This window comes from Eublepharis macularius, chromosome 2, assembly GCF_028583425.1.
Source record: "Eublepharis macularius isolate TG4126 chromosome 2, MPM_Emac_v1.0, whole genome shotgun sequence".
Taxonomy (NCBI): Eukaryota; Metazoa; Chordata; class Lepidosauria; order Squamata; family Eublepharidae; genus Eublepharis; species Eublepharis macularius.
In genome coordinates, this window is record NC_072791.1 from 90004784 (window position 1) to 90076872 (window position 72089).

Genomic DNA, 72089 nt, shown 5'->3' on the forward strand with positions numbered 1-72089 from the left:
CCTGCTGGCCCCCATGAACAGCCAACCACGAACATGTTCATGAACAAGGCCATGTTCGTGGTTGTTCGTGAGTCCCTGCTCGTGGATGGCAATGAACAACAAACACCATGCTTGTTTGTTTTCTCTGTTTGTGCCCATCTCTACTTACAACACCTTGTTAAACCTTAATAAATATCAGAGTTCGTCACAAGCAACTTGTTTTCTTCATGGATATCCTATAACCCTAAAAACAGAGTTTGGTAAACTTTGACTCTAAAGTAAGACACTATGGACTGAACAGTCTGAGAAACATGCCATTAAAAGGTAGTTCAGTTCACCAAATATTGCTATCTTTGATAGGATTCTCTTCTGTAAAGACTGTATTGTCCTCTACAACTTAGATTCATTTATAATTAAAAAAAACCTTTCCAACCTAAAGAAAGATTGTCAGTTCATAGTTGAATATTATATATCTGTTCTTTTTCCCCCCTTGTGACTCAGCTGAAGTAACTGTGGATCATTTTCTTATTGTGAATTACAACTATGGGTCAAAAGTTTATGTACTATATGCCTATACATAAAAAGAACATTTTCTTCACCTTTTATGAATGCTTTTAGTCTAGAAGTTGGTTATGCTTTTGGTTTAGCGGTACCAATAACACCAGAGGAGGCTTTGTAAGCAAATAAACATTAGGAGAAAATTAGGAAGGATTTAGCGGGGCTCTGTGAGCTGGAACGTATAATGGGAAAATTCATTACAGACTGACCAACTCCTCAAGCAGCACAGTGTTCAAAAGAGAGAAATAATTCATCCTGATTGTTATTTGCAAATGGTATATGGGCTGCAGGCCAAGTTAGTTTGTTTCTTATTTATTCTTTCTAGCTAAAAATCAAGAGCCAGAGGACAAGAAGCAAGCAACAAAATAAAGAGAACAGTAATTGTGGCATGGTTAGATTTTTAAATCTCTTCACATTTTCCTTTTAAGAGTATTTTTGTTCCAGATGATATCCTAATCATAAATAGTCATTAAAGAACTTTTTATATGGAACAAAAATAGATAGCTAATAAGCCCTGTAATTCATTTCAGCCCTCCACCCCAAAGGGTTTGATTAAACTAGCTATCAATTATTATTTAAAAGACTGAATTGCAGTAGGTGAACTATTTACCCTGTTAGTGGGCACTCTAAGAGAATACCAAATGGGTTCACTACTGTCTATGTAATCCCACTCTAGCTCCAAGCTTAGGGCACTACATAACTGCTTTACTGGTCCTTGTCTGCACATCAAATCTATACTGAGAGTTGCTGCCAGCCAAAGCCATTTCACTATGCTTGTCAGCATTAAGGTTCAAGTGTTAACCAGCAGCACTGAAAGAGTTCCCTTTCCAGGCACTTGGACTGAAAAGCGAAAGATTTCATTACCTTTTCCTTATCCTTGACAATCTAATTTACATACCAATGAGCCTGCACTAAAGTTGCCACCCTTAGTTAGGGCCATATTAGTCTACTCTGACCATGCCTATAAATAGATCTAATTCTCAACACAGCACCAGGACAGATCAAACAGGGAAGGTGAGCCAGTTCTTCCAGCAAATAGTTGGGGAAGTAAGAGAGTGCTAGCTTTGATTAGCCAGTTGGGGAGTACACTTCAAAACAGTTTTAATTTCATTTTAGTATTCTTAGGGCATGGCTTTCATTTTCATGAAATCTCCAGGATGCTTGTATTGTTTCTGAAACCTGTTCAAGGAACAGTTTGGGGGTTTGGGAATATCATTGTGTCCTTTAAAATGAAAGACAATTATAACATTAAAAAAAACACCTAACAAACAAACTCGGCATCTGGGTTGGCTGTAGCCAGTGCTATCACAACCCATTAAAAGCCTTTTAAACCATTGTTACACTGTTGTCCATGGAAAACACTTTACCTCTGAGTCCAGACACTAGATCTAAATACTTATCAGGCATCCTCAGGTCTACCACCTATTGAAAACAGTGGAAGTAGTCCTGGTGCTGGAGGCCAGGTTTTCCTTTACTGATTTCAATGTATAGTAGACATTGAGGGAGACTCACCACTGGGGGGGGGGGGGGTCCCTCATTGGCAACATAATGATGTCACCAGAAATGCACTGATGTAACTTCCAGTGCAACCAAAAGTGATGTCAGCACATTTCCGAGGAGGTTGTAGCATTTGACTAAAACTATGGTTTAGCCATAGACCTTTGACTAAATGCTAGAGCATAGGGACACTGGCTATTTCCACCTGCCCATTTCCTCTTTTTCCCCACCACCTAGCTCAGCTATGGTCCCCTGTGCCCAGCAGGAACTTAAAACTACTACCAAGGTTGCTTCTTTTTTATTTAGCCCCAGCAGGAAGTTGGCAACCCTAGGTGGATATGGAGGCCAGATGCAGATGTGTGGTGGCCATGTTTAACCCCCACTGTTTTCAATGGATGGTGGGACCTGGTGCCTGGAGGTCAGATCTAACCCCCACCCCCCACCCCCATGACAACAGTGAAACTTTAAAGTTTAAAGGGTGGTAAAAGGACTGTAGCCCAACTTGAGTGTTCTCTCTCTCTCCCTTGTTGCTCCTTCTGCCACCTGTGAAGGAAGATGGGAATCGATGTATTGTCGAAGGCTTTCACGGCCGGAGAACGATGGTTGTTGTGGGTTTTCCGGGCTGTATTGCCGTGGTCTTGGCATTGTAGTTCCTGACGTTTCGCCAGCAGCTGTGGCTGGCATCTTCAGAGGTGTAGCACCAAAAGACAGAGATCTCTCAGTGTCACAGTGTGGAAAAGATGTAGGTCATTTGTATCTACTCAGGAGGGGTGGGGTTGAGCTGAGTCATCCTGTAAGAGTTTCCCAGGGTGTGGAATGCTAGCATTCTCTTACAGGAGAGTGGAGGAAACTTACAGGATGACTCAGCTCAACCCCACCCCTCCTGAGTAGATACAAATGACCTACATCTTTTCCACACTGTGACACTGAGAGATCTCTGTCTTTTGGTTCTACACCTCTGAAGATGCCAGCCACAGCTGCTGGCGAAACATCAGGAACTACAATGCCAAGACCACGGCAATACAGCCCGGAAAACCCACAACAACCAAGATGGGAATCGTCAGCCAGGCTTGCTGCAGGGCTTCAGCTAGCACTCCTCATTGCCCTACCAGCCAGTGAGTCTGAACAAGGTGAAACAGAAGATTAATCTTTGTCATTAATCCTGACATTTTGAGAATATATTGGGCTATTTCAGGTATTTGCAAACCAAGATGGAGGAAATTTTGGGCCTTGTTTCAGTGATGGAACAAATGAAGGCACACCAAGTTCTCCCTGCCCTACCCCTATTGGCTCAGTTGAGTCATGCTATTGCATCTACCCAGTTATTTGGTACCCTTTCTTTTCAAAGTGGGAGGGGGCACAAAAAACAGCTCCTAGTAAATATATAAACCAATCTTGCCCAGTCCTTCCTATTCTAACTAGTATAACTAGGTCATATTTAAGGCAAACAACACTTTGGAGGAGGGTTTCTTTCTGCGGTATTATATAGGTCTCCTTTAGCTCATAGGATTGTGCTTACAGAAAAAAGGCATATGATTTAAAGGAAAATGGAGCACAGCCGCACAGTACCGCTGTGGTCACCATAGTGAGTATTTAACTAACTGCAGAAATGCAACTTAACAGTCCTTTGATCACTCAACATTTGACTAGAGACAGCTGAACATGTGAATTGGAATCCCCCTCCCACACATATACAAATACTGAGTTTGAGTGACAAGAATATGAAAGATCTATACTATAATGTGATGGCTTACCAACATATGCAATGATCGCTTGATCTGCAGTCCCTGAAGTCCACCTGGGCATTGATAGCCAATTTGTGATCTGGGCACCAATGAGTGGAGGAATTGTCCATGTCTATGCTCCCTTCCTATGACTGGAGACACTGTTTCCTGAATAATTCTGACACTCCCATGGGATGGAGTGAGGTGAAGACATAGTGGGGGTCATGTGTAGCAGGCAAGAGTGATGAATATGTGTTAATAAATATAAACTAATCAAAGAAGAAACTAAATTGAAAATTAAGCATTCGAAGGGGTAAAAGTGTCAATATGCTTTCTTTTTATGTTACAGTTGACTGAACAAGAAACAAAAAAAGAGATTTCCCTATGTCCATATTTCCTTTCCTTTTTAAAATGTGTGCTGTCTGTTGTCATTAAGATAAAGCTGGATACAAAATAAAATCTGCAGAAGTAAAATGAACATATTGAAATTATAATTCATACATTTGCATTGACATTTTGGTTAAGTGTTTTGATCAGTTGAGTCAATAACAGAAACTCTTGAGTAAATATATATAATCAGACAATCACAATATACTTAGATGAAAGCTTTTGCCTCTTCATTAGTAATCAGTCTGTCCTGTCACCCATCAGCAAAGAGTGAAGACTGCCACTCTGTGAACCCCACGTGCTCATGCCTCTTATTTAAAATATATAATCTTGATTTTCTTTTAGAATTACTTGATCACTAATATCTTGATTTGGATAGTATTATTCCTGTGCAAGGTGGAAGGGTGAGCTCATGCCTTCCCACCCTCCCCTCTAAACACTCTTGTTCCAACTCTTCCCAGTTATGAATGAACATAATAGTTCAACAAAGTATATGTGGATAAAATCCGATGAACTTAGGTCCAATCTGTATGATCAATTTGTGAATATGTTTCGGACACTGGCTGTACTATTTAAACTTGCACTAATTGGATTTTACACACACATACCCTATTCAAATGTTAGGTCAACACATGGACACCAAGGAGTTTTCTAATCATACCAAACTAGTGGGCAGGGTAGGAAGGCATGCCATTCCTTCTACTGTGCACAAGAATAAAATAGGGGAGTGTACATCTTGAGAATCATTGTGAACTGTACTTCTGTGAAACTTTTTTTATTTAAATCAATAATAAGTAAGTCCATTTAAGGCTCTGCTTGAGCCACTGATGTCATTCTGCCAACTGATCTGACTCAAAAGTAGCACAAGACATTACTGGCTGAGCTGGACTTATTCTGGCCAATGGGAAGGCTTCAAAGAAAAGCTTATGAACAGGAACCATGTTTCCCATACAGCATTTTCCATGTGCTGCTGAGCCACCCACCTACTCTCCAATTTGGAGCAGCAGGCCATTAATTTTTCACATTAGGGGCCAAACTGGATTATTTTGGATCACCTTCAAACAGGATCTAAAAAGGGATTTTTTTTTCACCTGCTTCAAGTTATTCTGGAGACATGGTATTATAAATTGGCCTGGTTTTGTGCCTGATTAGGGTATAACTAAGGATGGCAGGAATAATGGCACTTGTATGGTGTTCATGCTTTTCTTTTACTTTTTCAGATACCTCAAGCAGACTCTATGGAAAAACAGCACAGAGATCATCTAAGCAAATAAATAAATTATATAGTACAAATTGCTGTAACACAGGTGGGCTAATTGGCAAGCAGCTTAAGCCAAGGCATCTACCAATGAAAGACTGTTCCTAAAACAACCCATTATTCACTAGAGCAATGTTGTGTGGTGATGGGCAGAGAACATCATTGGTGCTGCGCAGCATCAACTAAACCCTTAGAGCCAAGCTACAAGTGACAAATTATACTAGCCTGGCAAGTGAACAGACTCACCTGTATTCCTCCCTGTTCACTTGCCTCTCCACTTGATCAAGTGTAATTCATCACTTGTAGCTTGGCTCTTAGTTGCTGGAGCAGTACACTGGGGGAGAGAAGAGGCTGAGGCTTGGCACCCCTCACTGTAGTTAATGTGCAGGACAGAATAAACAAACTGAAAGTAATTGCGGCCATGTGTGCAGCCTGGATGGTGCAGCCCAAATGCTGGCCATTGTACTTGTTTGTTGCAATACATTCCTATAGGTTGATTTCTAATTTAATCATGCAGATCAGACATTTAATAAAACTAGTTGTATCCATTTATCTTCATTGGGGTATACTAATAGAAACAACATTTTAAAGCAGTGTGCTTGGATGCAGCTTTAAGGTAAAGGTAAAGGTAGTCCCCTGTGCAAGCACCAAGTCATTATGGACCCATGGGGGGATGGAGGCAGCTTTACAGAACTGCAAATCAGCAAGGGACAAACTGTTTTCAGTTTTAGCCAGTATGCTTTGTTCATACAAAGGAAACCAGAGCTCTTGAGAGCTACCACAGGCCTGCCCAGATCTGAATTTCTTCTGGACACACCTCACACTACCCATACACAACAAAAACATAATATAAAGACACATCACATGATCAGCCTGGGCCATGGATGTTCAGGTAAATTAGGGTCCCTTGAACTGTGTTCTGAAATTCCCTTCTCTCAGCAGCTAAAAGAAACAAGAAAGGCTTGACCCAGAAGGGTCAAGGTGGAAATAGACATGTGTTTCTGGTAATTTGTCCCCATAAATTAATCCCCCCCACCCCCACCCCTTGTATCTTTCAGAAAAATTTATAAACAAATAGCTCCTGGTTACGCGCAAAAGTATGCTGTTTCTGTTATGCTCTTTTCACAGCACAATACTCTGATTCATGTTTACTTTATGACAGATGCTGGGTGTCCTCATTTATCCTGAAGAAGAAAATTGATCTAGTCATATATAGGAATGCACATGCAGATGGTCTCATACCATTAAAATGAAAAGCCATTAAAGACATGCTGCTTCATGTGCACATCAGATCTCTGATGCTCCGAGCAGATTAATGCTTTGGGATAAAACCACATTTTCCCACTATACCAAGAAAGATTATAGTAATGAATGCTTGACATACTATACTTAGACTATAAAAGAGTTGCAAGAGTTCATTCATACCTAGGCATTTCAGAGTTTTTGTTTTTTGTGTGGGAGATAGAAAAGGTGCTAAAAAAACAAATGAAAATTGTTACCATTTTCTTGTTTATTGATTTGTTTTGCTTTCCTGGTGAGAAATCACTCAGTATATTGTGTCTGGTTGCACCAGTTGAGTTAGATTACCTTCAGTAATGAAGAAAGACTGATGTCATCTGATGAGAGGTGCCATCCAGTGGGATATCAGGTCTGCATGTAGGTGGGTAGGGGAGAATGGGATGGAGCTGTTAGAAGGACAGAAGAAGGTAAGGCAACACAAAGCTTTCTGTCAGTAAGCAGCCATCACTTCTACTCACATGGTCTGCAGCAAAGGAAACAGTGAAGCACAGAGGCTGAATTATTTTCTCCATGACTGCCAGATGCTGACCTTGAGAGCCAGTTTGGTATAGTGTTTAAGAGTGTGAGACTCTAATCTGGAGAGCCGGGTTTGATTCCCCACTCCTCCACTTGAAGCCAGCTGGGTGACCTTGGGCTAGTCATGGCTCTCTGGAGCTCTCTCAGCCCCACCCACCTCAGGGTGTTTTGTTGTGGGGATAATAATGGCATACTTTGTAAACTGCTCTGAGTGGGTGTTAAGTCATCCTGAATGGTGGTATATAAATCAAATGTTGTTGTTGTTGTTGTTATTCATATCAGGATATGATATACACACATATATATACACACATATACACACACACATATATGTGTATATACACACATCTGTTTGTAAGAAAGAGGCAATGTACATTCACTTTACAAATGAAACTGAGGACCTTTGTCTGGATAAATGTGGGATTTGTATCACACAACCAGCTGTACATGAAAATTCAACTCATATAAAAAGAATAATCAAGTGTACTCTGTACATAGATTTTATGTGCATTCACTGTAACTTGTTGACAGTGCTAAAGTTACGTATTAAAGTCAAGTTTGGGGGCAAGCTGTACCTCTACTGCCAAGATTCCCAAAGCTAACCAATGACTTTGGCTCATTGAGAATCTCAGGCAGTTTTTGATACATGCAAGACTACTGAAAGATCATTCAGCTTGGGCAACAGTAACAGGTAGAGTGAAGTAAATCCTCAGAGCTGTGCAACAGTTAGGAAATAAATTTGGAAAAACTGTGGAATGCCTTTCAGGACCTCACTGAACAGCTTTTTCTGCCTCTACAGATACAGGGACTTCACTATGCAAAAGGCCTATATCAAAATCAAATTAGTGTGCTTTGCAAATGTTGTGCCTGCTACAGCCTCAGATGGCTCACTGTGTAAAACGTGAATAATGTCAGGCCACTTCCTTGACTTCCACTAGCTACATTTAACCTGGTTGAAACTTTCCAAGGTTCTTTTTCCTTTCCTACTTTCTTTTCCCCTTGCGGCTTTTTCCCTCCGCTTCTGGGCCTCAGATTTGTAATGGTGATCAGTGGTGGACCTACATTTTTGGGACTCTGATTTTTCTGTAAGGGAAAATAAATCTTCAATATTAATTCCTATTGAGTTAATTTTCTCTTCTATGTGGTTTAACCATGTAGATGACTGGGATTCCATCAGCATATGAAAGATGAGATTATCCTCATTATTCTTAAAATGTAAGTGTAACCAAAATTTGATAGTATTAATCCATGCTTTAGTCTCAAGGAGTCTTTGATTGGTTTTGAGGCAGATGGCCGCCTAAGACATACACATGAGAAGGACCACTATTTTCTGTAGAAAGTTAGATTGTATTCTTTCCACTTCCTTGTTGAAAGCCATAATCTATATAAGTAAAACAATTCTGCACTGATTTTGTGACTGAATACTCTAATGGATACGGGCACATATTGGTTACTCTTGGTAAAATAGAAGCAAGTGAGCACAAGTACTTTGCAGTTCACAGTTTTTATCAGTTCCCTTCTATGAGGAACCCAGTTGGCTCTATAATTGAAATGGATTCCTAAGTATCGAAAACTTCTGACCAGTTCAATCCTATTACCTCTTATATTCCATTTTAAGGGTTTGCTTGGAGAATAAATCAACCACCACTAGAATTTTAGTTTTCCCTTTCAAAGGGAGGAGGTCAGTGATAACAGTCCATTGAGACTGCAGCCCATGGTTGGGAGGGGGTTTCTAATGCTTGTAACAGTCCGGGGGGGTTCCCTCCTCTGGGTTGTCCCATTATACACACTTGACAAGAGGATATATATTGAGAAATGTCTTTCCTCATATTTGGCCACCGGAATTGTCTCTGCACTAAATGCAATGTTTTCAAGCATCCAAAATGACCAACCAATTTGGAATCATTGTTTCAACACTTCATCTCTTAGGCTGGCTGGAATGTACAGTTTACCTTTTCTGTACCAGTTGCCATTTTCCCCTTCTTGCAGTTCAGCTTTCGGTACAGTGCCCTCTTTGTTTTTTACTTCCTCTTTAACTCTTTCCTCCCAATCGGAGAGGTCAGGCGCCATATTTGCCTTTGTTGCTTGACTATGGGTAAGCACTGCCCCTCCCAATTGAGTTGGAGAGAACATTGTGTCTATTACCTCCTCCCTTTGGCTTTCATGTTGGGGCATGTGCGAGAGCGCGTCTACCAGGAAGTTAGATTTGCCAGGGGGGTGCTTCATAGTTAAATTGACCTTGGAGAAAAATTCCACCCATCGCAAGTATTTGGTGCCCAATTTGCGGGGGGGGGGGGTATGCAGGGCTTATGGGTTCTAATGATCAGTCCATACTTCAAATGGCACTTTAGTCCCCTCTAACCAGTGTCTTCAAGTAGTTAGCACCAACTTAACGGCCAAAGCCTCTTTGTCTCATATGGCCCAATTGTGCTCAGACTCAAAGAATTTCTTTGATACATATGCACAGGGGTGCAATTTACCCTCATCATCTGCTTGCAGGAGTACACCTCCCATTGCAACATTGCTGGCGTCCACCTGCACAATAAATGTATGGTTCTCATCCGAGTGCTGCATGACCGGCTCTGAAGTAAACAGTTTCTTTAAATGATCGAATGCCTTTTGGCATTCATTGCTCCAGTTTAGCTTAGCACTGGGTTTTGTTCCCTGTGGCCCCTTTCCTTTCCTTTTCAACAGATCCGTCAAGGGTAAGGAGATTTGAGCAATTTTTTTACGAACAATTTGTAGAAGTTAGCAAAACCCAGGAAGGATTGCAAATGTCTTCTAGTTTTAGGGGGATCCCACCCCACCATGGCTTGTATTTTAGCTGGATCCATTTTTAGACCTTGTCCAGACACCCAGTAGCCTAAAAACTCTAACTCTTCCTTGTGAAATTCACATTTCGACAGTTTTACTGTCCTTTAAGGCTTTCAGTACATTTCTGACCAGTTTCACATGCGATTCATAATCTTGTGAATAAATCAACAAATCATCAAGATAAACCACCACACCCTTGTACAGGTATTCATGTAAGATTTCATTAACTAAATTCATAAAAAAAACCAGCATTTTATTTGGGCTAATTAAGGTGGAGTTTTGAATGTATGTTTACTGTGGTTAAACATGCAGGCCTCAAAAGCAAGAAGTAGGCCAGCTGGATAGGTGAGTGTAGTGGGCCTGTGACTGGATAGTACCTGTGCCTTAAGGGGTAGAGTGAACAGCAGTTTAGTCAGAGTTGTTCTGAGGAAAAGAGTTCACTGCGTTATTTTGGTGTTGATCAGAGATCATTTAAGGAAAGAGGAAGAAGTGAAGTGGGGTAATTTGAGGAAAGTCTGTGGGTTATTTCTTTGTTATTAGTATAAGTAACAACTGGGGAAAAATAAATCTTTGTGACTGAGTACATTTAGAAAGGTTTGAAGATCTGTATCTATCTTGAAACCATTACATTCATGATCTGCATTGAAACCAATATGCTAATGAACTACTTTGAAAACAGTATGCATATATATTTATAAACTCTTATTTCCATTTAAGTAAAATGTCTGTTTTATCCTACTATATAAAAGGCTAACCATGTTGCAGACAACTTACTTCCTACCCTGGTGGGCCTCCAGAGAGTGCTGCTGTGGAGGGAAGCCCAGAAGAGGCAGCCAGCCCCTCCAAGAGTGCATCGCAGCGGGAAGCCCAGGCTGGGGTCAGGTGCAGAGCAGACAACAACACCTGTCCCTACTGCCTTCACCCAACTGGGATGATAACAATAACAACAAACAACAACAAACAACAACAATAGCATTCAATTTATATACCATCCTTCAGGACAACTTAACACCCACTCACAGCAGTTTACAAAGTATGTCATTATTATCCCCACAACAATAATCACCCTGTGAGGTGGGTTGGGCTGAGAGAGCTCCTAGAAGCCGTGACTGACCCAAGATCACCCAGCTGGCTTCAAGTGGAGGAGTGGGGAATCAAACCCGGTTCTCCAGATTAGAGTCCCATGCTCTTAACCACTACACCAAACTGGCTCTCGAGGAGTGGAGCAGGTGGCAATGCCCACTCTCTACCTTCACCCAGCTGGGATCAGGAGCAGAGCAGGTGGCAATGCCTGCCCCCCACTTTCACTCAGCTGGGATTAGTCATGAAAGAGGAGACAATACCCACCTGCCCGCCCTCCCCTTTCTAGGGCCCATTGTATTTTTCCCCACAACGGGCTTTGTTACTAGTCTAGAATAAAAGATCTACTTTTACCTCACAGCCACCCCTCACAGCCACCCTCACAGCCACCCACTCACTGACCATTATTTCATTCTACCAAACATAATAAAGACTTCCTGTATTACAAATAAAACTGAGAGGACTAAGGCAAGAAAACCTGCAATATACAGGTTTCATAAAGGGGGCAAAAATCCAAAGTGCTGCTTGCTATTTTGTCATGAAATTAGAAAACAGAGGACTGTCCACTGGTAAAAAAGAATGGCTTATTATGATATTGCACACATTTTTAGCATGAGCTACTGTAAAGCATCTAGGCAAATGATGAACCACTATATCTTTGGCATTTGGACTTTGCACTTGTTGTGCAATGTCATAAAAAGTAAATGTACCAAGTACCCTATACATGTTCTCACCCCCTGACACACACACAGATGTTTTGGCCTCAGCCTCTTGATATGAATGGTAGATGAGGCACACATGGAATTTCAGCAGTTAGATACCTTGTACTCTTGTGAGGGGGTGGGGGAGTGTGTATCTAAAGTCACTCTCCCTCTGCAGCCAGGTTTTTGCTCAGTGCTTCCCTCTTTTCCACACAATGAGTTGACAGTAGTGTTGTTAAAAATAATTATCTTAACTCCTCTTTACTTACTTTCTCTGAAATCCAACAAATCAATTATTTCCCCTCTTTTTAGGAATTTAGAGTCTGTTTTAAATCAATTATGTTTTGATCAAAAGAGTTCAAAGAAAGGAGTGCTAAGAAGGAGGTTCTGCAAAATTTCAGAATTTCATTCTGTAGTTGCTTGGATGGATGTACCTGATTGCCTCCTGAGTGACAAAACTTGAAGAACATACGAAGAGACAAACCTGTATGAGTAAGTGAATGGATATGTCCCATTCTTATTTTTCTTGACACACATTTTATCTTTTTCTGTAGTCACCACAATCTCAGGAAAAACACACTATCTGAAAGAAGTGAAATTACTTGTGTATGTCGTGTGTATGTGTTACATATTACATATTTTCGGCTAGTTAGGTCAGAGTTCCCTGGACCCAACTTGTTTTCCCAGCAGCTGCATGGCAACGGCAACGGCAACGGCAATGATACAGCACTCCCGGCCAGCGGTAGACAGCCACTTCGGCTGGGGGCCATCTTTTGATCCTCCAGAAGGAGGAAGAGGCAGTTACGACACTCACCCTGAAAACGGGGCTGCACACGGAGGGCAGAGTTTAGCCGGGCTCTTTCAGCCACTCCGCCCTTCAGCGTTCAGTGCACCTTGTGCTCAGCCCACCCACCTCTCCCTATTTCAGTGCAGGACTAGCCGGTCACCATTTGCGGGGCCAGGTAGGATTTTTTTTCTCCTTTCCCTCATTGGCTCCAAGGTTTGGAGTTTTTCGCCTTGTACTGTTAGGGTAGAGTGGTAATTGGCTCAAGTGGGTTGAGTTTGCTATCCCTTGTCAGGTTAGGAGTTGGGAAAATTGAGCAGGCCAATGACCATCCTTGGCATATCCCCATTTGTGGGGAGCGGGGTCTGTCAGGAGTGGCTGGCTGCTGTACGGCTCAGTTGCGAGGTCAGATGCCCTGGTGGGGAACCCCTGGACAAGCCGGTCCTCCCCTGCAGCTGTACAGCCAGGTGGGGGAACTTTTATGGGGTGAACCACTTAGCCTGGCTAGCCGGGCCCTAGCCATACCATGGATGGCTCACACCTGGGGCTGTCAGGGGTCGCCCATACAGATAAGGGCAGAGGTCCAAGAGTAACCCCAGGGCCTGACCTGTACTACTAGTTAAACCCCTGCCGTGTTGACAAATATGTTGTTTTAAATTAATTAAGCGGTCCTTTAATCCCGCACTTGTGTCTGCCTCTTCATTCTGACTGGGGGGGGCAATAATATTCAATTTATATACTGCTCTTCAGGACAACTTAATGCCCACTCAGAGCAGTTTACAAAGTATGTTATTATTATCCCCACAACAAAAACCCTATGAGGTGGGTGGAGCTGAGACAGCTCCAGAGAACTGTGACTAGCCCAAGGTCATCCAGCTGGCTGAGGAGTGGGGAATCAAAGCCAGATTAGAGTCCCACACTCTTAACCACTACACCAAACTAGCTCTCAGAACTGCAGAAAAGTACATCCTAAAAAATGGCAAGAGTGAAACTCTGCCTAGAACTATGGCATGGGAGGAGGAGGGGGTCCTGCCTTTTCTAGCATGCCTTTTTTTATCTGGCAGGGAGGTTGCATATTTTTAGCTGCACTTGGAGTATTCTCCAAGCTCCAAAGTTATGCAAATAACTCTCTGCTAGGATCACTGAAACTAAATAAAATGGTACAGAGGGGAAGGCAGGAGCCCCTCTTGTGTGGAAAGCAACTTGTTTGTGGAAAACCCCAACCCAACTTGCAAAAAAACATGACTTGCAGTTTGGTTCAGCAAGAGGGGCTGAGGGAGGGAGGGGGACAGAGAAAGAGAGTGGGATGTGTATACAAGAGAAAGCCTTCCTTTATCCACTCTTTCTTTATATACCGCCAGGCCATTTTAGTGTGCAAGGATAGAAATGGAAGAGAGAAGAGCTTCAGTGTCATAGGACCTGGCAAACTTATTTAAGACTACTGTTAACTTCTCCACTCAAAACACCCTTCTGGTAAAACTAACCACTGACCAGAGACTTGTATAGAGAAAGGAAATGAAGGACACAGTTTCCTTCCTTTTCTCTGTCAGATAGTTCCTTCAATGTAACATCTTATCTTTCAACTTGTGGGTTGGATCCAACCAATTTTTCTGCTGATGAGAAAAGAAGCTTCTAAGGGAAGGTCCTCTTTAACAACCCAAAAAGATTATGCTGGGGAGCATGGAACCTGTATGGGCAACAGTCTTGTGGAATGAGGTGGGGGTTAGTTAGGGAAAGAAATTGGGTGAGACTGAGTGAAAAAGTTGGTTGGATCCAACCCTATATGTTGATATGTATATGTGAATATCATCATGCTGAAAAGCATTTTCTTCTACAGTCAGCAAATATACATACACAAGGAATGAGTGTTACATTAAATTTTTTCACAGCAATATTACTCTATGGTTTCAGCTGCTAATCCAGAATAGCAGTTCTACATGTTTTGAGACAGATGGTAAACAGGAAGGTGGCATTGTGAGGTGTTTTGAGGCAGTCACTAGAAGAAGGTGCAAGGCATGGAGAACAGTTTAACTATTTCTGTCATACACAAACTTGCTTTAATAAACATTCAACTTGTCAAAATAGTTGCTGAAATACTTAGAGGTCTAACACCTCCACAACAACTAATATAATACATATTTTGACATTTTGTATGTTGTATGAGGAGCACTAGGTGTGAAACGCACTGTTGGAAATGTATCTTTTTGCCTCTGGAAGAAATTCATATAATAGTTGAGTTGTCAGGGAAATGACAGCCAGTAAAGAATAGGAATCCAAACTGATTTAGAGCTGTGGGAACCTGTGAAGGACATAGATTAGCACAGAATTGTGTAGGAGGATTCCAAAAGGTCTCTGAATTCATATATTTCTTTTACAACAGATTTGAGATATTAAGGCAACTGTAGATTAATTACATAGAACCTGGACAAAAGAAACAAAAGAAACCACTGGCATTTTACAAGGAAGTTAACAGAGCAATGGATCCAAAAGAAAATAGGGAGCACAGAAATATAAATGTCGCAAGCTTAAGTAAAAAAAACAAAGTTGCTACAAACTACAGAAAATATGATGAAGATTGAAACTTACTTGTTCACAGTACCTGTTTTGTGTTGAGTTAAAAACTTTATAGGGTTAACTCAATGTTTTCCTTGCAGTTAAGAATGAACAATAATTTGTATAATTTTGCACCTGAGCAGTGATGTCTTTCAGCTGGTCAGATAGATGAGTTGCTGATTCAAGCTCAGAATTTGTTGGCTTGTTTGGATTAAATATGCCCCAGGCCATTGACATGCATCATTTAAAATCAACTACATTAGAGTATATGTGCTGATTTAGTGCCTGTGCAGTTTTTTTGCATTCCTGAACTGGTGACATTCTTTGTGCAAGTGCATATCCAGAGCTACCAGGATCAAACTATGGTTTCCAAACAGGTGGGGTTGCCAGGTCCCTATACCAGGTCCCTATGCACTTTAGGTGTGCGCCCCTTTAAAAAAGAAACGGATCGCTGCTCCTACTTGGATTATACATCTTTCCACCCAAAACATTTAAAAAATAATATTCCAACCAGCCAATTTTTGAGACTTAAACACAACTCTAGAGTGAGGGAAGACTTTAGCAAGAATAGCAAGAGTCTAAATAGCTCCCTTTCAACAAGAGGTTATCCTCAGTTGGTCATATCATCAGCAAGGGCCCGAGCCGAAATTACATCCCGCAACGAGCTACTTCAACCCAAAACTCAGCCAGTGGATAATAAGATAAAATGGGCCTTGCATTATACCACATTGGCCCCATCTATATCTAAAATCATACGACAACACTGGCATCTAGTAAGTGGAATTGGGGGATGTGAAGTTAGCCCAGCAATAGGCTACCGACGCACCAGAAGCCTTAAAGACATACTGGTGCAATCAGAATTCAATAGCGCAATCCACAACAGAGAACTACCCACGGGACACTTTCCCTGTGGAACGTGGAATATTTGTCACATTATGGTAAAATTGGCAGATATGGATATAAGGAGGGAAAGAGTGCTGTATCCAAAGGGTTTCTCTACCTGCAAAACATCCAACGTAGTGTACCTTATTCAGTGTTGCTGCCCCTTAATCTATGTAGGCAGCACAACCCGCCAATTTAGGATTAGATTACAGGAACACATCTCCCGCATAAAAGACAAAGTTGTCAAAGCCCCTATAGAAGAGCATTTTTGGAATTGCAACCATAAGTTGGGAGATCTTAGAGTTTTAGTAGTGGAAACTATGAAACCCAGATCGTGTTCAGACCTAACTAGAAAACTATTGCAACAAGAGACCAAGTGGATTTTTGATCTGAAAACCTTGGTCCCAAATGGTCTGAATAACACAATTGACTATTCATGCTTCTTGGGGTAATAATTTAATAGAGTCATTTGTAACTTTTGACATTGAAGAAAGTATATTTGAAGATGCAGATTGTAATTATGGACTTGTAATGTGTACCTCTTTAAGTGGTCATATGATTATCTCTCTAATTAATCTACCTCGTTTGTAGAGGGTTCTTAGGAGGTTAGAGCACAAACTGTATTATGGTAGGACTCCGTCATTAGCCAACTGTGTGATGCAAGAAACCGCTCTCTGGGACCAGTGAGTAACAACATTGTGTTCTGTGTTGTAAAAGCTAAATTATTTATATAACAGAATGTTTAAATATAAAATATTTTATTATAGTCTGTGAAAACTTTGCCTATGAAGAAGTGATATCCACAAAACGGGAATTGGAAATTTTGCAAGCTAAAACCCGTCGGCTGTGTGCCTAATGGATTATTCAACTCTCGTTGTTCCTTAAGATGGTCTTCAACCTGTGGATGAAAAGAAAAAGATCACAGAATTGATCTAAGTGCTTTGCTTTTCACCAGTTGGAGTTCTTACCATACGAACTTGATCTTTATTAGCTTATTTATTGTATTTATTATATTTAATGTACTTGCACTTATCACTTTTGCGCTTTGCACAAATTCAAAAAACTTTAAAAATTGAAAAAGTTTTAATGACTGTTTGATAATTGTTGTTTGCCCGGTTCATGTTTCTAGAGGTCCCTATACCCTCCTGGGTGGGGGGACCTGGCACTTACTGTGTGTCTACTGTGTGGTTCTTTTTCCATGTGCTCACTCCCAGTGCTTGCATGATGACATCACTTCTGGGATGGAGGGTATGGGATGGAGACGGCCTTGGTTGCCCTCACAGATGACCTTCGCAAGCATCTGGATCAAGGTGGGTCGGTGCTGCTTGTGTTACTCGATCTCACAGCAGCGTTTGACACATGATTTGTTGGCCAGCTGCCTCGCCAATGTGGGGATTAGGGGGACAGCCTTACAGTGGCTGATCTCCTTTCTCCAGGGTCAGGGACAGAGGGTGGCACTTAGGGGAGATCTATTGCCCCGTCACCCTTTGGTGTGAGGGGTTCCACAAGGGGCAATACTCTCCCCGATGTTATTTAACATCTACATGCCCCCCTTGCCCAGTTGGTGTGGAGGTTTGGACTGGGCTGTCATCAATATGCAGATGACACCCAGCTTTTTCTGATGGACGGCCAGCCAGACACAGCCCCAGACAATCTGGCCAGAGCTCTGGAGGCTGTGACGGCATGGTTGAAACAGAGCAGGCTGAAACTGAACCCGGTGAAGACAGAGCTCCTGCAGCTGGGATGGGGGCTGCCAGATGTTGGGATCCAGCTCCCTGCCCTGGATGGGATACCACTGGCAACCTTGCCATTGGTGAAGAGTCTGGGTGTGCTCCTGGATGCTTCCCTGTCGATGGAGGCCCAGGTCATGGCGGTTGCCAAGTCTGCATTTTTCCATCTTTGTCAGATCAGGCAACTTGCCCCCTACCTGACGCCCCAGGACCTGGTTACAGTGACCAATGCAATGGTCACCTCCAGGCTAGATTACTGTATGCTGGGCTACCCCTGGGCCTGATCCAGAAACTACAACTGGTCCAGAATGCGGCGGCGCGGGTCCTGACTGGTATATCCTACCAGTCACATATTACACCTGTCCTGCACCAGCTGCACTGGCTTCCGGTTGAATTCCAAATCAGGTTCGTGTTGGTTCTTCCCTTTAAAGCCCTGAGCAGGTTGGGACTGGCATATCTTCGGGACCGCCTCTCCCTGTATATTCCCTGGAGACTGCTTCAATCAGCGGATAAATGTTTACTGATGGTCCCCAGCCCTAAGGAAGCCCACCTCACTTCAACCAGGGCCAGGGCCTTTTCAGTCCTGGCCCCAGCCTGGTGGAACGCTCTGTCAGTGGAGACCCGGGCCCAGCGGGACATATCGTTCCGCCAGGCCTGTAAGACAGAGCTGTTCCGCCAGGTGTTTGGTGGTTGAAGGGGGTGGTGCCATGTCAGCCTCCCACCTTTGGGGTGGGGGGGTTCTCCCCACCATTGCACCTTAATGTATCTGGTTAATTTATTTCATTATTGTTTATTGTATGTTGATTTTAGAATTGTTGTTTTCTTGTTTTTATTGATTTTAACTTGTTCACCACCCAGAGCCTCTGAGGATGGGCGGTTTATAAATTGAAATATGATGATGATGATGATGATGATGATGATGATGATGATGATGATAGTGATGATGATGATGCCCTGATTTGGATAGCTCAGACAAGCAGGATCTTGTCAGATCTCAGAAACTAAGCAGGATTAGTCTTGTTTAATAATTGGATAGGATACCTCCAAGGAATACTAGAATTGCTATGCAGAAGCAAGCAGTGGCAAGCCACCTCTGTTAGTCTCTGGTCAGGGAAACCCCATCAGGGTTTGCTATAAGTCAGCTATGACTTAACAGCACTTCCCACCACCAAGACTAGAAAGAAGCTATGAACCTTAAGTAGGAGTGAAACATCTTTCTAATTTATTTTCTGACATATAACAAAGATTATATTTGAGAGACAGGAACAGGGAAAGCAGTACAAAAATTCAAAAACAAAAACTTAAAAAAATATATTCAAAGCCTTAGGTTACAATCTGAGAACCACTTGTGGGTCAAACAGCAGGAATAACTGAACATTAGAAACCACTGAAGGAAATATTATCATACAGTGAAAACAACAGTCAGATGAATCATCTTCAGAAAATTAAGTTCAGATACAATATATACTAATGCAAAGTATTATTATATACTTCCTCCTCCTCCTCTGTATTACTATTACTATTACTATTACTATTACTATTACTATTACTATTACTATGTGATATTATCACAGTCCACGTGATGTTTGGACTGGAATTTTTTGGTCCTTCACCAACTTGGATTTTATCCAAGAATCTAGAGGTCAGTGAGGTATTGCCTTAGTATGAGGCATGTTCCAAGTACTACAGCTGTTTGCAACTGTCCAGTTGTTCTTGTGTTTATGCCAATATTGCCTAGATATTTAGTTAGCCCTTTTGGAATCACACCTAGTGCACTATCACTACTGGAATAACTGTTGTACTTTTCTCCAAGAGACACTGAACTTAAAATAGATTTTCATATCATCTTTAGATCTTGATATCATCTTTGCAATCTCTTTTTCTTCAACTTGACTGTCATCTGGGATTACCACATCAATCAATTTGATCTTCTTACTTTCAATCACAGTAATATTTGGAGTATTATGTTCTAACTTCTTAACCATTTGGATTTTGAAAGCCCACAAGATTTTAACTTTCTGATTTCCAGTGACTTTTTCATGCTTATTTTCCCACCAATATTTTATGAATGGTAGCTCATACTTTAATTGTGGAAAGAAACACAGAATGTTCCTAGAAAATAACATTTTAAGATGAATATGCCCTTGTGTGCTGCTTAAATGTTATGACTAAAGCAAGATCTCTAGTACCTATTATTCTTAGAAAGAAGAATTATGTGGCTGCTGTTTTTCATAATGATCTATATTGAAGTTGTCACTGTGTCATTTCTCAAATTGCTTTTCTGTTAACATTTTTGGTTTAGAAACATAAATCTTTTACTACATCTGTTTCTTTAGTCTTGGTTTCAATTCTAGTCAGTTTCCCCAACTTTTACTGAATGGAATGAATTGGAAAGCAGTTGACCTTGACACACTGGTCTCCATACTACGTTAGAAACCCTGAAGAAGTTTAGAGGTTGCATAAAAATTTGTTAGAGGAAGGATTTTTTTAACTAATCAATAAAGGGTGCAAGATGAAGAGAACAAGCATGAACAAGGATAAAAGTGAATGAAATTCACAATACTGAAATAAGCAGGAGGAGGGAACAAAAAGGGGGATTAGAATTGAGGGAAAGAAGCTGCAGTCCGAAGGTACTGAAAGGGGCATTGAAAGTGATTGTCTTTTTGCAAAGCTAGAACCCACAGAAGAAAGGAGAAGGAAGAGAGGTACATAAATGGATGATAAAGTATCATCAGAGCTGTGCTCATGAAAGGCCTCGCTAAGGGTATGCATTCCAAACTATATACAGGAAAGCTAAAAAATATACTGGAAAATAGCTCTTTCTGGCCAGTATCATGTTTTTAGAGGTGTGCATAATGAAAGAATGAGCCAAAATTACACACAGAACTCACTTGTTCAGCTCGTTAAAGCAGCTTCCAGAATGCTGAACTGAACCCAGGAAAGTAAATTGTAATGAGTTTTTCCAGTCAAAAAAATTGTGTTTTGTTTTCGTCCATACCTCCCAACAACAGGGAGGCACTAGGCTTGCTTGTTTTCCTGAACAGCACCAATAAGACCCCAAGGGGAGAGACATCTTATATTCTTAATTAACTCTATTGTCTAGAAGGGGGAATGAGACCAATGTGTCGGTGTGAGTGCATCTCCCCACCAACCCCCATTCCATAGCTAACTGAGAAATGGGTCTCCCTCCTTGCAAATTCAGTCCTCTCAAGCACTAGCTCTCCAGCAACTGATGACATTTGGTTCAAAAATAGCCATTCCCCCAAGTCCTCTCTTAGGTAACATGACCTAAATAATTTTGGAATCTTTTAAAATATATTTTTATTGGTTTTAGTTCCAGTTCACTCTGATAACAGAATAAATCGAGATCTTACATTTTTTTATTACATGTTATATACCATGCACTTCATTCCATCTCTACAATTCCGTATTAGTTATATTACCCTTCACTAAGCTATTGTGACTGTAAGTCTACCTTCTTTTAGTTCTAATACTTCTTTTTCCATTCATTTAATTCTGTTTTGCTAATGTGCAGCTAAGTCCCTACTTTATATTTTCATTCAATCCATCTATAGAGCGGGGTCCATTTTTGTTTCCCATTATGTCTATTTTTTTCATTAATTCTGTCAGTGTGTCCAGTTCTGCCATCTCTAAAATTTTCTCTTTCAATTTTTCTTTTGTCGGTATATCTGTATTTTTCCAGTGTCTGGTGTATACTATTCTTGCTGCAGTTATTATGTGAATTATCAGATATCTATTTTCCCTGTTATCTCATCCGGCATTATATTTAGTAGGAGCATTTCCAGTTTGAAAGGTATATTCATTTCTAGAGCCTCTTGCAAAAATTATTGTATCCCTTCCCAACATTTCTTCACTTTTTTGCATAGCCATAATATATGGGGGAAAGTGCCTGTTTTCTCTTTACACTTCCAGCATTTATTGGGTACTTCGGGATACATCTTTGCTAATTTTTCTGGTGTCGCATACCACCTATAAAACATTTTATATAGGTTTTCTTTGAAGGTGACTGATTTTGTTTTTTTGATATTTATTCTCCTTATCTGTATCCATTGCTCCAAATCTATTTCATACCCCATGTTTTGTTCCCACTTTGCCATATAATATTTTAGTGCCTCCTCTTCAATCTTCAATTGTTTTATGAAGGTGTATAGTTTTCTAATTAGTTTTTCATTTGTTTCTAGCAGCAGCTTATCGAAAGGTCATCATTCCATGTAGAATCCTTGACTTTTATCTTTGGTAAATCTGGATTCTATTTGCACTCTTAGCCGCCATCCTGTCTCTATGTTCTTCTCTTTTTGTTCTTCTGATAGCTTTAGCTTTCCATCCTCTCTTAGCTGTTCATAAGTGTGCATATTCTCCCATTTTAGTAAGTTTGGTTGGGTGAATGCTTCCACTGGTGATATCTGTCAGGATACTGAAGACAGATCTCTGGCCCATTTGCAATAAGACTCCAGTACTTAGTCAAATGGATTTTATTTAGAAAGTTCATTCTAATATACAGTTCCATAGGTCTACTTAGGAGCAAGGCAAGCCACTAAGCAGCATGAACAAAACCATTGACAGGAATGACCACATGGGAAAACTACATTCTCTTTCTAGCCCGGGTTTCCTTCCCCTCCCAATTCATAACAAAGCAGCAGAGTGTGATATCACAAATATGCAGAATGCTCTCACAAAGAAATATCAGTAAATAATTGGGTACAGACAGACATGACAATATCCATCTTGGCGTTTTTGTGTATATTTGGGATTTTATGTTCTCCCAAACATTCATCAGGGGTTTTCTTATTATATGATCCTTAAAATATTTATGTGTATCTGTTTTTTGGTACCAGACGAAGGCATACCATCCCAGCTTAAGATCATGCCCTTCTAATTTTAGGATTCTTGAATTGCTCAGTAGGATCCATCCCTTTATCCATACCAATGTACAGGCCTTATAGTATAGCTCCCAAATCTCAGCCTGCTTTCTCTTTAGAGTTATGTAGGACTTTGAATCTTATTCTTGGTCTTTTACTTTGCCATATGAATTTTGAAATTATTTTATTTAATTCTTGAAAATATAATTGGTTTCTTATAATCGGAATGGTCTGAAATAGAAACATATTTTGGTAATATGTTCATTTTAATTGTAGCTATTCAGCCCAAGAGAGATATATGCATGTCTTTTCATTTATCCAGGTCTTCCTTAACTTCTTTTAGTAGTTTCTGATAATTGTCTTCCATTAAGGATGTAACTCTGTTGGTTATGTGGATTCCTAAGTACTTCACTTTTTTCCCCCATTGAAAGCCGGATTTCTCCATTCTTGATTTGTATTTTTGTCATATTCTTGGTGATTATCTTTGTTTTTTGGTAATTAACTTTCATTCCTGCCATTTGACCAAATCCTCTTATTTTTTTTCCATCAAAGGATCAATTGCTTCTATAGGTTCTTCCAGAATACATATCAAGTCGTCTGCAAATGCTTGTAGCTTGTATTCTTCTCCTTTTATTTTTGTTCCTTTTATTGCTTCTGTCTTTCTAATTTCATTATTTAGCACTTCCAGTGTCAAGATGAATAGGAGTGACAATAGAGGGCATCCCTGTCTTGTTCCTTTCCCTATTTTTATGCTTTCTGTTAAGTCCCCATTCACTCTTAATTTTGCCTTTTGTTCCATATATATCATTTGAATCATGTTTATAAATTTGGCTTCACATTTCATCTCCTTTAGTTGTTCTACCATAAACCTCCAATTGACATTGTTGAAGGCTTTCTCCACGTCTAGAAATATTAAGGCCATTTGTTTTTCTGGGTGTGCCTCATAGTATTCTAACTTATTTAATCCTATTCTAATTTTATTTCTTAACTGTCTTCTCGGTAGGAAACCCATTTGGTCTTGGTGGATTATTTAATTCAATATCTTTTTCAGCCTAGCTGCTATTACTGTGGCAAATATTTTATAATCCACATTTAACAATGAAATAGGTCTATAGTTCTTGATTTCTTTGGGGTCTGTATTTTCTTTGTGGATTAGAGATATGATTGCTTCATTCCATGAATCCGGGATCTTCTCACCTTCGTGAATCTTTCCCAAAAACTGTTTAAAGATATTGCCAAACATTCTTCAAAAGTTTTATAGTATTCTGATGGGAGTCCATCTGGTCCTGGTGTTTTACCTATTTTGGTTTGCTATTGCTTCAGTTATTCCCTTATAGTGAATGAATCGTTTAATATTCTACTTTGTTCTTCTGTTAACTTTGAGTTTATAGTTAATTTCAAGTAGTTCTTCTGTTTTTCTGGGCAGATTTCTACTTTCTGGTATATTTTTTTATAGAATTTTTCTATGATCTTTTTAAAATCTTCTTTTCTCTGTTCGTTTTTCATCTTTTAATGTATTTATTATTCTTTTCATGGATTCTTTCCTAATTTTATATGCTAACCATCTTCCTGGTTTATTTGCATTTTCGAAATAGATTTTTTTTGCAAATGTAATCTTTTTTGCAATTTCTTCCATCAAGCATTCATTAATTTGATGCTGCAATATTTTTATTTTTGTTTTCAAATCTTGTATTGTAGGGTTTCTCTTTAATTCTTCTTCATTTTTCTTTATGATCTTTGCCAGTTCTTTGAGTCTCTGTGTTTTCTCTTTCCTTTACTGGGCAGCAAACTTAATAGCTAGTCCTCTAAAGAGGGCCTTGCTTGTATCCCACACTGTTACTATGGAGATTTCTGGTTGTATATTCTGCTTAAAAATACTTCCATTTCTTTTTTTGTTTCTTCCACAAAGTTTTTATTTTTCAGCTGAAGTATGTTAAGTCTCGTTATACTTTTTTGTAAATGTTGTCATTGTCACCATTAGTGGGTGGTGATCTGCAAAAGTTCTTGGTAATATATCTACCTCCATTACATCCTCCATCAGGGTTGCAGAAGCCCAGCACATATCTATTCTTGACCACGATCCGTATCTCTGTGAATAGAAAGTATAATCTTTTGTTCATCTTCGTTCTTCTGTGCCTCCACACATGGGGACTGCGCAGGCGCAGGCCAGCCGCTGGAAAATTCTTTATCGCTTCTATAGCTCGGAAGGGGCCATTTGTTGCGTGCCTCAGCGACCATTTCCCACCCAAATGGTCACATGTCCTTCCAGCGACCAACGGCCCCTTCCCTCAGTTCTCTTCTTGCCGCCGCTTGAAGTGAACATTTGCTTCGCAGCTCCATGCTTGTTGGTGATTTTCTTGGTTCTGGATATTCGGTTTTGACTTGGACTTCGGACTTGACTACTCTCCTTCTTACTGATTTGGACTCTGACTGGATTCGGTGTGTATAACTCGGACTGTTTCTTGACAACGTTTTTGCCTGACCCGGACATGGGTTCGAAGGCCTTGTTCAAGCACTGCATTCAGTGCCACACAAAGATGGCCCAAACCGATGGGCATGATTTGTGTTTGTTCTGCCTGGGGGAGACCCATAATGTGACGGCTTGTAAAATCTGCCAAAAGTTCTCGCACAAGGCCAGGCAGAAACGTGCGGCGCATTTGAATTCGTCTTTGTGGCAGAAGGTTATGTCGGAAGGAGGTCCCCCTCCGGTGGCGGGCAAGACTCCTTTATCCTCCCTCAAGGCTGGCCTTGGCCCCTCTTCTGAAAGGCAATCACGAGCGGGCTCAGTGGCGTCAGCGAAGTCGGCATCAAGATCTCGGCCACCGAGTGCGGCAGCCTCAAGAGCGGGCTCTTCGGCGCAAAGACCTGCAAAGTCGTCCCAGGAGACGGCGTCGTCATGCTCGGATCCGAAGAAAACGGCTCCGGGATCGGAGCTGAGGAGGTCGGATCTGACACTGACAGTGGAACCGACAGCTGTTGCGGAACTGAGATCGGAGGTCGCTGCTAAAAATCGACCCCTAAGAAGGCTGCGGGTCCAAGGCCAGAGTCCACCAAGAGGCCGGCTGCTGAAAGGGCTTCGGATCCGAGGGCCTCTTCGGAGCCTCCACCCAAGAAGCTGAAGAAGGCCAAGCGTCAGCACTCTCGGTCCCCACGGCGCAAGTCGGCCGACGATGTAGTGCTGGTGACTCCGCACACGCCTTCCCCTCACCTCAACTCGCCGGACAGATCAGCACCGGAGGAGGTACCGGATCCGGGGGCTTTAGTTGTGGTGTCCAGTGAACATCGGTCCCCCTCGATGGAACCGGGCTCGGCTACCTGTCATCCGATCTGACGCGCGCAACTGGTTCCATCCCCTGCATCTCCTGCATCCTCCTCTCGGAGTCGGCGCCATTCGGAACCGGGGAGCATTGGTTCCGGGAATTCCCTGGAAGTCCAGCACCAGCGGGCCTCGTACATCCCTCCGGCCTACCATTGCCAGTGGAGGGGGGCCCCTGCAGGTTTTGACTACTCGGAACCGAGACCATCGACTTCGAGACAGGATGGCTGCGTCCACCTTTCCCAGGGGACGTGTCGGTGCCTGCTTCCGATGAAGAGGAGGTTGATGTCAGCTGTGAGTACCGGTCGGAGTTGTTGTCGGAACCGTCGCCTGATGATAATGTGGCTCCCGAAACGAGCTCCCCGTATGAAGACCTGTGGATCTATGCTGACCAGATGGCCCGTATGGCTAAGGCGTTGGAGATCGATATTTCTTCAGCCACGCCTAAGACGAAGGACAAGCTCCTGTGCCGTATCTATGGCGACAACCCAGCTACAGTGGGTTTCCCTATGTTGGAGGGTGTAGAGGAGATAGTGGAGAAGGTGTGGAAGGTGCCTTCGGATCAGCCAGCTACATCTAAGCGCATCGAGCAGATGTACAAGATCAAGCAGGGCACGTGGCAATCTTTGGTCAAACACCCTCCACCTTCCTCGCTGATAGCTGAGGAAACCCAGCCTCGTCGATCGGGTCCCTCTTCCGCAACCCCAGACAAGGAGGGCAGAAAGATCGATGCCCTGGGCAGGCGCCAGTACTCTATCTCGGCACTGGGCCTCCGGATAGCCAACTATCAGACCATCATGGCTGGCTATCAATTGTATTTATGGGAGAAGCTCTCATTGTATGTCAGTGACTTGCCCGCAGACAAGAAGGCGGTGGTGTCCCTGCTGCAGACTGAAGCCATCCGTCTCTCCAAGCAGCAGATGAATGCTGGAAGCCATGCTGCTGACACTGCTGCCCGTGGAATGACAACAGCAGTGGTTCTCAGGCGGCACTCTTGGCTCAGGTCAACAGCTCTCCCGCAGGAAGTGAGGACAAGGATTGAGAACCTGCCCTTTGAAGGGGACTCCTTGTTTTCAAAGACTACCGATGAGGCGTTGAAAAAGAAAAAGGAGGATAGGCAGACGGCCCGGTCGTTGGGAGTGACCTTGGCGGACAGGTCTGCATTTAGGCCGCGGTACCCTGCAAGGTACAATCTGTACCAGTATCAGAGCAGATACCAGCAGCGTCCCTACTATCAGCAGCACCCTGCCTCCTCTCAGCACCACTTCGCTCCTGCACAGCAGCCCAGGAGGCGTAGGCCTTTCAAGCCCCGCAAGCCTCAGCCCCCTGCCCAGCAGAAAGATCAGCAGGGACCTGGGAGGCAGTACTGACGGGATGATCCAGCCGCATTCTTGAACTTTTCGGAGAGATTGAGGCCTTTCCTCTTCGAGTGGGAGTCGATAACATCTGACTCATGGGTCTTAACTATTGTTGATAAGGGATACGGGCTGGAATTCTTGGAACTGCCTAGGTGTAGCTCACCCCTGACGGCTGTGAATAATACCATGGCTGAGCTGGACGCGGAAATAGTTTCGCTCTTGGCCAAGGGTGCAGTGGAGGAGGTGGCGTATGAGGAGTCTGAGAAGGGCTACTTTTCTCGATTCTTCTTGGTCCCCAAAAAGGATGGGGGTCTACGCCCCATTCTAGATTTAAGGGGCCTTAATGCCTTTTTAAGGGTGACTAAGTTTAAGATGGTCACACTGTCTGCTGTAATCTCCTTGCTAAAGAAGGAGGATTGGTTTGCTGTCCTCGATTTGATAGGAATCACAACAATGGGTTTAAACTAAAGGAGGGAAGGTAATTTCCAAGTGGGAATACTAGAGGAGCACAGGAGATTCCTGAGCTTCGTTTACAAGCAAAGGGTGTTCCGTTATAGGGTGCTTCACTTCGGCCTATCCACGGCACCACGGGTATTTACCAAGTGTGTGGCCCCTGTGGTGTCCTTCCTTTGGGAGGAGGGCTGTACCATCTTTCCCTACCTTGATGATTGGCTCATCGTGGCTGATTCTGAAGCTAAGCTTTTGCAAGATGTGGAATTAGTACTGAGCACTTGCAAACGTTTGGGGCTTCTCGTAAATTTTGATAAATCAAAACTGGTGCCCAGCCGTAGGGTCTCCTATATTGGTGCAATTTTAGACTCTGTAGAGGGTAAGGCACTGCTCCCCCTTGAGAGGGTAAGTCTCTGAAGGGTCTGGTTTCCTTGTTTAAGAGGAATCGTTTCCAATCTGTTTGCACCATCCAATGTTTATTGGGTCATATGGCAGCTGCCACCTCTGTGGTCCCCTTTGCTAGACTGCGCATGCGTCCACTTCAGAATTGGTTCATGCGGAGGTATGATGCTATACGCCACCCTCCGTCTCTCAAGTTGTCCATACCTAGGGTCATTCTATCCTCCCTTGACTGGTGGCTATCAGATGACAACTTGTTTAAAGGGGACCCTGTTTGGTTACCAGCATCCTGAGGTTACAGTGACCACTGATGTGTCCCTGCAGGGATGGGGTGCCTATTGTGGTGCTGTATGTGTACAAGATGTTTGGACGGAAAGGGAAAAGAACTTGCATATTAATGTTCTTGAACTAAGAGCTATTTGTTTTGCACTTGTGTCCCTTACAGCACTTCTACAAAAATGTCAGGTGTTGATGCAGACAGACAACATGACTGCCATGTATTACCTAAACCAGCAAGGGGGCACAGCATCTATGATTCTCTGCAGGGAGGCCACACTCGTTTGGCACTGGGCGATCCAGAATGGTGTGATGCTTCGGGCTATACACGTAGCGGGATCAGACAATGTTCAGGCAGATGCCCTGAGCAGGGTGCAAATGTTGGACCACGAGTGGGAACTAAACGCAGAGTACATTGGGCCGATCTTCCGAATGTGGGGCCAACCAAGCATAGATTTGTTTGCAACGTCAGCAAACACCAAGGCCCAGATATTTTGTTCAAGGGCAGGGAGTGACCCCCTTTCTATTGGGGATGCCTTCCAGTTTACGTGGACCCACAGGTTGCACTATATGTTTCCACCATTCCCACTAATACCAAGGGTGTTGTGCAAAATAGAAAACGACAATGCAGATTGCATTCTGGTGGCTCCCTTCTGGCCGAGACAAGTATGGTTCCCCAAACTTTTGCAGATGTCCAATTGGACGTATGTGAGTCTGCCTCCCCGGCAGGATCTCCTGCTGAACGGGAGCCTGTTCCACCACAAGCCCAAGAAGTTGCACCTGTCTGCCTGGCAGATCTGACCCCGCCTGTAGCTTTTTCTGACCAGGTGGAGAAAGTCTTGCTGAATGCAAGGAAGCCGTCCACTAGATGGGCTTATGAGGCTAAGTGGCTTAGGTTTGAGGCTTGGGCACTTGCTAAGAAAGTGGTGCCTACCAGTAGCCCCCTGGGGTTAATATTTGACTACCTATGTCAATTGAAGGACCAAGGGCTTCGGGTTACCTCCCTCAAGGTCCATCTTGCGGCTATTTCCGCTTTTCATGATCGGGTTGACGGTAGCACAGTGTTTTCAGTTCCTGAAGGGGATGTTTAATCTCTACCCACCTGTGTCACTGCCAGTGCCCCAATGGTCTCTCTCCTTGGTGCTGTCTAGGTTGATGCTGCCTCCGTTCGAGCCTTTAGCTACATGCCCCTTGGACTTGTTATCCTACAAGGTGGCGTTTCTGGTGGCTATAACTTCCGCCAGAAGGGTTAGCGAGCTAGCAGCGCTTAGGGCTGACCCACCTTTTCTTCTCTTCCATAAGAATAGGGTGGTCCTGCGGCAATGCCTCAAGTTTCTGCCCAAGGTGGTATCTGCCTTCCACCTGTCACAGGAAATTACGCTGCCTGCGTTTTTTCTGCAGGCATCTACCAAAGGGGAAAAGGCCCTTCATACCTTAGATTTAAGGAGAGCCTTAGCCTTTTACTTGGACAGGACAAGGGACTTCCGTAGTAGTCCCCACTTGTTTGTCTGCTTTGGGACTAAGGACAGGGGTCGCAAGGCATCGTCACAGACCCTGTCACGGTGGATTGTGTCGGCCATTAGTAGGGCCTATGCTCTGGCCGGGGTGGTTTGTCCACTGGAGATCAAGACCCATTCCACGCGGTCTCAGGCAGCTTCATCAGCACTTATCAGGGGTGTGCCGCTGGTTAATATCTGCAAGGCGGCTACGTGGTCCTCTGCTGACACATTTGTAAAGCATTATGCTATGGATGTCAATGCAGAGCAAGAGGTTGCTGTAGCCAAAGCTGTCCTCCACTCCTTGTTTTCCTGAAGGGAGGCTGGAAGGTCTTACTGTAATAATTGACAATGACACTTTGTGTATATATGTATATATGTATATATTTTATTGAACAAGTTTAATGTTATGGAACAAAATTTATTTATCTCTTGGTCCTTGTACTATAAGTTATGGTACATAATAAAATTGAGTTGGATTTCACCCCACCTTCCTTATTGTGTGAAGCTTGGTACTCTCCCATGTGTGGAGGCACAGAAGAACGAAGATGAAAACAGGATTAACATACCTGTAACTTATGTTCATCGAGTTCTTCTGTGCTGACACACATCCCTCCCTCCTACCCCGCTGTGAATTCCAATGCAGAATAATAATAAATATGATAACTATAACAAAAATTGATGTTTTAAAGGATTATGGCTATGTGTATTGGATAGCGGCGGCAAGGGAGAACTAAGGGAAGGGGCCGTTGGTCGCTGGAAGGACATGTGACTGTTTGGGTGGGAAATGGTCGCTGAGGTGCGCGACAAACGGCCCCTTCGGAGCTATAGAAGCAATAAAGAATTTTCCGGCGGCTGGCCTGCGCCTGCGCAGTCCCCATGTGTGTCAGCACAGAAGAACTCGATGAACATAAGTTACAGGTATGTTAACCCTGTTTTACTGGATTTTTTGTTCTCCAAACATCCACCAAGTTATATTCTTCTGCCATTTGTAGAAAAAAAATGGCATATAAAATTTGACACTCTTTTTGTCAGTTTTGCAACTTTTTTGTCAATTTTTCTGCCAAATACTGTGTTTATAATCCCCCATCCAGCAGTATCCAGGGTAGTGATAGTTTCTTATTATTTGCTGGGTTGTTCTGAAGAAGACTTCTTGATGGTCATTTGGTGCGTATAGATTTATTAATAATATTTTCTTTTCCTCTTTTTGGAACTTTGTTAACAGTAGTCTTCCATCTTCTGATGCATATACTAATTTTGGATTATATTCTTCCTTAATATATGTTACAAGACCTCTCTTTTTCTTACTTTGGTCCGAAGCTACAAAACTTTTCCCGTCTTTTACATTCCAACAGTCTCTGGTCACGCTTTCTAATATGTGTCTCTTGCAAACAAATTATGTCTACTTTTAACTTCTTAAGTTGTGCATATGTTCTCTTCCTTTTTTGTAGTGAATTTATTCCATTAATGTTTATAGAGAGAATCTTCATTTGCTTCTTATCCATTTACAAATTCTGTTTTATTACTATTTTTTTCTTCTGTCCTCTTGTTTTCAGTGGAGATAATTTAGTTCCTCTGATTCCGGTTCTGATTCTCTTAAAGTTTCTTGTGAGATCTCTTCCTCTCCTAAATTCTTTGTTTTTTTCTTCTCCTTTCTCCCCTTCTTAAGGTCTCTCCCTTGTCTGTTTAAGAAGTCTCTTGCTTTGTGTATGGAATCAATCTTAAATCTCTGGCTGTTGTATGTAAAAAGGAGACCCTCTGGAGTGAGCCATCTGTAGTTGTTTTCATTTAGACTCAATACTGAGGAGAGACAGTAGTATTCTCTTCTTTTTTGCCTCGTACTCCATGGTACCTCCTTAAGTATCTTTACTTCATTTCCTTTTATATTTAAAGTTTTATCTCTCATTTCCTTCAATATTATTTCTCTCATCCTTCTCTTTGTAAATTTCACATGTACCTCTCTTGGTAGCTTATTTTCCCTTGTAAAGCTTGAGTTTACTCTATAGGCCATATCCAGTTCTTTTTGAAATTCTTCATTTTCCATTTTCAGTATAGGGGCAATTGCCTCACTCAGTATGTCATTCAGTATTTCCTCCTTATTCTCTGGTATATTCTGGAACTTCAACATGCAAGCGGCTCTTTCCATTTCCATTTTCCTTAGTTTCTTCTGATGTTCTCTGCCTATTTTCAACCTCTTCCTCTTTTTGATTTACTATATCCACTCTTTCATCTACTTTAGCAATTGATCATGTCAAATTGGTTATTTCCTGCTTATTTTTTTCAGTCATTTCTGAAATTTGTCCATTTTCCCCTTTAGTTCATTAATTTGTTCTGATAACTGCCTAATGCTGTTTTGCACCTGTGCTATACTTGATTTAAACATCTGTTGTAAACTTTGCTGAAGCTATTTTATAGCTTCCTGTGTCAACATCATGCCTATAGATTTGGATTGCCCTGGAGAAGGATTTGGCTTTGTGGTTTTACTCATTTTTTAAATCTCCTACCTGTATATGTTCTTGCTGTTGATCCTTTAGGTTTGCACTACACAACTATTATACCCTCCTTCTTATTTTGTCTTTTCTTATTAAATTACCTTATCGAATTGTCCTTTCACCCTTAAACCATGATTGTATCACACTGAACAGTACTGACCTCGCATTATCACACACATTGGGTGAGGTTTCTAAGAACAAGCTTGGCCAAACTCTTACACTATATGGAGTTTATAGGACCAACTTTCTTCTTGTTTAACACAATTTAACATAAATAGACTGGATTAATTACCCAATCTTCTTCCTTCCCTTTCTTCCCACCCTTTCCCCCTCCCTCCAAAGGCTGAGAAACATCCAGCCTGTTCTTCCTTCTTTAGTCCAGTTAGCCATTTGTATTTAGATAATCACTCCAAGGAGGGGAGAGATTTTCCCCAAGCCCCCTCTCTGGTCTGCTTCATGTGCTCAGCCTGTCCACAGTCTCTTTCACTTTCAGCTTTCAGCGAATTCATCCCTGTGTCTTTCGCACTGTATTTCCTTCTGCTCCCCTTCTTTACTTATGTCCTCAATGTATTTTCTAACTTTATGAACTTTATTTTATTTACTCACTCGGCAAATATTTTCCATCTTTGTAGTTTTATAATTCCAAACCTGTTGTTGCCATCCCCTTTGCAAGCCTCTCTTAGACTTGAAAGCTCCCAGTGAAAGTTATTTCTTCAGGAGGGGGGAGGAATCCAGCCCCGCTGTCCCTCTCCCTACTCCTGCTCTTTTCTGAAAGACTGGGTCTTTATCTCCTTTCTCTTGTCGGGCAGTATTCTCCTAATTTTGTCAGACTTACAGTTTATTCACATCATCCTTTCTTGTTTGTAGAGGTATTTCTCTTTGTATCCTGTCCATCCCAGCATTTGCAGCTTGTTGCCTGAAAATGGCATCTTCTGTGATCTGTGCTGTGAGGCTTCAACTCCAACACGTGGAGTGAGTCCACAGTTAAGCCCCTTGCTTCAGAGACCCCTCTCTGTGGGACCTCCCTCAAACTCATGAGTTCCCAAGCCACCAGACCACAGGGTTTGACTCTCCTGTCAGAGACGAGTCCCTTGGAGCAGTCAACTTTGCTGCACCATAACCAGAAGCCAATAATTTTGGATTCCTGGGGGGGGCAGGGGGGGCGGGGACAGGATACTGAATCCAGAAATATAACTGGAAGAACTTAATGCCATTGAATGCTAGTATTTATACCCTTTCCAAAACCCAAATCTAAATATTTTTTTGGTATTTTTTCAAGTGCACATACCTGAGTCATACTGGGAAATTAAAAGGCGAAAGTAGGGGTATACATAATGGAAAAAAATGAGCCAAGATACACATAGAAATTGCTGATTTGGCTGGTTAAATCAGCATCTGGAATGATTAACCAGGTCCAGGACAGTTAATTGTAACAAGCCCCATCAAAAAGTTTGTGTGTTTCATTTTGCACCTTACAGCAGTAGGCAGGTACTGGGCTCACTTTTCAGGGCAGCATCTTGTTTTTCCTGAACAGCATTCACCAATCAGATTCCAAAGGAAGAGAAATCTTGCATTATTAATTAACTCTGTTGATGCAAAGGAGGAATGAGATTAATGTGCATGTGTGATCACCCCCCATTGCTTCCCAGGAAATAGCATTGTCTCCCTTCCTATCAATTGGGTCCTCACAAGGGGATATCCCCCCTCCCATCCGCTTTGGAAATATTTAGAAGGGAGACGTCAACCATAGGCTGAAATTCGAAAGACACTTCCATGGAAACAAGCACTATTGAATAACATGGGATTTATGTATGAGTAGACCTGTTTAGAATTGCTTCCATAGTCCTTCGGGGCTCTCTCTTTTTTTTTTAGTCAAATTCCAAACTTGTACCTACTTTGCAGTTTCAAAAACAATCTTGCCTGCCCCCACAGCAAAAGGAAAACTTCTTGGGAAAATATAGATCTCTTTGGACAGGGGAAGGGAGAGGAATTCAAACAATCATTCTGCCTGCACACCGGTACTTGGGCAATGGCAAAGATTGGTAGGAAGAACTCTGAGTATCAAATGAATTTGCAACGGAACTATGAGCATCAAAACGAAGGATTTGGATTTACTCCTCATTGTGGAAACAAGATCACAAAGAACAAGGAAACATAGCAACAGACAACAGCAGGATGCAAAGGTAGTAATTTATTGGCACTATAGAAAAAGGAAGATGTGAACATGAAGCAGGATTGTTTTTAATGTTGCTGTGCTGCACTGCGCTGTTCTACTTGGGAATACTCTACTTCTGCTGCCCAGCCATCAACATTTTCTTTCTACAGTCCATTGTCGTATGTGTGTGTTATTGTGCTTGAGGTAAAACCCAGTGGATCAATGATGTAATTAGGAGCAGGACTAATGGTTGATGTTGTTTTTGGTTAAGTGCAAAAAGAGCTTCCCAGAGCCTCATTTCCCCACCCCATGGAAAACTTGCTCAATTAAGTAAAGAGTCCAGTAGCAACTTTAAGACTAACCAACTTTATTGTAGCATAAGCTTTCGAGAGCCACAGCTCTCTTGGTCAGATGATGAAGAGAGCCAATGAAGAGAGCAGTGGCTCTTGACAGCTTATGCTACAATAAAGTTGGTTAGTTTTAAAGGTCCCACTGGACTCTACTATTTTGCTACTACAGACTAACACGGCTAACTCCTCTGGATCTATTACTCAATTAGGTGACAATTTCCTTAAATTTCAGCCCCATTTGCTATAATAAAGCATGTGGACTGGGCACAAAGTTTCATTATCTGACTTGCAATACTGTATAGATTTGTACATATTTTGCTTTGAATGGATGGCCATCAAGTATTCCAAGGTAAGCTTGTGTCGCACAACATTTTATATTGTGGTAATATGTTTCCTTTCTATGACAATGGAAGCTGTTTGTCAGGGATTCAAACAAAACCAAACCCCACGCTTATCATTAGAGTGGTCTAAGGGACAAACTAGACATGATGACATCCAGAGGACTACCCTGTGGATACAGCCACCATTTTAAAGCAATTTTAAAATACTTTGAAGGCCCAATTGAGCCTGCAGCACAGCAAGCTGAGGTGCTCTTAACCTTTCCCCCCAACTTTTCAACAAACAGCAACTGGGAGGTATGTACCTGGCCATTTCAGCATCATATACCTGTTGATGGGTGGTCCTGCCTTTGCCTAGCCAACCTTTAAAAGATTCTAAATGCACCTGGAAGGGTCACTTTTTTAGTGTATGCCTCTATACCCCTCCCATCTACCTCACCTTGTATCTAGCAGGTACAATTAAAGCATTTATCTCCCTATTTAGCCTGCTCACAACAAAATATAATGTTACTTTTGTAGATTGCTGATGTTCTGGTTCTGAGCTTTCCCCAGAAACAAGTCTTAAGTTCCTGTAGATCATGGGGTAAAGAGTTCTTTAAATAACATGATAGTTTGGTTTAAGCCAGTTTTTTTTAAAAAAAATCAATCTTACCCACTTCCCCTTCTTACTAACAGACATCATCCTATGTGGCTTTTGTAGACAAAGGACCCATGATCCCCTTTTTTGGTGCTCAATGACGACCCTCCAACTTTTTTCATCAGTGTAAAAGTAGTTTGGATCCAACTCCATGGCGTTAAATGGACTTTACCACTCCAGTGTTCAAATAAGTATCCCCTTGCTCTAATTTTTAGTGCTATAACATCTCATTTTTCCCTGGGAGCATGCTCCATTGTCTGTCTTTTGTTGATTCGGTGTGCTTTGTGCTGAGTGCCCCATGGTAGTCAATAAAATCAGTCCACCAAAAGGCAATAAAAATGGTGTTAACCCCTGGGATTGCAGCAGAATAAAGTTAATCAAACAAAAGTTCCAATGACACTTATTGCTCCTCACCAGTTTATCTCAGGATCAGATGTAATGAAACAAACAAGGATTTAGTGTGCTAGAAAGACCTGTCTGGTTAATATATTGCTATTTGGAAAAGGTTTGTGCTATTTTTAAAGAAAGGTTAGAGCTAGCAGTCCTTTGTTGAGCTCCTCAAAACAACCCAAATACATTTGACTTACCTTTGCCCCATATACAAAGGCTCATTTGAACTGATGCTGGATTACCACCTTTCTACACTTTGGCAGCTGATGGCAAAGTTATCTTGCTGGATTTCTCCATCCTATTTGCTAGGTTGCTTATAAAGTGTTTTGCTTTTATGCTCACACATTATGCTGACACAGGAAAATATTGCTGTGTTGATGTGTTGCTGGATTCACCACGTATCTCATTTGTTTCTGTCATCCAATCTGGCACTGATCTTATGACATCTTTTTTGTCACTTGTTGATTTTTGCCCTTCAAAATGTTTGACAAGCTCTGTTTTATTTGACCACTTAAAGCTTGATTTAAAATTTACTCATGCTTCTACAATAAAATTACCAACACACAGTAACCATCAAGAGAATATTCTTTTTACAAAATAATATTTTGTAAAATATTGGACTGCAATTCAATTCAGCATACTCAAAATAGCCAGAGCTGCTAGAATCCTGGAGACTGACTGTTTGATTGAGAAGAAGGGCATCACATTTGGCTCACAGCTTTACCTTCCAAATAGCTGAATGCAGGATTTTGGGTTTTTCAAAGTATTATCATAGATCCAGAGGAGTTAGCCGTGTTAGTCTGTAGTAGCAAAATCGAAAAGAGTCCAGTAGCACCTTTAAGGCTAACCAACTTTACTGTAACATAAGCTTTCAAGAATCACAGTTCTGACGAAGAGAACTGTGATTCTCGAAAGCTTATGCTACAGTAAAGTTGGTTAGTCTTAAAGGTGCTACTGGACTCTTTTCGATCAAAGTATTGTGTGTGACTATTATGTTTTGGCCCACAGTGAGGGTTGTGCCTAGACTAGCATTTTCAAAAGTGCAAGGATTTCTATTCATGGAATGTAACTTTCCTACCTATTCCTACTTCCTGCAGCAGGTCAAAATATCCACTGAAATCTTTTCCTGGGGCTACGCTCTCCTCCAAGAGTGTCAATGCCAGTATTTCTATGCAATTTCAACAATACAATCAGGAAAAAATGGATACTCACAGCTTAATTCAATATTTGGAGAAATAAAAAAAGAGATCTGAACATTCCAAAAGAATTTGGTAACATACTAAGTAATTTCTACATATTTCTACACATGTGTAGCTAGGGTACACATGTGTAAGCCTGTTTCAGCATGTCTATAGACCCTGTCTATAAGCAGCATGGTATAGCTGGATCATCAGATCTCAGAAGCTAAGCATGGTTAGTAGTTGGATGGGAAACTACCAAGAGAGACTCTGCAGAGGAAGGCAATGTCATATATAGGGTCAATAACATTGACAAAAAATAATTCATATATAAACTGTGCCCAAAATGCTTAATGTATGGCTAAGTATAGAGCTTCAAAACATATTTGGGATATAATTCTTAGAGGCAGAATATATCTGGGAAAGAATGAGGACTTGAAGAGATAAATGTGGTTAACTAAAGTTTCATGTGAAAATAAAGACTCGAGAGCTCATTTCTCACAAGGTAGAAACAAAACCAAATAAAGATATATAAATCTAGCCTTTTTTTCTAATTAGATCAATGATTACAAATTGAAAATTTGTGGCAAAATCTCACCAAAAATACCACAGATGTAAACCCAGTCATTTTTTAAATTGTGAACAAATTATCAGTGCAATCATATGTTGCTGTAGCATGGTGTTTAAGTGGTTGAGCTGCAAACCTGTTGGTTTGAATCCCACTACTGTCATGAGCCACTCCTCTCAGCCCCAGCTCTCCAGCTGTATTTTGGAGATGATAATAACAATGCCTTTGTTCACCACTCTGTGGAGCACTCATATGTTTAAAAGAGTGGTATACAAGCACAGTTATTATTATTATATGGGGTGACCAGTTTGAGATATGTGCTCTTCTTTGTGGCTCTGCAGTTGCAAGGTAAAATCCCCTCCACTTATTTTCATGTTTTTTAGATTAATATTACTATATGAGAAACAATATATATGCAGGTTTTCCCTAAATGAAAATTTCTCTCCTATAAGCCCTTGGATGAGAACTGACTCCTGAAAAATGTGGTCTCTAGCAACTCACATCCAAACTGTTAACAAGGCAGAAATAGAGACAAAATATGGACAGTGTATTACCAGAAAGAAAAACATGAAACAGAGAAAGGCCATGGTAAATAGGGGCTGCTGGAACATATAGGACCCCTTGATCTCTTCCTAGTTAATTACCATGAGTTAGACCCCCATCAGTATACCTGAAAGCCCAATTAGCTATGTGCTAAAATGGTTCTGATAATAGGGACTGAGATACTATAGACCAAACGAATCTTCCAATTATTTCAAAGGATGGATGGCTACAATTTTTCCTAAAATATATATTTCCTCTGTGAGTGAACCAACCTGGGGCCACATATCTCTAAATCACTATGGTAAAGGAAGAATACTGTTTCAGAATTATTAGGTCTTTTTTATACCTTTTCTGAGTTCTTTGATTTATTGATATTGTGTGAAAAAGGAAAGAGAAGTCATTTTAGTGTGGTAGGAGTCTTTCAAAGGCAATAGTTTTCATTAAACTCATTGTATACAACTGCAAAATAACAAAAAAGCACAGTAATTATTATTAACTTCAACTCATTTGATTTAAAAGACAGAATAATTTCCCTCCCAGTTTGTGTAATTTTACTTAGCTGGAGTGGTAATTAACATTAAGAGCCGTTAACAACAACATTAAGAGTTTGTAAATTAAAAAATCCATCAGAAAGTCACATTAATTATAAGGACTATAAATTCCTGTTGGAAACCCAAGCTGCTGTTTTCATCAGAACTCCCCCCGCCTCCCGTAGTAAAAACATAGCATAGTGGTTTGTTTACTGTATTGACTGATTTTCCAGCTGTATTAGTTGTGCATGCAACAATCTTAAAAGAGCCAAGACTAAATTTTATAAACTTTCTGGTTCAATTATTATTCACATTTTGATTTCACTTCTGCCTTGTGAAAAACAAACCTACAAATCTTTATTTTTGTACAGTTTTCTGTTCCTTCATGACATTTAAAGAAAAAACGTTATTCTTGTGTTGGTAAACTCCATAAAAATGGCATGAATATTTAAATAGTATAAAAATGATTTCTAATCCTAACAAGTTGTTCAAATATCTCTGCAGCAATCTGGCCAAATTTAGTATGCTTCAGAGAAATCAATTCTGTGTTTGTCAGATTCTAGAGTGGAATTAATAAAAAGCCCACAAAAGTACAAAGGACTATAACAAGATATAGTTTATTATTTGTACACTATATACAGACTGACAAGACGGAGAGAAAGGGGAGAAAATTCTGGAAGCCCAGGACACTGCTATTTCTCATCGGACCACTCAAGCCATATGATTTGTGTTGATGTTGATTATAAGTCATTTTTCAGTGCAATCCGAAAAATAGTAACTCCAGTCTAAACCCATCAATTTTGATTGGCTTAGACTGGTATAACTCTGCTTAGGATTGCATTGTCTATTTGGGCCTGTGGAGGATCAAAACAGCCCTCGCTATATAAAAAAAAATACATAACAGGCAATTGGACACAAACAGTGGCAAAAGAAGTGTTGGTACTTAACATCATACGCATATGCAATTTATATATATATATCTGCAAAGAAGAGTTGCAAAACAAACTCCTGCATTCTCATTAGCATCTCCCTTGGATGATCATAGAGTCACCTATCCCCTTTTATTCAGATATATTTCTGCTTATACAATGCACAGCACTACCGCTAGAATTTTTTTTTTAATTTCTAATTTAATAATTCAATTAAAATGGTATTTCAAACCAGGCAACGATAAACAGTCATGATTGTGCAAAGATTGTGCCATGTCCAGAGCTACTAACATTAGCAGAATATTTCTTAATTGGAGATGAACTCCAGTGATGCTTTGTTAGATACACACCACTGCCTCCCATCATAAAATGTCTATTTATCCATCATAGTTTATAGCTTTTGATATTCCTGTTATCTACGAATTTCTCTCTCTTTCTCTCTCTTGTCTGGATATTTTTAAAATGTAAAGCTAAGCAGACTGATTAATTCAGGAGATTCTGATGTAAAAATGCTGACTCAGTTCTGCCAGGACCAAGTCAGAACCTGCATTGGCTGCAGCTTTCTTGTAGGCAAAGATAAAGAGAGCAATAATTGCTTGAAGAGCCAGACAAGACCAGTGGAGACTTATGAGAAGGTAGGTAAATAAAAGTTAACTTGCGGAGAATGCCAACAGGTGCTTAACTCGGCCAGGACCAAGTCATAAAAGCACCCTTTTGCTTTTCCATAGTTTCACAAAGTAGTTCTCCTTTCAAGACTTATCTTTTAATGTCATCCTCCAACCTTCAATATGAAAAAATATGAAAGCTAAAAAATAAAATCTATGCCAAAAATGTTTTCAGGAGGAAATCAATAAATTATCTTCCAAAGTGCCAGTTTCATCTGTGTATATTTGTATTATTTACAATAAGTTGTTACTAATGTTAATGAAAGCATGAGCCATACATCTGAAGAAGTATGATCAGTCAATATCACTTCAGTGGATCTAAGAAGCTTTAGTCTGATCGTAATTCTGCCTGATGTTCAAACTCTGCAAGCCCTTCTTTTTCAGCCCTCAGCAAGTCCTTGTGTTCCATTTAGTTTAATGCATCCCCTGTTGCATATACAATGACAGAGCTTAACAGGATCTTGATGTCTATGAAATCACTACTTGTGCGCTAAGTCCCTGCCCATCCTGGCTGTTAACATCAAGTAAGGACCACATAAGTGAATCACTGAAGTCTATTGTAAATCAATCGTAACTCAGGGCAGCTTTCCCCAGCAGCTCAAACAGGCAGTTATCTTTCCGCTACCTAAAAAACCATCCCTAGACAAAAATGATGTGGCCAATTATCGCCCAGTCTCTAACCTGCCCTTTCTGGGCAAAGTGACAGAGAGCAGTAGCTGACCAACTCCAGACCTTCTTGGATAAGTCTAGTGCTCTACAAAGACAGCACTAGTGGCATTAGTGGATGATCTCCATCTGAATATAGACAAAGGCTGTACCTCCTTATTGCTTCTCTTGGATCTATCTGCAGCCTTTGATAAGTAGACTATGCCATCCTATTGAGGCATTTAGAAACAGAAGTGGGCATCAAATGATATGCCCTGGACTGGTTTAAATCGTTTCTCTTAGAGAGGACTGAAAGGCTTGCTGTCCAAGATAAGCTATCTCCAGAATGAGAACTATCTTGCGGGGTTCCACAGAGCTCAATCTTATCTCCCCTGTTATTCAACCTCTACGTAAAGCCTTTAGGAGTACTCATTTGCAGCTACGGAGTTCGATGTCATCAATATGCAGATGACACCCAACTCTATATCTTGCTATCAAGGTCCCCACAGGATGCAGTAGAAACCTTAGATCGCTGCCTGAAAGCCATGGTGGAATGGTTGAAAAACAACAAATTGAAATTGAACCCAAACAAGACTGAAATGATGCTTGTTGGGAAGGTAGAGATCTTGAAGGACATTGCACGCCCCACTTTTGATGGAATTCCTCTGACCCTTGCAGACTCAGTTAAGAGCCTAGGGGTTATACTGGATCCAGCATTATTACTAGAAAAACAAGTTAAGGCAGCAGCAAAAAATACTTTCTACAACCTCACTCTAGCCTGGAAGATAGCTTCTTATCTTGACACGGCTGACACGGCCACTTGGATCCATGCGATGGTAACATCAAGGTTTGACTATTGAAATGCTTTATACATAGGTCTCCCATCTAAGTTAACTAGGAGGCTCCAATTGGTGCAAAATGCTGCAGCTCGACTGTTATCAGGAACAAGCAGGAGCGTGGACATCACTCCCATCCTACAGTCGCTCCATTGGCTATCCATCAGTTACCATGCTCAGTTCAAGGTATTGTTTATTATGTACAAAGTTCTTCACAGCTTTGGTCAGCATACCTATGGGACCACCTCCCTCCCTATGTTCCTCCACAGCAGCTTTGTTCATATGAACAGGGTTTCCTGCAGGTGCTAGTCTGCACACAGGTGAAATCAACAGCAGCCTGTACACTGGCTTTCTCTGTGGTGGCCCCTATCCTGTGGAATGACCTGCTTGAGGAGGTCAGGAGCACTATGATGCAAAACTGAACTATTTAAAAAGGTTTTTTACTAAAATGGGAGGGCTGTATTGTAGGGATGAGGACTCAAATGGTTTGCTAATGAGTTAGGGACCATAAACTTCATTACTATATTGCCTTACATATCATCTGTTGCTTTAAATATGTACATCTATGTACCACCTGTGCTCCATGTTGCCTAATGTCAGTCCTAGAATTGATTATGTTCTGTTTCAGTATTTTTTCTATTCTCTATTGGATTCTTGCTGATACTATGTCTTTAAAACTTGTATCTATTTACCCTACGGCATTGTTTATGGAAATGTCCTTGACACTATTGAAATTTACTTGATACTGATTGTACTAATCTCATACTGTGTAATCTGCCTTGAGTCTCAGTGAGAAAGGTGGACTATAAATGACATAAAATAAATAAATAAATAAATAAATAGTTAATCACCTCATTCAGGCAAACAACTGTATACGTATGACAAAAGCAATGCAGCTGTACATCTCCTCTGTACCATCCCAAACAAGGCAGTATCCTAAGGCTACAAGAAGTCCCTCCATCCTAAGGTACCTTCCTCCAGCCTATGAAATCTTCCTCCTATTAAAATATCTTTTACATTGGGAAAAAAAATCCTATGTAATTTTGAAGACTTCAAATTATGCTAAGTGGCATGGTAGGATACAGGTCACTGTATTGTTTAAATGAAAATGTGCTAATTCGATTTTCACAAATATTTAAAACTTCAATTTACTATGTTCACATTTTCTTGGAATATAAGCACCTCAAATGATTGCATTGATGATGTTTTGCAATTTTAAATGAGCTCTTTTTAGAGTAGTTTGGTATCTGTGCAGCTGGCAGCAGTCACCATAGTAGCTGTCCAGGTAGCTACTTTTGGGGCATGCTCACAATTTACTGACTTGGTTGGATAACATGTGATATATAGCCTTCATGGACAGGTCATCCCTTATTTAAAAAGAGCTGCATCTTAACTGTATGTGCTACATTTCTATCTGTGCAGCTGGCAGTATCCATCATGTTGGTACATAATCAGCATTTAGTGGATCAAAAAGTACAGTTTCTAAGCCACAGTGCAAAGATGTGCAGGTTGGAATCCAACCTGAACACTCAATGAACATGAGTTAAGCTGGGGATATGGATATGGAAAGGCTACAATGCTAATGAGATAAGTCACACAGCTTTCCTCCACCATCAGCCCAGCAGTACTGGGCTGAATAAATATTCAAAGCTACATTTAATGTTCAAAAAATTATTAAGCAGTTCAATCAAGGTTCTCTCATGTGAGTTCTAGTTAAAACATTAGAATATAACATTTGAGCAGGGCAGACATCGGCATACACTGAACTGGGGAAACTGCTGGGGCCAAGAGTTCCTGGAGTTGCATACAACATCAGCATCATTGGGGGGGAAATGTGACAAGAGTGCAGGGTGGGCAGAGGGTTTGCTGAGTGGATACTCTGTTCCTGGGGCCCCCAAAACATGGAACTGGTGAGGCATTGGAGCATAAATGTTGAGAATTCCCAGAAAAAAATCCCAACATAAAGAGGGGAGAGATTATTAAGAGAAGAAAATTCAGTGAATCAGACAATTATATGGAAATACATGACAGCTACAAGGACAGAGACTATTCAACATTTTTGTAAATGGTTTTCTCTCAAAAACTTTCTGTCACGATTTTAAATTTGTCTTCCAAGCAAAAAAATAAAAAGGGGGGGGGGGTATCTCATGGTCAATTTGAGAGACACCCCAAAATTACTACTTGGTCCTGAAATGACCAGCTAGTCTCATACTTTTGTTGGAATGGAGGATGGTGGGGGCAGCTCTACCGGCTAAATAGGACCATGTGCACAGGGGCTTTAAGGAGCCTAGTGTAGTAGCTTAACTGATTGGCTGGGCAGCACAGGGATGCTCAGCCTGCCCAATAGTCTGACTCCATTCTTTTCAAAAGTGGGACAGAACTAAACTGTAGCTCCCAGCCTAAGGAAGAGTACTTCTTATTTTTTGGTAAATTTGCTTTTATGGGAAACAAATAGAATGTTAAGAGGTTCCTTCTTTAATGGCCTTAGGAAGCTACACAAATAACTTTGTGTCAGATAATGCTGATTATGGTACTGTAAGAGCCGATTCTGCATGGCTTACCAGAAGCCGGGACATTGTGGAATACGCTGGCAAAAACATGAAAAATCATATTTTCTCGCGTGAGTTTTGCGCAATGTCGCGCAAAACTCACGCAAGAAAACACCATCTTTTGCGTTTTTGCCAGCATGTTCCACAACGTCCCGGCTTCAGGTAAGCCATGAGGAATTGGACCAGGTTTGGCTTGGCTTATTTTTAGTTTTGCACTTTCCAGCATATTTCATTGCTAGTATTTTATGGTAGCCTTATGTATAGCCCTTTCTGCATAGGCCAATTTTGCCAGTTCAGTTCCCATACTGAAGTGGGTTTTTTCATGACCATCTGCACCCTATTTGCTGCCATGAGCATTTACTCCAGGTTTTATCAGCTTATCTGATAAAGTGCTTCTTGGAAGCGCTTATATCCTGACTTTTTTTTTAAAAAATCTGTTTTCCAGCCAGCTGTTTCCCCCTGCATACTCTTTATTCCGTCTTTTAGTGTTCCACAGTCTTCTACCCCCCTCCTACCCCGTGCCAGCCCACTTCATTGTGATTAGCCACTATTATCTATCCAGCCACTCCCTCTCCCCTCTTTTTCCATTCCTTCCCCCTCACCTCTTTCCTTTCCCACTCGTTTTTTTTTTTTTTAAAAAAAACTGCATTGGATAGATGCACTCATGGTTTGAAAGGGCCCACAAGGAGACCAAGTCCCCATTCATTTTTTTTGCTTATTTCTCATAAAGGTTTTACATAGAGGTTGAATAGCACAGGATTTAAGGTTGCAACCTGTGGAACCCTGCAAGATAATTCCCACTCTGAAGATAGCTGGTCTCCCTTTGAGTCTCTTCCATAATAAATCATTTGAACAAGTGCAAGGTTCATACCTTGATAACCACTTCTGCCTCAAAATGTCTCAACAGGATGGCAAGATCTACTTTATCAAAGGCTGCAGATAGATCCAAGAGGAGCAACAAAGAAGCATAATCTTTGTGTATATTCAGATGAAATCAACTAAAGATGCTAGAGCCATCTTCATCCCATAGCCCAGCCTGAGTTCAAACTGAAAAGGGGCATAGCACCAGAGTTATTTAAGAAGACCTGGAGTATGTCTACTACTGCTGTCTCAATCACTTTGCCTGGAAAGGGCAGAGACTGGTTGATAATTGGCCACATCATTTTTGTCTGGTGGTAGTGGAAAGGGCCCTTAAGTTATAACTTAGAGCCAAACTACAAGTGACGTCTTACACAGGTTGGACACTTGTCAGCTTCCCTCAAGTTTTGATGGGAAATGTAGGCAGCCTGGTTTTACAGCTTGGCTCTCCATTACAGCTGCAAGACCAGGATGCCTACATTTCCCATCAAAACTTGAGGGAAGCTGACAAGTGTCCAACCTGTGTAAGACGTCACTTGTAGTTTGGCTCTGACTTATGGCAACTCCTGCTGAGAGGCGGATTGCTATTGCCTGCCTCTGCATATCAACCTGAGTCTTTGTTGGAAGTTACTCATCCAATTACTATACAAGGTTGACCCTGCTCAGCTTCTGAGATCTAATGAGATCAGGCTTGCCGGGGCTATTCAGATCAGGACCATTTTTGTCTAGGGATTTTTTTTAAGTAATGGCCTGATGTCTCTTTGAGACATCAAGGGAAGGTGCCTTGAGTTAGTGAATGATTTATGATAGACATCAAAGGCTCATTTATGTGATCCTCACATGATTTTAACAGCCAAGATGGGCAAGGATCCAGTACACAAGTAGTAGTCTTCACAGATACCAAGATTCTGTCAATGCCAATAATTGTAACTGTGTATTCTATAAATGAACATTTTAAATACATTTATTATGGAATGAACTTTTTGAGTCAGAAGTCACTTCATAAAATGTATGTGATATAAATGGTCTTTGGCTTATGAAGGTCATGCAACAATAAACTTGTTAGTCTTCAAAGTGTCTGAAGAGTTTTTGTTATTTTGGCTGCCCCTGACAAATATAGGCATCCCTCTGAAATTAGGATTTTAAGTTTGGTGGCAGCTCAGAGACCAGCAAGCTTTTCAGAGTATGAGCTTTCAACAGTTAGATCTCTCTTCTTCAGGTACTGTATCTGAAAATGGGACCTCTGACTCTCAAATGCTCATACCTGAAGAAGGGAGCTCTGACTGTCGCAAGTTCATGCCCTGAAACTCCACTGCAGACTAACATGGCTACCCACCTAAAACTCCTCTGGAATTGCAATACTTCTCTTATTCCTGTCTATGTTTTAAGTATGAGTACAAATGGTTGTACAGTACTTGTAAATGCAAAATGGCCTTCTTCTTGTAGTGATGAACATACTTGTGAAGGAATCATTTAGACTTTTTTGCACTTTTTCATTCAACTGGAACAGCAGTGTATGGTTCTGGATTAATCAAATTATACACTGAAACAGAACACAGATTCCCATTCATTAGTGCTTAGTAAACATTGCCTGTTAAGAACAAATGAGGAAATATATGTGCTGTAATCCATTAGTTTTGGTATGCATGTGGCTGTACTTTATGTACAGAAATCTGCCAAAAGTTACCCCATACCTTCAGAGATCACAGTCTCCATTCACACCCAGTACACGCCCCATAGATGGAACGTTCTCCTACTCCAGAGAGCTCCAGTGTCCCATGGAACTTTGCATTGTGAAGAGGCTGAAAGTTACATGCATCAAAGACTTAGACATATAAATCTTTTGGTGGCTGTAAGCGATACTGAAATATTTATTTGCCAGCAAATTAATCCCAGGGAAAAAATATGTTAAAACTGAGCTAAGCTTATCAGTGCTTGATAATTATGTAACATATAACGGATGTTCAGGCCATGCAATTGTAAAATACTGTGATGTTGCATTAATCCCAAAGCTAAGAATTGTAAACCCAGGAAATGTAGAGTCAAACTTAAATATGATTGTGGGATATGGACTGAATAGAGGTTGGTATAATAAACCTTTCATTATAGTGAAGGTTTCTTAGAAAGTGTTTACTGAGAGTAGATTGACCAGATTTTTAAAAAATATCTTCTACATTTTAAACTCCCCCCACTATTTACTCAAGTTGATTAGGCAGAACACGTATTTCTGAAAAATTAGTTCTGACGGACAATTTTAAAATATATATTCACTACCGTCACATTCAGACATCAATAAATCCCTGTTAATGTGTTATGTTCACATGCTGTATCCTCATTGCTCCCCAATCACACAGAGCTTGAGAGTTTAGTGATTTGGCAAGCCTTCAATAAAAATCTACTTTGCTGTGACATCCAAATGCATGTGCCTGGCCCCACTGGATTTTTCTTCCTTCCTAAAAGACAGGATTCCATATCACTGCCAATTTAGAATCCCATTTGGTGGGGATTAAAAGAACTCCAGTTCACATAGGTGACTGAAAATATCTGCAGCAAACTGGAGTTTGGTTGAAGCTCCTCCCCCCTCCCCCAAATCAGGAAGCTTTCCACTGAATTCCATGCACAAGGGAGGAACAAGAGGAAGAGGAGGAGAGAGAATGGTAAACAGTGTATGTTTCCATCACAAGCAAATAGAAATTGTCATGACATCGGATTGTGGCCTAAATGAATGCTTAAAGATGTCTTTTAAAGAGCGATTAAACTGCTTTATCTAGCACCCCTCAAATAAAGAAACATAGCAACAATATATGGGTTACATTAGGGTTTATTAATCATCAAACTATTGCCACCCTAGTTGGAATGAAGAGACAGACACCAAGTTTGGATCTAAGGGCCACTTTATTAACTTCATACAACTAAAACAAGCCAAACAGCAGCAAGGGCCTCTAGTGGCACAGATCAAGCCATGGGGTCCACCCTGGACCACTGCCCGGACCTGTCTGGGCATGCCCCAAAGTCCCAGGTGTGACCCATCCATGGATGGTGCAGACCCGGCCGGCTAGGCAATTTGGTAACCCCCTTCCACACTCCTGAACACCTAAGACATATAGCAGTGAGGGAAAGAATTGCACATGGCGGTTCCTGAAGGCAGCCTGCCCCTGAAGCTGGCAGCCGACAAAGCAGTACCAGCTTCTCCTGGCAGGCCCCTCTTCCCACCAATAGGAAAACACCAAGGGTGCTCACCAGCCCACACCCTATCACAAACTCAAAACCTACCAGTGACACTGCTACCCAGCCTCACCCTTAGCCAATAACCTCAATCCCTATAATTGGTACAAGGTAGTTGACCCCCCCCACCCCACAAATCCACGCCAATTTGGAAAGAGGGGAAAAAAATCCTACCTGGCTCTGTGAACAGCAGCCCAGCTAATCCTGCACTGAAACAGGGTGAGGATGGTGGGCCAAGTGACAATTCACAACTACAACTGGGCAGGGCGGAGCCGCCACCTAAGGTCCTTGGCTCCACCCTCCCAGCCAATCCCTGGATAGCAGGGGTGGTGCTGCCTCCCTCCTTCCAGGGTGTCAATCATCGGCCCCCAGCTTTAGCAGTGGGGCTGCAAAGCCGGGCAGTGCCATATTTTCACCCTAGTCAGAATGAAGAGACAGACACCAAGTTTGGATCTAAGGGCCACTTTATTAACTTCATACAACTAGAACAAGTCAAACAGCCACAAGAGCCTATAGCGGTACAGGTCAAGCCACGAGGTCCACCCTGGACCACTGCCCTGACCTGTCTGGGTTAACCCCGAAGCCCCAGGTGCGACCCCTCCATGGATGGTGTGGACCCAGCCGGCCAGGCAATTTGGTAACCCCCTTCCACGCTCCTGAACACCTCAGACATATAGCAATGAGGGAAGGACTTGCACACGGTGGTTCCCCAAGGCAGCCTGCCCCTGCAGATGGCAGCCATCAAAGCAGTGCCAGCCACTTCTAGCAGTGCCCTCTTTGCACCAATAGGGAAGCGCCAAGGGTACTCACTGGCCTGCACCCTATCAGAAACTCAAAACTGACCGACGCCAGGGCCAAGCCTCTGCTTAGACCTTAGCGACCCCACTGGTAGCCTAAAGCTAACTGGAGCCCTTGCAGCAAATCATCAAGAAAAATTTCATTGCCCGCTTCAGACAGGTGCACCCCATCACCTCTGTAGAGGTCGGGAAATTTGGCTCTGATCCTAAGATGAGGTAAATAAATGCCTAACCCATCCCCTAATGCCTTCTGAATGGCACTATTGGCCTTCATTCTGGCCCACTCGATGGCTTGGTGATCTTCCGCATCCCTCCAAACCCAGCAAGCAATCATTGCTGACCACATAATCAGCACCCCCAGCCAGCACTCCGCAATTAAGCAGAGATCCAACTGCGCTTGTGAGGACAGAGCCTTGCCCTGCATCAGCCCCAAATCATTACCACCTAAATGAACGACAAGGATATGAGATGGGGAAACCCACCCAGCACCAAACAGCAATGGCAACAAGCCCAGCCACTTAAGGCCATGCCGGTCCTGCCATTCAACAGTGGCCCATTCACTCAGCTCAAGCTGGGACCCAATGGGTGTCCTCCTTACTTGATGGGCCATCCAGAAGACAAAGCTGTGCCCACCGATCAGGATCTGTTGCTTCCCTCTGTGAGCCACAGGACCTAAGGAAAAAACCAATTAGTACACTTAAACTTGTGATAAAGGACGAATGTAGGAACGGTAGGCAGAGGACCTCCACCTTCCCACCTGCTGGACCATCTATCCAGAGTAACCCATGGCCGCTGCCATTGACACTGCCCCAATCTGAAAGGAGTGGCTACCAAAGTTTACCCCACTCAAACCCAGCTTGGTCAGTGCCTGCTTGGTTACTGCCCAGAACTGGGTCAAGGGGGAACCGTCGAGGTGTTGAAATAAATTACCTTGTTCCGTCCCCCGCACTCGCCGATACCTTTGCAAAACCCAGACAGGGCACAACCAATTCAGCACATGTAGCCAACTGAATACCCCCCCCCTTTATGCTGCTGGTCCATCTTGGACTAGCAAATTGTGAGGGAAACTCAGGGCCAAACTACAAGTGACAAATGACACTTGAACGGCAAGTGTATTCCTCCCTGTTCACTTGCCCTCCACTCAATCCACTTGCCGTTCAAGTGTCATTCGTCACTTGTAGCTTGACCCAAAGTCTCCTTAGAGTTTCAGGTCACTCGTCAAAAGGGCGCAGCCTGAGGCATCCTTAGCCAACCTAACCAGAAGCTCACTGATGTGCAGCACCCCAAAAAAGCCCGTCAATGTGGCTGCATGGAATATCCTGGCCTCATAACTAGAACTTCAAATATCCCCCAAGCTGCGCTACATCTTTTAAGCACTGCAGGGGAGATGGGTTCCCTAGGGTCAGAACAAACCACCCCTCCCAAGACCAACCCTCAAGCATCTTCCTAACCTGGAAATCACCCGTGGCCTCAGACAATCCCTGGGATTTACTAACAAAGGCCAAGGCCACTAGTTGCCCCCTAATGGATATCAGCCCCAATCCATGGCCCTTCTGCCACACACAGACTCTCATAAAGTATTCAGGAGGAATGGGCTAAATCTCACCCATATCTGCCTCCCTCCTGAACTCCGCAAACTGGCCTACCACTCTCTGATACACTCTCCATGTGCTGGTGGCCTCCCAAGCCACCACAATGCCTGGGGTATCTGCACCGGTTACTGATCGGCCTCTGGGGCAAGCTGTCAAAAACACTCCATCTGTAGGTGAGACAAAGTGTCTGCCACACCATTGTTAATGCCAGGAACGTGTTTGACATTAAACAAGATGTTCCACTGAAGGCACAGCAATGTAAACGCTTTCAGTAGCCTAATAACCCTCGGGGATCTGGAAGTTAAGGAGTTTACCACATGTACCACTGCCTGACTGTCGCACCAAAAATGGACAGAGTGGTTGGTGAGTTTCCCCCCCACACAGGTGAACAGCCACCAAAATGGGGACAAACTCCAAAAAAATAAGATCCTGAGTTATATTGGATGCCCGCTATTCAGGCGGCCACTGCTCGGCACACCAGTGCCTCTGGAAATATACTCCTAAGCCATTGAAGCCTGAAGGCATCCAATGTGACCTGCAGCTTGGCCTCGAGCAGCAAATCATCATGTTAAAAAGAACATAAGAACATAAGAACATAAGCAAAGCCATGTTGGATCAGGCCAGTGGCCCATCCAGTCCAACATTCTGTCACACACAGTGGCTAGAAATCCAGTGCCATCTAAAGGACTGTCAGTGAGGCCAGGACACCAGAAGCCCTCCCACTGCCTTCCTTCCAGCACCAAGACAACAGAGCACCACCTCCCCACAAAGAGAATACCATCTATCTCCTGTGGCTAATAGCCACTGATGGACCTCTGCTCCATATATTTGTCCAGTCCCCTCTTGAAGCTGGCAATGCTTGTAGCTGCCACCACCTCCTGTGGCAACGAATTCCATGTGTTTATCACCCTTTGTGTAAAGTAGTATTTTCTTCTATCTGTTCTAACCCGACTGCTCAATAATTTCATAGAGTGCCCACGAGTTCTTGTATTGTGAGAAAGGGAGAAAAACACATCTTTCTCGACCTTCTCTAACCCGTGCATTATCTTGTAAACCTCTATCATGTCTCCCCTCAGTCGTCTTTTCTCCAGGCTAAAGAGCCCCAAGCGCCTCAATCTTTCCTCATAGGGAAAGTGTTCCAACCCTTTAATCATTTTAGTTGCCCTTCTCTGTACTTTTTCCAGTGCTATGATATCTTTTTTAAGGTGTGGCGACCAGAACTGTACACAGTACTCCAAATGAGGCCTCACCATCGATTTATACAGAGGCATTATGATACCGGCTGATTTGTTTTCAATCCCTTTCCTAATAACCCCTAGCATAGCATTAGCTTTTTTTATGGCAGTCGCACACTGTGCTGACGTTTTTAGTGAGTTATCTATCATGACTCCAAGATCTCTCTCTTGGTCAGTCTCCGCCAGTTCAGACCCCATCAACTTGTATTTATATTTTGGATTTTTGGTTCCAATGTGCATTACTTTGCACTTGGCTACATTGAACCTCATTTGCCACATGGATGCCCACTCTTCTAGCCTCGACAGATCCCTATCAACTGCTCAATAGGATGCAAGCAGGATTCTTGTTTCAGGATAGCTTTCTCAAGAGCGTTATAGACAACTGTAATATTGAACAATCGTAATAAAATACAAATAAACATATAAGGCTCAAACAGTTTTTCAAAATTACATAATGTGCATTACATAGCGTCATTACTCACAGTTCCAGATACAAAGCCAAACCTCTCTTCTCTATTCCCAAGTGGGAGCCCAGATATATGTGAAGTAGATAAGTGGAAACAACCTATATACAAATGGTAAGTGGGTAGTTTAAAGGCATAGGTCACAGCAACAATCTGAAGTCACATAGCTTAAAGAGGAAGCATAACATCAGAGATAGCATGACCAGTCTAATACCTGGTTCAAACCCTTTGGTGTCACAGTATCCAATTTAAATATCCAAAACGATTCTTTCTGCAAAAGTTCTCTTTGTATATTCCCCAGGGGTGATGTTTTAACTATTTGAATTACAGAGTATCTAAGTTCCCGAGGATCTCTATGGTGACTTAAGAAATGCTGCACAAGTGGTGCTTCCATGACTTCATTCCGAATACATGAAATGTGTTTCTGTATGCGAATCTTAACAGGTCTGGATGTACTACCAATATAAAAAAGATTACATGGACAACGTACAATATAAACAACATCGGATGTGTTACAGGTTGAAAAGTCCCTAAGAGGGATCGACCTTCATACATCCCTATCAATAGTCAAAGATTTCCCTACTAGCACCAGGTCACACACATTACATCTCTGACATTTAAAGTGACCTGCTGGTTGTTGCTGTCTAGGCAAAGTGCAACAAAAATCAGATCTAACTAGAGAATCCCTAAGGTTCCTAGTATGTCTATACCTAACCGATGGCGCTGTCTCACAACCCTTGATATCACGAATCAAATGCCAATGGTGTTTGACAATTTTAGTGATGTCATTGGCTAAAGGGGTATAGTCCAGAGACCAGTGAAAAGATGAACTCTCACCTCTAGCATTCTGTACAAAAAGAGATTCCCTGGGAATCTGTGCAACCCTGTCTGTTGTGGATACAATAACAGCCTTAGGATACCCCTGTAGGAAAAGATCTTTACTTAGTCTGTTCCTAGCCTCAATGTAGTCCTGGACATGCATGGCATTCGTATGCAGCCGCAGAAACTGTCCCACAGGTAAATTCCATTTAAGGTGGGGAGGGTAGAAGGAATCATACCTTAAGTATGAATTCCTGTCGGTAGGTTTGCGAAAGGGGCGTATACTAATGGTATTGTAAACATTCCTGAAGGTGATCACGTCCAAAAAATTGATGCTTTCTCTGCTCGATGAGGCTGTGCCCTGGCTTCCACCCTGGCACAGATTAAAAAGCCAGGTAACCAGTTGTTCCATGCCCGGTCAACACGTCTCCTCTTTAAGCACGCTTTATGCCTATCGTCCATGTCATATTTGTCCTTCTCCAACTTGCAAAAAAGAAGGGGAAAGAGATCCACATACTCTCAAGGATTTTGTCCCTTGTGGCTTGGGTCAAGTGATCCCCAAGGGATAAGTCTGCATCCCCAAACGGCAAAGCATTAAAAGGTAGCTGGCCATAGCGAAGGGAAGGGAATGGGTAAAAACCCCAAGGGGAATTTGCACCCCCCAACCACCCAGCCGGCATGCTGAAGTACACAGCATTGCCAGCCCCCCTCCACATTGAAGGGGCTGCTGCAGACTGTTGCAAGGAAGTCGCACCCGAACCCTGGCCTGGCCAGCGGGTGTGACCCCCCCCCCCCCGTCACAGCCAGCAGATATTGGAATATGCCCCCTGGGCTGTCCCTGGGGCCGCACATGTGGATCCCTGCCCCCAAGGCCAGGGGAAACCAGCTTTTAGCGAGACCTCCTTACCATCCATGTCCACCGGGTCGACTGCCACAGCCACTGGGAGAGATTCCTCATGCCACTCCTGCTGCAAATCCACAGCAGGCTCCTCATGCCACTCCTCCTCCAAATCCACAGCAGGCTCCTGCAATTCTGGTTCAGCCACCTTTTCAGCACCACTCCTCTCACCAGCCAAGGCTCCCGCTGCACCTTCCAAAACAGAAAGACATCTCAATATCTCCATATTGACCACATCCCTGGAGGTATGCCTATCGGCCTTAGCATGCTCAGCCCCTGAGTTACTATCCCCGAAGCTCCTTTTGCCTGCTCCAATGCTGTCAAGCACCGCAAGATGTCCTGCTGGCTGGGACCTGAGCCCTACTCATCCGAGGAAGAGGCCGGAGGGGGCCTCTTTAGTGGTGCCTTTTTTACTGGATGCTTCCCCTTAGAGGGGCTACCACCCTTCTTGGGAGGCATTATGAAAACTAAGCACCAACGGCCACCCACAAAATGGCAACCCACGCACAACCCTGCACAACCCTCAAAATGGCTATCTCAAAATCACCGCAGTAGCACCAACGATAGGGACACTATGACAAAATGGCTGCCCTACCTTAATTCGCAATTGGAGGCTCTACAGCTCGAACAAATCACCCCAGTCAGGCTCAATGGCCACCAAGCTCCTTAAGTTTCCTTTCTTTCTTTCTTTCTTTCTTTCTTTCTTTCTTTCTTTCTTTCTTTCTTTCTTTCTTTCTTTCTTTCTTTCTTTCTTTCTTTCTTTCTTTCTTTCTTTCTTTCTTCCTTCCTTCCTTCCTTCCTTCCTTCCTTTCTCTCTCTCTCTCTCTCTCTTTTAAAGGCCAACGCCTGCTTGGGGCAACCTGTGTGGGCAGTCCCAGTGCGACCCTACCAGCCAAAGCCCATCAAGCCCAGTTCCCCTGCAAGCCACTTAAGTGGGTGAGGGGAGGTTAGGCCCACACTGGAGGCAGCCCAGTACCCTCAGTACACCCAGTGCCCAGCAGCTGCCTTGATATCACGAGCCTGGGGGATGCCCGTTCCGCCAAGGGGCGAAGTGGCCCAAACAGGAAAGGCCACGTTGCAGGGAAGCAGGCTGAAACACTGCTGCCTGACTCATGCACCAAGGCCCTGAAGCGGCCACAGGCACAAGTGCCCAGAAGGCATCTCTTCCCAGCTGCTATTGCCCCCCTCAAGGGGCGAAGTCGCCTGCACAGGCAAGGCCGCACTGCTGGGAAGCAGGCCAAAGGGCTGCTGCCCTGCATGCGTGCCACCACTGCTGCCTGCACCTTACTATGCAAGCAAGCTGCAGTGCAACCACCCAGGGTCTACTCCACCAATGCTGCCACCTTGCCCTACGCTGCAGGTGCCTCCGTGCTCTGCGGCCCGATAAGGCCACCACTGCACTCTGCAGACGCAGCCACCACTGAAGCCGCCGGAATGCCCAGTCGCTTGCTGGAGCACACATAGGTGTCTTCCACCACCAAGTGACAATTCACAACTACAACTGGGCAGAGTGGAGCCTCCGCCTAAGTCCCTTGGCTCTGCCCTCCCAGCCAGTCCCTTGATAGCAGGGGTGGTGCTGTCTCCCTCCTTCCAGGGTGTCAGTCATCACCCCCTGGCTTCAGTAGTGGGGCTGCAAGCCAGGCAGTGCCATTTTCTCTGGCCACCCAAAGCTGTACAACACTACCATGGCTCTAAACTTGGAAAGCAATTTCTCCCAGCATTTTTACCCTAGCCTGCATATTGCCTGGCTTCATCTCCTTCCCCAAATGTGCTGCTGTTTGGTTGATGCCACTCATCTCTAACAATGTAAAAGAAACAATGAGAAACAAGCAAAGAAAATAGGTGGAATGAAAATGGTCATTATGAATACATACAATTCATGTATTGCTATGAATAATGCAAGTTCTAGCAGCAGCTTCTAGTCTCTTCATCAGAATACAATAGTTTCATACTACAAATTAAAATAATATGTATATTTTAATGGAGGATTCTGTTGTACACCTGCAAATAATATCATATAGGAACATTCCATAAATTATCAATAAGTTTTCCCACAACTTCATAAACAGTAATGTTTCTTTACTGTTTTCTCCCCCTTGACAATGGACTAAGGAGAAAAATATTAACCCTGAACAAATGCAGCAAGCTCCATGCAAATGGAAATGAAGAAGATCAGGTGTGGTATATTCTCCCAGGTTGAACATTTCTAAGATACCGTTTTCTCCCTCATTTTGTTGTCAGTGCCAACCCCATAATAATAAGCAGTTTTATAAATTGACAGATTTATCATTTTGACATGCAATTTTCTGTGCACCTTTTCCAAAGCCATGGATAAGCTATGAAGATATTTGTATTTGGAAATAAACTGATTATGATGCTGCACAGATATTTGTCCAGTATTCATATTATTTTTCTCCGAATTCTAGCCTTCATCTTTAGGATTTATGGTATCTTATGAAAATATGTACAGGTTAAGACCTTGAAGCAAAATGTTGTTCTTCAGAAGTGAATGCATTGAAAAGATTGGAGGTTAATCTAACTTTACTAGGGAAGAAAAGAATGAAAAGTTTGTGTGTGTGTGTGCGCGCACGCGCGCACGTGTGTGTATAGCATTCTTATATTAAATTGATTTGGAAGAAAGATTCAAAGAATGGGGTTGCAGAGTAGCAAGTAATATAGATATACACACATGGGAACCAAGTATTGGATAATCAGATATTTTAAGAGTCAAGATAGATGAGATGCTGAAAGATCCGTGAATGGATTTCTGTTATAGTTCTTAATTGCTAAGTAGCTGCCAGGGGGATTCAAATTAGGGCTGTGGTATGGGATTAGTCATGATATGAATGACTTATTTCCACACCTGCTGTTGGCACTTGTATTTCTCTCCATGGGGCATATAACAGCTCTGGGAGAGATATTTGAAATTGTCATGGGTTAAAGAGTTTATTTATTTCTTCCTTCCCATACTGCAGCACAAATGTATACATGACCGCCTTAAGCAGCAGCAAGAACAACAACAATAACAAATCTATTAGATATCCATTCATGGGCATTTTCCAGAGGATTGTCTAATACAGTATTTCCAAATTCCTGGGTCCTCCTCCTGACCCAAACGTGGCCACAAAGCCTGTGAAAGTGGGCCCAAGGCTTTTACCATTTTATTAATTAGTGCATGCTCTGTTTCTTTTTAAAAAGTGGATGACTATTCTAAGTAAATTTGGACTTGAGGGTCACCATACCAAAAATGCTGAAAACCACTGGTCTAATGATCTTCCATTAACAGGTTTTGTTAATAATGTGGTTCTAATATTTTCTCCTCAGAATGTGACTCCATGACAGGATACCACAAGGTGATTCTTGCATCACTGGGTAAGGGCCCAGCCCTGCAGTTTAAAATATGTCCATGTATATCAACAATACTGAAATGTGTGTGTAGGGTCTGTGAAGGAAGCCACGGTGCACATGTTGCAAAAGTACTAGTTTGACTTGAAATAATTTAGTAAGCTTTAGAGTGATTCATCATACTTCCATGTGAAAAAGGTGTTCCTTCAAGGCTTTCATTCTGCCAGTCCCTCTCTCATATGTAGGAATGAAGCATAACTGGCTGAGGTGAAGGCTTTGAAGCAGGATCTGCCTTTACCATGTAGCCATTTGCCATATGCTGATGATTCACCAACCTTCCCGTATGGAGTATCACAGGATTATCTCTTCACTGATATAGGCCAAGTAGGATTTTTTGTGCCTTTTGGGACAGCAGAAACAATGCGGGTTGCTAAGAACATAAGCACAGTGTAACAAATATGGCAAACCCAGTGATTAAACTGTAACAATAGAAAGGGGACAACCCCAACTGGGTCAAAAAGCTTTTTTTCTTTTTCAAAGCAACAAATGCTCACTTTTTATGCAATGTATTTCAAAAACAACAATTTAAAGACACGACTCCAGATAACTGAAGCAAGGTAAGTGATTAAAGTCCATTCTTTTTTCAAAGCAATACTCTTTATACAATATAGTAATTAAATTCCATTCATAATAATGCTCTTATCTTCTTTCTTTTTGCTGCTTGTCCTTTGGCAGCTTGTATTTATCAGTTGTTGTTGCCAGAGGAATTGGCATTCCCATGGAGACACCCAAATCGGGCCCGGCTATTTATAAACGCTGATTTTCGTCCCACAGACTTCCCCAGGGAACACCCTTAGTGCTGAGAACCATCACTAAACCCTAGCTGCTAGAGTTATATGTTAGGGAAGGGAAGTGAGGCTTGCACTTATTAGAATACAATACAAAACTGGCAATAATAATGGCCAAACTTGTAGACTGGGTGGTGGTGTCGTGTCTTCATTTGGGGTTATTGGTAGAATAACCCAGTGTAAATCACTTTATTACAATTTCCTTCCAAAAAAACATTGTTCACTTGATAAATTCCTTGTAGTCAGGGTGAAATTAGCAAGCAGCTTCAGGCCAAATCCTAGTGGGAGAGAAAGTGATTGTCAGGGGGAAAACACCTATTTTGAAGCTGCTGGTGATTTCCAAACAGTAAAAAGGGACTAAACTGGGCAGGAAAGCACTCTGGCTCTCACTTATACACATTGGACATCCACCTTCCTTCCAAAGTAAATTGTTCTCATGATAAACAGATGAGTTAAATCTCAAGGGCAGTTACCTTAGCACCCTTTGCAAGTACTACATTTCTTCTAAAATGGAAGAAAACAAGGAAATCCAATACTGAATGACCTGATAAAGAGCTACCTGAAGTGGAAACCCCAAAAGACTGCAAAAATGATTTACTGTGAAAACATTTTATTTTATTTATTTATTTATTTATTCAATTTATATACCGCCCATCCCCAGGGGCTCTGGGCGGTGAACAGTTAAAATCGATAAAAACAAAAACTAAAATCAATATACAAATAATAAAACAAATTAACAAGGTGCAGTGGTGGGGAGAACCTTCCCCACCCCAAAGGTGGGAGGCCGACATGGCACCGCCCCCTTCAATCACCAAACGCCTGGCGGAACAGCTCTGTCTTACAGGCCCGGTGGAACGATAATATGTCCAGCTGGGCCCGGGTTTCCATTGACAGAGTGTTCCACCAGGCTGGGGCCAGGACTGAAAAGGCCCTGGCCCTGGTTGAAGCGAGGCGGGCTTCCTTAGGGCCGGAGACCACAAGTAAATATTCATTCGCTGATCGGAGCGATCTCCGGGGAACGTACAGGGAGAGGCGGTCCCGAAGATATGCCGGTCCCAACCCACTCAGGCCTTTAAAGGTAAGAACCAACACTTTGAACCTGATTCGGAATTCAACTGGAAGCCAGTGCAGCTGGCGCAGGACAGGTGTGATGTGTGACTGGTAAGGTATACCAGTCAGGACCTGTGCCGCCGCATTCTGGACCAGTTGTAGTTTCTGGATCAGGCCCAGGGGTAGCCCAACGTAGAGTGAGTTACAGTAATCTAGCCTGGAGGTAACCGTTGCATGGATCACTGTAGCCAGGTCCTGGGGCGTCAGGTAGGGGGCAAGTTGCCTGATCTGACGACATCATTCTCACATCGTCATATCAAGTTGTTCCTCCATCTAGTGAGATGGGAAAAAGCAACCAACCCATTAGATATAAGCAGTCTATTGTTGCTGTTGTTGTTTTTTAAAATATCATTGTTGCTGCTGCTGCTGTACTCTGTCTCATGGAGAATTGTCTGTACTTGCTAGAATAAGCAAATTAGGAAAGATAATATTGCAACGAATGCAGAAGCAAACACTGGTCTCTGCTGACTCAATAGGACTCCTACCAAGTGAGAACATACCAACTACAAGTAATGCTTAACTGCCTACCATCCTCCCAAGAATTACTAGATCAGTTGATGACAAAGTATAACGGTTCATGGATGAAGAAAAAGAAAGCTTTTCAACACATTGCTAATTTTTTTGTAACACTGTATAATCCTGAAATGGCTATGATTAACATTAAATTTGGATTCATGTAATAAAGGCCATTTCCAGATGGCTTACCTGCACCTAGAACGTCGCACCATGTTGCGAGGAAAATGCAAAATATTGTGTTTTCTCGTGTGAGTTTTGTGCGACGTCGCGTGACGTCGTGCAAAACTCGCATGAGAAAACGCGATATTTCACGTTTCCCCCACAACATGGTGCAATGTTCCGGGTGCAGGTAAGCCATCTGGAAATGGCCAAAGAGTAACTTGAGTTCTTCAAACTTGGTTTTTGATTGGGGGAAGAATCCATTTGCAGTGTGTGTGGGGAGCGGGACACAGACTTTGCCTGAGAAGTGCCAGAAAATCCCACATGTATTTAATATCTATATAAAACCATTAAGTAAAATCATCTTGGGATGTTGAGGCATAGCATCATTATATGGTGATTACACCTGGCTTTATTTCAAGTTGTAGAGTGACAGTATAGTAAATGGATGGCCTAGTATGTTCAGAAGGAAAAGGAACTTTGCAAAATTTTGCAAGTTAGTAATACACTGGTTCTTCCTGCACATAAACTACGATTCCCATTTTACCCCCTTTGTTGTCTTGTACATATTAACTCAATTATTATTTGAGTTGCTAATAGAGATTAGTTTGACATTATTGTTTTGCTGTGAATCCTACAATCTGCAAGTACAACATGTTTGTAGAGAGATAGATTCCCCATCCTCCTTTGTGGCCCTAAAAAAATCAATGACAAGTTTTGGGGACCCTTCCATATGGACAAGACGGCCCACCCAGCCGGCTGCACCATGGCTTGGACGGAGGTGCATTTGCTGCCCCGGAAGAAGGAAAGGCAGTGTTCCTTTCCTGGGCATACAGGGCTTTGCTGGAGGGGTGGGGCAACAGGCTTATTAGCTGGCTCTGCCTTGCCTCAGCATTCACTCGCCTCATCAGCTCGGTGGGGTTGGAGCGCATTCATTTGTCTCTGCCCAAGCCTTGAAGAGTTTGTTCTGAGCGTGGCCACAGCATTTATCACCTGGTGCCTTCTGCTTTCTGCTGTTGTGGGCGCACTTCTCAATGGCTTTTGAGGCCAGCTTTTTTGGAGGCCAGCTCCAGGGGCTTTTTCGCACCATGTAGATTGCTGGCGCCACTCGTCTCCTCCCTGCGTGGCATTTGCAGCAGCAGCTCACATATGTGGGCTTAGCCTTGTGCGCAGCTACTTGCAGCTGCCACGGGCTTGTGTGCAGCAGGGGGTTTTGTCTAGTGGCCAGCTCCAAGAGCATTTTCACACCATGCTGAGTGCCGGTTCCGCTTGGGCTGCTTCGCTGCCACTTCTCCCTCGCACGGCATTTGCAGCGGCAGTTTGCCCATGAGGGCTTAGGCCTGTGTGCTGCTGTTTGCAGCAGCCGTGCACTTGTGTGCTGCTGAATCAAGGCAATTATGGGTAGAAGTAACAAAGACCAAACGTCCCCATAATACTAACAGTAACACTTTGTAAATTATAATATACAGCAAACCAAACTGAAATGTAATGTATTTGTATATATATAAATATATACACCCCTGAATTCAGGCTAGTATAAGAGTAAATGCAATAAACATAAAACTAACAAATAATACAAGATGTATTGGAGCTAATATCCTATAGCTCAGTCATGTGAACAAAATTCCAGTTTGCAACCACTGCTGCTAATCCAGGTGTGACTTGAGATGTCCGTTTGTGATGTCTTTACGGACTGGAAAGGTCATAAATGGCTTCAGTTGCCAACATAATTAGGGGATTCCCAACCGTCCTTGGGCAATCCTCAAATGTTGTAAATATCCGACAGGATTCCGGTTAATGTCCTGTTTTGTTATCCTCTTTGTCACAGGAAATTTCTTATTTCTGCAAAAGAAGTATTATATAAAATTTCTGCCTAGTTTCCAAACATAACACATGTTGTATGACATTATTTTGTCCTCTACTCACTGCGTCCCAGCATGTGTATTCACGACCGCAAGTATGCCTGGTCTCTTGCTGGTGACGCCCACCTTCACACTGAACCACTATAAATGAATGGTTGCAACCCTCCATGTACATTCTTAAAGGTACAGAATTCTACCTCACTTTACATACATGGTTGCAACATTTTTTTTTTATTAAAGAATTTTCAACATATAACATATAATAAGAACAACAGTAACTGCATAAACATAACATGGTGTTATACATAGTTAAGCTAAAGCAAGAGAGTAATAACAGCAGTTTGCGCGGATAAGTTAGATAAGAGGTCAAGAACCTTTGTCAACGTTCAAATACAGTACAAGGTAGGCGTTAGCTTTGTAGGGGGAATGATAAACAAGCAAAGCTAGTATATTACATAACAAGCCTATAATTCAAATCTCAGGGTTTATAACCGTGTAATAGAGAAGCTTAGAGACCAGCCATGAATTCTGGGATAGAAAGTCCAAGAAAGGATACCATTTCGAATAAAACTGTGTAGTTTTAGAGGGGTTCTGCAGCAATCTGATTCTGTCTGCTATCTTATCCATCATAAGGTGATTCCACACCATTCTGTACCATATATCAAGATTGGGTGGAAAGTGCGATTTCCACCTGAGTGCAATCGCATTTTTTGCAGCTACCAAGAGAGTTCTGATCAAATCTTTCCTTATTTGGGGAATTGCCAAATCTTTCCAGAGATCTAGGAAAACAAGTTCCGGGCGTAAGGGTATCTCATAAGCTGTAATACGAGAAATTTCACGGAGAATCGTCTGCCAGAAGTCGGCTATATAGGTACATTCCCACCAGCAATGCGGGAAAGTACCTTGCCCTCCGCACTTTTTCCAGCAAAGGGAAGACCTGCCAGGATATATTTTCGCTAGCTTTTGGGGGGTGAGGTACCATCTGTGGATAAGCTTGTAGGTTTGGAGTCTCACACTGGTGACAGGGGAATTAATCAATGCAGATGCCCAAACTTGCTCTCTATCTTCCTGTGATAATTCTGTCCCGCAATCATGTTGCCATTTGTTCAACAGTGCCTCATTGCTTGGTTTTTTGGTATCAATCAGTATGTGATAGAATTTTGACAGGAGGCCTTTACGAATAAGTGATCGGGAGTCTAGAAGAGTTTCAAGTGTAGTTATCGGTTTGGCCATTATGCTTTTTATATCCAGTGCATTTAGGAGATATCTCAGTTGGAGATAGAAGAACCAAGGGATTTCCCTGCCCACTTTATTGTTCAGTTCTACCCTGCTTATGATACCGTCCTTAGTAGCTACGTCTAGCAACCTTAAGTCTCTTAAGTCTTCCCAAGAGCGTAGCGCTGTTATATTGTGCTGGTGGGGCATGCCCTTGTGGGCCGTGAGTACTGAGAAGCGGGATATAGCCGGAAGGAGGACCTTTTTGTATCTGCCCCAAAGTTTTAAAAGTGCCTTGAGGAATATATTGTGGTGTACTGAGGGAGGACGGAGGCTCGGCGTGGACCAGAATGTTTCCCTCAATGTTTTTGGCTGGGAGAAGACTTGCAATATATCAGTCCAATCAGAGTGCCCGGTAGGATGTAGGATTTGAAGGACATCTGACAGCCTGGCTGCATTGTAATAGAGCCCTATGTCAGGATAATTAAAGCCTCCTGCCGCCCTAGGGGCACACAGGATCTTAAAGGCTATTCTGGGGCGTTTGTTCTGCCATAGGAATCAGTTAAAAATTGCCTGCCACTGGTTGATAATTTTACTAGGGACGTCAATTGGAATCGTTCGGAATAAGAAGATCAATTTCGGGAGGACAAAGGATTTTATCAAGTGATATCTTTCATACCATGCCAGATTTTGCTTGTTCCATTTGAGCAGGAGGTGTTTAATTTCTTTTGAACATGATTCACTTGGAGTAGCTGAGCTGGATTAGATGGGATATTTATACCCAGATAATGAAGGTGTGTTTTGACCCACTGGAAATCAAATTGCCGTTTTATGCTACTACATGTTGCCTCGGGTAGATTTACAGGCAGAATGGTGGACTTGCTTGGATTTATTTTCAAGCCAGATACTTGCCCAAATTGAGAAAGTTCGTCATTCAGAAATTTTAGAGAATCAAGTGGTTTTGTGATAAATAGTAAGATGTCGTCAGCAAATAAACATAGCTTAAAGCTGTGGTTATTAATTTCAATGCCTTGAATTCTCCTATCAGTCCTTATCGCCTCTGCCAGGGGCTCTATAGCCAGAGTGAAGAGGATAGGGGATAGGGGGCAGCCTTGGCGCGTGCCTCGGTGGAGAGAGAAGGAATTGGACGCTATATCATTTAGTTTAATTCTCGCACGGGGGCCCTCATATATTGCTTTGATTATTTGTAAAAATTTAGAACCAAAGTTCATTTGGGAGAGAAGCACTTGTAGGTAAGGGATCTCAAGGGTGTCGAAGGCTTTTTCTACGTCCAGTGAGAGGAGCATGGACTGTATATTATGATGTCTACTGAATGTCAAAATATTCAGTGCCTTGTAGATATTATCTGAGATGTCCCTATTGGGAATAAAGCCAATCTGATCCGTACAAATATAGTTTCCAATAAAGGAGTTAAAATGGTGGGCAAATATAGAGGTGAAGATCTTATAATCAACGTTTAGTAGGGAAATTGGTCTGTAAGATCCAGGGTTTGAAGGATCTTTACCCTCCTTGGGAATCATAGTAATTATTGCCTCAGACCAGGTTTTGGGGAGGGTCCCTGAGATATATACATCATTACAGGCCAGTAATAAGGGTGGGGTTAAGACCAGGGCAAACTTTTTATAGAATTCAGCCGGGTATCCATCTGGCCCTGAGGCCTTATTGCCCTTCAGTCTTTTAATAGAGTCCAGTAGCTCCGTAGTGGAGATTGGACTGTCCATTATCCTGCTATGCGCCAATGTCAATTTTTTGATGTTTTTGTGGTTTGAGAGATATTTTCTGATCGCCATATTATCAGGTTTAGTTGATGTATATAAGTTCGCGTAGAATGTTTTAAACACCTGTAATATTTCGGGGGATTTAGAGAATACCTGTCCTTTGGCATCTTTTATGAGCCTGATATATCTATTGATCTTTTTCTCCTTAACTTTCCAGGATATACAGCGTAGTGTCCTAGGGGAGTGATTCCAGTGTTTCTGTTTCAGATACAAGAGGTTTTTTTGGATTTGGTGAGTCTCGAGAGACTCCAAGGCTTTACGTTCGTGTAACAGCTGCTTATAGATTTTTTTACTACCTCTTTCTTTGTGCAGACGTTCCAATTGGTGGATTTTATCCATTATAAGTTGTTTTTGAAGCCTTTTTTTTATTTAGGGCAGCAGACAAGGCTATCAGTTGCCCCCTTAATACAGCCTTAAGAGCATCCCACACTGTTTGGGGTGATATCATGTCTGTCTGGTTGTCTGTAAGATATTGAGTGATATATTGTTCAATTTTCAACACATTGTCTTCATGTAATATTAGGTTTTTGTTGAATGTCCAGTGCCTCTCCTTTTCATGTGTGCTTTCCAGGGATAATTTACAGTCTACCCACGCATGGTCCGAGTAGTCTATGTTCCCTATATTTGAGAGTTGTACTCTGTCAATCAAGTCTGGGGACACCAGGATGAAATCAATCCTGGTGTAGATGTCGTGGCGGGCCGAGTAGTACGTGTAGTCTTTAACCAGCTTGTTCATTTCCCTCCATATATCTACTAAATGGAATTGTGTGAATAGCGCGAGCAGTTTTGTGTCTTGGCCGGGATTTTTGGGAGCTCTTAGCCTTTTAGAAGTTTTATTACTGGTAAATGAGGATTTATCTAAACTGTAGTTTGCTACATAATTAAAGTCTCCTCCCACTACTACCGGTCCCTCTTGGAAGTTCTTCAACTTTTGCAGAACCTCTTCAGTGAATTCTAATTGCTGTGCATTAGGCGCATAGATTGTAGCTAGTGTGAGTAATTGCCCATTTAACTGGCCCTTTATAAACAAGAACCACCCCCTGTGATCTCTTAGAGTGGCTTTATGCACAAATTGGGCCTTTTTGGTAAACAAGATGGCCACCCCTCGGGATTTTGAAGAGCCCTTTGCATGATATTGCATTTGTATCCACGAGGCCTTAAGTTCCGCCTCAAAATTTGCGTGCAGGTGAGTTTCCTGTAGCAGGACTACATCTACATTAAGCTTTGCTAGGTTTGACAGAACTCTCTTTCTCTTCACTAAATTATTTAGCCCCCTCACATTCTGAGAAACAATGTGAAGACCTGGTTGTGATGGCATCTTGGAGAGGAAAGAAGTCAGATTGGTAAGGATAACCCTTAGGGAGATGTCTAATATTTTCGATCAGGGGTCGTGTATGTCTAGATCTCTAGCGGGAGTGTTGGAACGACTGGCCCAATATTCTATGGAGGATTAGAGTAGTACGGTTAAAGACACCTTATGTACCAAATAAAGAGTTGATATACAGGTGCAGTAAAATTCAGATAAGAAGATTGCTATCTGTTACTAAGCAATCAATCAATCAGAAATTCATTACTTTAAAAGCAATCATACAATGAATTCATGGTTAAAAAAATAAGAATCGAAGCATGTATCATAAATTCAATAGAGGGTACAATGGGTAAAAATCAGGTTGTTATATTAATAATGTATAATATTTAATCTAACCCCCTTTTTCTTTTAGAGTGCGTAGGCAATCAATCAATCCGTCAGAGAGCAAAACTTAGAATCGTGTTACTCAAATAGGTTGCTATGTTATCTCTCCCTGAGTAGTAATGCCCTTAACTTCAATTAATCCTGAGTAATTAACAAAAGCAATCATTCATTGAATTCATGGTTAGAAAAGAATAAAAATCATGGCATAAATTATAAATTCAATAGAGAATACAGTGGGTGAAAATCAAGTTGTTATGGTAATAATTTACAGTATTTAATCAAACCCCTTTGACTCTTTGAGTACGTTGGCAGTTAAAACAAACTATCAGTGAGCAAAATTTAGAACTGTGCTTCTGAAGCAGGCTGCAGTGTTAACTTTTCCTGATTAATAATGCACTGAACTTCAATTAATCCTGAGTGTTCAATAAATTATTTAATTGATTGGAAATTAATTAAAATTCTCTCTTTTAGTATCCTAATGGGGAGCCAACTAACCTAATGGATTTACCTCTAATACTAAAACACTAACTTGCCTTAACTGTCAATATCAACTATATACAACAAGCACACAGCACTTTACTATACTTTATATTTTCCTGAAGTGTCTTAAACAAAACAAACAAACAAAAAAATTATGTATATACAAATGCAACAATTGTGTACTAAGAGAAGTAAGAAGCTTCTTCAGTATATTGAAAACAATTAACTTGCTAAACAGTCCTCAGCAGCCCCTTGAGTGGTTCCTGCAACGGGGCTGCTGCAATTAAACAGTAAGGAGGACTGTCTGTGGAAAGGGCAAATAGGGAAGCAACCCTTTCAATCCCACCTCACCCACCCCCATCTGCTAGTAATCACAACAAGATAGGGACGTTCTAACACAACATATTTGGCCACATATCTTACACTTGAAAGTCAGGTGTCCCAAACGGGTATTTTACTATTTTTCTGAGGAGACATTGGCAGGCTCTGTTTTCTCTTTTGTGTGTTGGTTTCTGTCTCCATGGCGATCTCTATGCCTAAATCACGAAGGAGGCGAAGGCCGTCCTCGGGAGTGGAGACCAACTGTTGCTTGCCATTCACCTTGAGACACAGCGTTGAATAGCGGGTCCAACCATACTCTATTCGGGCATTCCTAAGCTCTTCAGTTATGGGCTTGAACTGTCTTCTCTGTTCCAGGATCTCCGTCGGCAGGTCTGTGAAGACGCTGATCCGCCCTCCATTATGGGACAGGAATTTTTGCGCCCTTGCTGTTTCAAGCGTTATCTTCCTTACTCTCCAGTCCGAAAAGACGGCCACAACATCTCTAGGACCTCTTCTCTTGTCCGGATTTTTGGGACCCACTCTATAGGCTTTGGTTACAAGCATTGCAGGGGTTTCCTTCAGTTGCAGCTCTGCCGTCAGCCAGCCCGCCAAAAAGTTAGAGAGGTCCGTATCCACGGCAGTATTCTCCTCTATCCCCCTAAATTTCAAATTAGAGCCCCGCATTTGGATTTCCATATCCAGGATCTTATTTTGAATACGATCGTTTTCTGCTTGCAGGGAGCGAACCTCCTCCCTCAAAACGGCATTTTGGTTAAGAGCATGATCTGATTTTAAAACGGCAGAGTCCATAACTATCTTAAGGTCACGTAACTGTTGAGATAGCGGCTCCATCAGATGGGTGATTTTGTCGGAGAAGCTCAGCTCAAGCTCTTGCAGCAGGGTTTTCAATGCTGGGTCGTATGAAATCGTTTGCATTTTTCGCGCCTCAGCATTAGCCACGATGGCCGCCATGTTGTTGCTCGCTCCTTCCCCTTCCCCCTCAGCACCTTCAATCTGCGACGCCGGGAAGTAGCTTTGCAAACTTTTCCCTGCCTTATTATTATGTTTCTTAGAGGATAAGTCTTGCTTACCCTTCATGCTACGATGTGTAGAACGTTTTTTGAAGCTGTTAATGGGGTTTCGAGATGGAATTGAAGCGGAGCTTCAGCTTCAGGCATCCATTCCTCTCGGTGCCGACGCCACGCCCCGGTTGCAACATTTTTAAAGGAACAGAGTTCTACCTCACTTGACATACAGAAATACATATATGACATTCAAAAGTGACGCTTCCCTTCATAAGCAAAAATCAATACAGATCATAAAAAACACGAATAATCAATATGGGTATTTAAACCTCATGGCCCCATACATTCTAACTCAAATGCCCAGTACGCTTCTCTTCTCAACAATCCATTATTGAAATCCTTAGATCTATCTGGTTTCAAAACTTCTATAACTGAGAACCTGAACCGTCTCTCGCTAGTATGATGGTCCAAAAAACGTTGGGTAAGTGGTGCCTCGAGAGATCTATTCTTGATCCTGGAAATGTGTTCTTGAATGTGGATCTTGACTGCTCTGCTGGTGCTCCCTATGTAGATGTGAGGGCAGCTGCATTCAATTATATAAACAATTCCTGCGGTACTACATGTGGAAAAGTGCCTGAGTATAATTTCCCAACAGGGCGAACACGCAGCAGGGTTTTTTGTCTGGTAGCCGGCTCCAGGGGTGTTTTCACGTCATACTGAGTGCCAGTACCGCTTGGGCTGCTTCGCTGCCACTTCTCCACACAATATTTGTGGTGGCAGCTGGCCTCCCCATGCACGGTGTCTCACGGGCCGCTGCCTCTTCTCCCCTTAGCTGGTGCCAGTGTGGGTGCCATAGGGCAATGGTTACCCACCTTGAGCAATATTTTGCTGTTGGGCAAGTAGTGGGTGGTGCTTCATCTGGGCCTGCCTCAGGCCTACAGGCAGGGTGCTGAGCCCAGGGCCTTGGGGGAGAGTGGCAATATTAGATAGGCCTAAAATTGGCAGTCATTTTGTAGTTTCAGGGCCCAGATTTGCAACCAGTGGCAACCATTTTAAGAAGGCCTGTGTTGATGTGCTAGGCTTCCCTAACTCAATTGTTAATTAGGCAGTCACCTATTTGGGAGTTACTATAGCATAATGGTTAATCTTTGGGGTTTCAAATTGGCATTCTGCTGGTTTTTACCCCCACCCCCACCCCCTACTGCCATAAGCTCAGTAAGGGGCATTGGATAAACTGCTTCTTTCAGCCCCGCCTCTCCACGGTATTTAATACAGATTAGGTTGCAGGTGACCAGTTTTGGCTCGAGTTACCCTTGTTAAGCCTGCCTAAAGGGAGAGGTATTTCCTAGGCAAGCAGCCAGCCAAGTGGCTGGCTCAAAGAGGCATGTTCCTGCCTTGTCATCATCTGGGGATGAGGGAGTTGACCTTGAGAGGCAGGAGATACTGGACCACTTGGCTGCCCAGGAACAGGTCAGAGGCGGCACCATGGTTCCTGCTAGGTGAGCAAAAAAGGCCAGGTTAGCTGGGGATGTATCTACGGCTACCTTTCAGTGTGAAGTGCTTAATCATCTCTCTGTTGGGAGCGACTGGTGATGAGCATGCAGAGGTAACAACAGTGGGTCATCATGATTATGTGGAACAGGAAGGAACAGCTGAACAGGAATGGGTGGTTGAGCCTGGACCTCTGACGATTACTGTCGACCCACTGGAAGTGGATGGTAAGTCAGTCTTGCCGTCACAAGCTTGTTCCTGGCCTTGGTGGCCGTAGGGCCAGACATCTTCCCCTATGCCCCCAATGGCACCACAAGCACCTTATATGTCAGTCACTACACTGCAAGTACAGGGCATACTCACGGCATGGTCCTGTTGGGGGAAGGAACTACAGCCTCAATTGAGCCAGCCCTCCATGTGGAGTCAATATCCTGGTTTCCCATGGAGTACCTCTGTGCCTTATGCTTCAGCCTACATGGTGGTCCCATTTAGGGCCCTTACATGTGGAGACACCACAGTGCCTTTAGGTGATCATTTAACTCCTGGCACAAGGGAAAAAATATCTAAGGGAGAATACGTCAATGTATTTACTCTCCTTTTTTGGGAACTGGAAAAAGAGAAGACCTAGATGAGAGGGAGAAAGAGTGCCTAAAGCGCAAGAAGGTCAATCGCATCTGGGCCAACTGGCCACCAAGCATGCTGATCTATACAGGGGTTATTGCTAGGGCTCAGCCCTGGTGGGCTGCCCCTTTGTTTCAGTATATAGATATTATCTATAGGGATATATGGACTTAATTGGCACTGTGTGGCTGCAGTATGATAAGGAGTTCCATATGTGGGCTGCCATTAACCCTAACCTTCCTTGGGATCAGATTCACCAGCAGCTTCGGCTGCAGTTTATGTCCCCTGCCAAGCCAAATACGAGTGGCTGCTCTGATAGTGGCCACCTAGTGAAGTGGCAGCAAGCTGTGCAGGGCTCCCATGTCCCCACAGGGCAGCTGGTTCAACCCCGCCTGCTCTGTTGGGAGTGTAGCTCCTAGGGGGTCTGTTCAAGAAAGGCTTGTAGTTTCAAGCATCAGTGTCTCATCTGTGTTGGTCCCCACCCATTTACTGCCTGCCCTAGGTAGTCGAGGAAATGAGCTAAGAAGCCTAGAGGAAGAGGCAGTGCCCAGTCTTAGTCTGGTAAAGAGACTCAGCCCCATAAGGCTGAAGGTCCTTAAGCATCTCCCAGCCAGGTACCCTAAGTGGCAGGTGCTAGCTAATTGCCCCCCCAATAAACTGGCTCATCCAATAGACAATCCTGGATTCCTTCATTAAGACTAAAGACTCCACTTTCCATGGTGGGAACTTTTACTCGAGCCCTAAATGGTCCTATGCTAACTAGCTGTCTGACTAAACAAACAGAATCACAATTTAACTCTTTCATAACTGAATGTAGGACAACTGCAAAAATCCCAACAATCCCCTTCTCAAGTGTCAGAAGCTAAAGTCATGAAGGTTCATCTTTTTGCATAGCTTCTCCTTCTCAGGTGGTTTGAGGAAGGTACCTGCAAAATAGAGAAACTGGTTTAATTTGTCTATGCTGAAGTCCTTGA